Below are 66,224 nucleotides of genomic sequence, written 5' to 3' on the forward strand. Positions count from 1 at the left end.
CTATGCATACACTGCATGAAGTCTTTTATATTTTAATTGATTCAATTCCCAGAGTTGCCACCAACTTATCTGTAGATTTCAATACTTGTCCAGAGGATAATCCTCCTTTTGTTAGGAGACCCACTGCCACTTGGAGGCGATTTGCATGTGCAGATGTATCTGCTATTTTTTTCTGCATTCCACACCCCAAAAGCTGTATTCCCAGCATCCCATAAAGAGCCAAAAACATCCTGTTTTGTCCATTTAACCTCTTTGGCATAATTAATTCCCTTTGTGGTAAATAATTCTGGCCACGTCCACCATAGGGTGCTCTCAGCTACTCTAGTAGCCCTGGTACAATTATGTTAAGTTGACCAAATAAACCAAAATTCTGGTCTAAATTGGACACAAAAGTCAATCATACCAGCTGAAAGGACCACGGGGGCCTTTATCTCAGTTTTCCACCAGGGCAGGGCCTCTCTGAATGTAGGTCTCCCTTGATCACTGTTCATCTCAACTGGTAGCCACAAAAAACAGTGATGTTCTCCTTTGAAGGAATTGTCATCCCAACATTTCCAAATAACAAATCTCTTTGTACCCCAGGTATAACTGTGGTGAGTCTCATTTGCATAGCAGACATCCCATATTTGTAAGTGCCCCATAGTTAAATCATCTAGGAGGTACCACCATTCTGGGATAGTGACGGCTGCGTATCTTGCATGTAAATGCCCAGCCGATTTCAGTATCTTGCAAGTGTTATTAATGCCTACTCCAGAATGAAGGTTACCTTGGAACCAGTGAGACTGGAAATCCCCATTTATGGACTGAGTTCTCATTCTTTCCCAATTATATAAATTTATGTGTTTGCCCTTTCAACCCCTAACTGAGCAATCAGTTTTTTCCCTTATAAAAAGTTTCTTTGCACCAGTCCTGCAAGTCCTCACCCACAGGGGGGTAGGTAGATAAAGTTCCTTTGATGGAGGAGGGTTTTTTGTGTTACAGGAGTTTTGGCTAGTTGTAGTGGTAGGGTTTAGGGTACAGTGTAGGGTCGTTTCCAGGACCAGAGGTACTGGTACACAGTAGGGTCCAACTTCTCCCCACACACAATCTGAAAGGAAAATTCCATAGACCCTCCTGCAGCTATTTAGACCACATGTCCCCCCTTGCCACCAAGAGATATATTTACTTTTCCAAATAATCCATGTCTTTGTGTTTTTAATGCTTACAATTTCTGATATGGTGTCGTGGTTTAAACCCAGTCAGCAACTAAGCACCACACATCCGCTCGCTCACCCTCCCCTCCGCATTGGGATGGGGGAGAGAATTGGGAAAAAAAAAGTAAAACCCGTGGGTTGAGATAAAGACAGTTTAATAGGACAGCACAGGAAGATAAAATAATAATAATAATAATAATAATAATAATAATAATAATAATAATAATAATGCTAAAAGAATGTATAAAACAAGTGTTGCACAATGCAATTGCTCACCACCCGCTGACCAATGCCCAGCCCATCCCCAAGCAGCGACCACTGCCCCCTGGCCAACTGCCCCCAGTTTATATACTGGGCATGGCGTCATATGGTATGGAATATCCCTTTGGTCAGTTTGGGTCAGCTGTCCTGGCTGTGCCCCCTCCCAGCTCCTTGTGTGCCTGGCAGAGCATGGGAAGCTGAAAAGTCCTTGACTACTGTAAACCTTACTTCGCAACAACTAAAACATCAGTGTGTTATATCAACATTATTCTCATACTAAATCCAAAACACAGCACTATACCAGCTACTAGGAAGAAAATTAACTCTATCCCAGCCGAAACCAGGACATATGGTCAAAGCCTTAACTTCACTGGGGCTGTTCTTAAATAATCCCTCGTAAGTCCATGCTACTGATCCTGGCATGGGCGGTACAGTGGTTAGGATGAATTTACAGAGAAGACTAAACAAGCAGCTCTGTTTAAACACGCCGAGTTGATCTGATCCTGTAACAATATAGAAAAATGTAAGTTTCTAATGCATTAGGTGTTATGATCAGCTTTGATGAGGCCCGAGATATGATTTAACCTGTGACACTAATGCCATCCACTGCCCTCTAGCCTCCTTTCCACTCTCTTGATGATGCCCAGCTCAGAGCAGATGTCTGAGCCCCAGACTTTCAGCCATCAGGTAGGATGAGATGGGCTGGGAAGGCGGCACTGGTACAGGCATCTTCACCTCAGCTGGGAACCTTGGAGGCTTGTACTGGTCCCCACCTTCTATCCCCTCTTGTCTGTGTGGGAGCCTCCACAGCTTGAAAACGTGAGGGCCAGGCCTCCTGGGCAGAGGATGGAGGCGCCTCTGGATTTCTCCAAGGCACAGCCTTACGCTCCAACAGCATAGGAGCAAATTTTTAGAGGCCATTAAAAATCCAGTCCTAAACAAAGCAGCACATTCCTGCTGCCTCTCTAGAAAGAGAGGCTGAGATTGTGAGCCCTTTAATGCCACTGGCTCTGGGCACAAATTAACTCATGACATGCCTTTAAAAGGAGCCTCTTGGGTCTCCTTGCTACCCTGTGCCAGTGTGGGGAGCAGCAAGAGAGGAAAGGTTCCCGTGCAACCTCCCTCTGCCAGCACTGGCTATCGGCAAGGCGCTGAAGCAAGTAACGCCAAATGCACGAGCACACTGCGAATCTCAGTTTCCACAACACCAGCTCCTGATGAAACCCAGAGCCATAAAATCCTATGACACATCTGAGAGCGCCTGTCTGCGCTGCTGGCGCTGGGTGCCACCTGCCGGCAAACCCACCCGCCACCCTGCTGACCTACATTTCCCAAGCTGGGGCAGAGGCTGGTGGCACCCAGCACAGATCACTGTGACTCTGCCACCTAAGGCTGACAGAGACACTCCTCTCAGGCCAAACCAGTCCAAATTCACCTGTGGGGCTCTCATAAAGTTTTGGGGGAAGGCTAAGCAACAGCAGTAGCCCATTGGCATCCATTACAGCCTGTGCTTTCTATTTTCCTATATACTTATCCATCTGCTTCTGCCAAGCCCAAGTGGAGGGTCTAGGTGGCTGTGAGGGGTCTCTGAGGATGAGGCAGGGCAGGGACCCATTGGGGACTTCAGTCTGAACTCAGCCCAAACCAGACAACGGGACTGGCAGGCAGAAGAAGGATGCTGGAACACTGGTAATTTGGGGTGCGTGCTTCATCTCTGTGCTTCATTTACTTCTCTCCAGCTTCAGAGTACTCAAGGATTTCTAAACATTCTTTACACTTCAGCTGATTTGAGAAGTTAGATGTTTTCTCCTCCATGCATCCACCACTGCCTGCAATAGGAAGAGGCATCAGGAAAAGGCTAGTAGGAAGTCAGGGAGATGCTATGCCGATAATTTAAGGTGACATCCCTGATGGCAGAGCTCAACAGTGTGGGTAAGAAAAGCAGTGCTGAGTTTAATCTGGTACCACACAAAGGGCTCTCTGGGTAGCAGGCAAACGGGGCTCTAGCAACCAGAGGATATTAAAGAGTTACTACTAATCACATGGGAAGTGGTCTGGGAGAGAACAGGTGTCATCCTTTGAGGGAAACTCTAACAACAGCCACAGAAATAACCCATTCCCACACACCTGTTGCCAGGGTTTAGCATCCTTAGGTGTGAGAACCTGGGCACCCAATAAACGCATGGGCTTCTGCATCCGAAGCTGACTGCAGGACTGCTCAGCCAGAGATATTTGTTGAATCTTCCTCTCGTGAAACCCTGAGCTGTACCGTAAGTTGCTCCCCTGTGCTTTCGGATTCAGAGGTGCAGAAGATGCAGCTTTTTGTTCCATTTGCAAATGCTGTTGAGTCACTCCGATCCTTGGAGAAAGCCTCTCCTCTGCTTGGGGAAGGAAGAAAGCAAGGAGTGAACAGTGACTTCTTCATCCTCCCCATCATCTAACTCCATGGAGGAATGGGAGGTTTTGTGTGTTTTAACTGTTTCCATCTGCCCCCACCTCTTAAAGGAGCTCTGATTTCTTAAGATTTCAAGCACCCCAATGTTGCAGCGCCTGGGCCTTCTCCAGAGGAGCAGGCAGGAGCTGAGAAGACCACTAACTGAGAACACACTGCTCCTCCCTTCCTCCTCAAGTGCTCTTAAAGGCAGAAGCCATGGGCACATGGGTTTTTCTGGCAAGTCCTGCAGAAGTAGATGTCCAGGAAAGAAGCCAAACAGCAGCCAGGAGAAACCCAGAGCAGACTGGTGCTCCTTTCAAACTCAGAGGCTCAGACAGCCCATGGTCTCAGAAGGGAATGGGAAGAAAATCTTCCCCACTGGGGAGATTTTTCCCTTTTCTTTCTTTTTCCTTTTATTCCCCTCCCTGGCCCGCCAAAGAACTTTTACTGCTATAGTTGATGCCCGCCGTTCGCAGCAGATCCTGAGAATAAATCTGAGTGCATGTTAGCCTGTCTCATCACCTTTTGTGGAACACTAGGCAAAGCAAATGCAGAGACACTGCAAGGAGCATGAAGCGGGAGGTGGAGTGGCACATCAGACAAGGAACAAACCAGTGAAAAGATGCAATTTTTCAGCTAGGGGTAGATGCTGATGTGATCAGTCTTTGACTAGAGGAGAAGTTACTTACCACAACACCAAACTGCTCACACTCTGCCAGATAGCCTGCATTTCTGAGAGCTTCATGGTGCGGCTGTGGCCGCAGCTTGATCAAGTTCTACAAGAGAAGTGCACATACTAGTGGAACAGAGCTGCCTAGACCAGCACCCAGCACACACCACCCAGGGAGAAGTCCAAGCAACACAGAGTACAAATAGCTCCCTGACTACATGCCTCTCCCATACAAAAAAGGAAGGGCACGGAAACTTAGTAGAGCTCTGCAGTACATGAGGTTACTCATGGCCCCAAATTGCAATGCAGCAACGTCAGGAAGCCACTGCCTGCAATAGTCTTTCTCCTGCCCAGTGCACACACTCATCTGCACCATGCTATCGCTCAGCACAGTGTCATCCAGCTCCAGCATTGCAGCATACTTAAGCAAACTAGACATATACAAGTCCACAGGCCCTGGTGGGACGTACCCACAAGTGCTGAGGGAACTGGCTGATGTCCTTGAGAGGCCACTCTCGATAATCTTTGATTGATCATGGCGACTGGGAGAGGCGTCCAAAGATGGGAAACGTCACCCCATCTTCCAGAAGGGCAAGAAGGAGGACCCAGGGAACTACAGGCCAGTCAGCCTCACCTTGATCCCTGGGAAGGTGAGGAAGCAGGTAATCCTGGAAACCATTTCCAGGCACATGAGGGACGAGAAAATCATCAAGAGTAGTCAGCATGGCTTCACCAAGGCAAAGTCATTCTTGACCATCTTGATAAACTTCTACAATGAAATGACTGAGGGAAGAGCAGCAGATATTGTCTATCTGGACTTCAGTAGGGTCTTTGACACTGTCTCCCATAAGATCCTCCTCCTAGACCAGCTGTTGATGTACAGGCTGGATAAGCAGGCAGTGAGGTGGTTTGAAAACTGGCTAAAAGGCTGGGCCCAGAGGGTGGTGATAAGTGGCATGAAGTCGAGTTGGAGGCCAGTAACCCCACAGGTCAATACTGGGTCCAGTCCTGTTTAACATCTTCATTAATGATCTGGGTATCCTCCCTCGGAGCGGGGGGCTTGGATCAGTCTCCTGGGGTGGAGAGGGACCTGAGAAATATCCTTCATCCTCCTTGCAGACCCCGGATGCCATGGACAGCATGCTGCAGGTCTTGGTGTTCAGCTCTCCCAACTCCTGCCCACTGGAACTGCAGAATATCCTGAAGATCTGGCATTGGCAAAGCATGGGGATGGCAGGGGCTGTTCCTCACCCTGGAGGGAAGGGACTGTCCATGCTTGAGTGGACTGTCGTCCCCCCCCGAGTGCCACGCACAAAGAGCACTCTGCAGGCAGGGTGCCCACCTCCCCTGGAGGAGCCAGGGGCCACCCACCATGCTCTTCTGGAGCTCAGTGTCCCCTGGCTGTAGTGAAAGTCCCTTCCCCTCCACAGACTCCTTCTGTCTCATGGAAAAGCCTTGCCCATGGCAATTCTGGGCCATCTCTGCCCCCAGAGCTTTCCTCCCACCAAAGCAGTGGGAGGAATTTGACTTTTCTCCTTAGCCACTCCAGTGGCAGCTGGTGCTGCCATCCCCCCCGCCTCCCCATGCTTTCTTCCCCAGACCTGACCAGGGTAGAGACCCACTGGGACCTGCTCGTCTTGCATGGGGAGCCCAGCCCAGAAGCTCTGTTCTCGTGGCTTCCCAGGGGGCCATATCCCCACTCCCCACTGCAGACCCCCAGAGAGGCTCCTGCCCAAAAGGCTGGCCTCCATGGAGAGGGGACACAGGGCTGTGTTCTGGGGGAGGACACTGAAAGCAGCAAGGGACCCTAGGGGCAGGAACCCCACTACAGGCTTTGCTCCAGCCTCGAGAAAGCCTTGATGGACAGTGCGAGTCCAGCTGGGAGCTTAGCAGTGCTACTTCTGCTGGAGTGGGCTTCAGCTCCCGGGGCACACTGGCATCTTTTCTCCTTGCAGATGCTGCTGCCCTTCACCAAGTCCCAGAGAGCAGCTGCATGTGAGAGGGCCGTGGGGAGGATTAGGATGCTGAGCAGCTCATTCAGGAACTTCTCCACTGTGTGGGGCTGGGAGAGCATCACCTCCTATATGCCCAGGACAACACTGCAGGCTCAGAGTGCTCTGTCAGCAAGGCTGCTCCCACTGTTCTTCCATACTGTCATGGTTTAGCCCCAGCCATCAGCTAAGCACCACACAGCCACTCGCTCACTCCCCCCCGGTGGGATGGGGGAGAGAATCGGAAGAGCAAAAGTAAGAAAACTCATGGGTTGAGATAAGAACAGTTTAATAATTGGAACAAAATAATAGTACTAATAATAATGAATTATAATGAGAAGGAAAACAACAAGAGAGAGAGGAACAAAACCCAAGGGAGGGGAAAAGAGAAGGAAAAAAAAAGATACAACCGCTCACCACCCGCCGACCGACGCTCAGCCAGTCCCCAAGCAGCGACCGCTACCCCCCCGGCCAACTGCCCCCAGTTTATATACTGGGCATGACATCATATGGTATGGAATAGCCCTTTGGTCAGTTTGGATCAACTATCCTGGCTGTGCCCCCTCCCATTTCTTGTGCACCTGGCAGAGCACGGGAAGCTGAAAAAGTCCTTGACTAGTGTAAACACCGCTTGGCAACAGCCAAAACATCAGCGTGTTATCAATAGTATTCTCATACTAAAATCCAAAACACAGCGCTATAGCAGCTACTAGGAAGAAAATTAACTCTATCCCAGCCGAAACCAGGACACATACAAGCGACCAGACCCACAGTGTGGCCGAGGTACAGATTTCAAAGCTGATCACTGACACGGGGAAGGGCATGCTGATGCCACAGGAGTGGCCTGGGCATCAGGGGCAAGGGCTGCTGGCAGTCGGAGTGTAGGAATATGTGCCACCTCAGGGTCCCACTGCCCTGAGTCACTGAGCTCCCTTCCTTCCTTGCACCGGTCCCACCACTGCCTTCCTCCTCCCTGCCCCCGTGCCTCCTGCTGCAGAGGTGGATGGGGTCCCCTCCCAGCCCTGCTCCCCCTGTTCAGCCCTCCTCCAGCACAGCCCAGAGGAAGGGTCCCTGCAGACCCAGCGTGAGCAGGGGTGGAGAAGCTGGCACGGACATTTCCCAGACCTGCCCTATCTGGTCCAGCCAGGCAGCATGAGATATGTGAGATACCTGAGGTGGTGGCTGCCCCATGTCCCTCCCCTGGGCACTGAACCCAGTTCAGACTCTGTCCCCCACCACCTCCTCCCATACTGGGCTGGGCTTTCAGCCTGGCCAAGAGGAGGGGGATTGCCAGGTCTCCTTCCGTGGGCACTGGTGACATCTCCCAGCCTCTGCTGCTCTGCAGGTCTCTGGAGAAGCCCTCCTCACTGCTGCAGAGCTCCTCAAGTGGAAATAGCTCAAGCTCCTGACCCAGACAGAGCAGGCATGGAGGACTGGAGAGTGCTTGGTGAGGACAACCCCCGAAGCCCCAGGGCCGGGCTGGACAAGGGCTGCCTCTCATGCCTGGGGTGTATTGTGGGTCCCTGCCCTCAGGCACGGAGCCCCCAAGGGCTCTTCTCCAGGCCGCTCTCCCCTCCCCGCCCCAGGGTGCTGAAGGAGACCCTGGCCCTGACAGCAGGATGGAGGGGGTCTCAGCACCCCCAGGGCCCCCTCAGCCTGTGGCTCCCTCTGAACTCTGTCCCCATAGGGCTAGTGGCTGGGAGATGGGAATGGCCTGGGGGGCAAGGGGAAGTGGGGTGCTGTGAGGAGGGACTGGTCCAGCCAGCTGGGGAGGGTCTGTGACAGCCCTCATGCCCTTGTGCTCTCTCCAGCTGGTGCAGGACAGGAGCAGAGTTGAAGAATACCTGTGTCAGAGCCTGCCATACCTGGAGGATGCTCAGACCACCTTGTGAGAGGTGGCCATCAGGTTCATCGGTGAGCCACAGCCCAGGTCCCTCTTCTGGCAGCCTGGCCCCAGTTTCCACCGCTGCACTGGCAGCAAGGGGCAGCCCTGGGGCTGCCAGAGCCCCGACTGGGCAGCCAGGGGCTCTGTGCCTCCCTCTCCCACCCCAGTCCACGTAGTTGTGCTTGGTGGCAGCCTTGCTCAGTCCCGCCACCCTCTCGGGTACTGTCCTTCCCTAGGGTCACCCTGCTGAGGGGGAGGAGGGTGTGCAGCCAAGCTGGCAGGGCTGGGCGCCATGCTGCTGGGAGCATGCTGGTGAGCAGGAGGTCTGACAGGAGCTCTGTGCCTAGGGCTTGCAGGGTGGCACCTGAGGGACCAAAGCTCAGCGAAGCTGAGGGAGATCTGCAATGGTGAATAGCAGTGCTGCACGTGCTGGGGCTGGTGGGGCAGGGAAGAGAGCCTGGGCAGGGTGCTGCCTTGCCTTGCCCTGCTCCAAGGAAATGCTTCAGGGGCAGCTCCCTGACTACATGCCTCTCCCATACAAAAAAGGAAGGGCACGGAAACTTAGTAGAGCTCTGCAGTACATGAGGTTACTCATGGCCCCAAATTGCAATGCAGCAACGTCAGGAAGCCACTGCCTGCAATAGTCTTTCTCCTGCCCAGTGCACACACTCATCTGCACCATGCTATCGCTCAGCACAGTGTCATCCAGCTCCAGCATTGCAGTCTTGGTCTGTTCGCAAGGCATGCAGAGAGTGCTCAGGAAAACAGCTGCCAGGACCCAGAGAGAAGCACAGGTCAATCTTTGGGAACAACCCCCTGCCGAGTGCCAAAGGAAAACAGTTTCTGACTTGTCATACTCACATAGGATCTGTCCAAACTTAAAACTCAGTATGCGCAGTTCCTTGCCTTTTTCTTTGGAGGTTCCCTCTGTCCACTCTCCTGGTCTTTCTCTGCTGTTATTACAGGAAACCTGGGTAAGCTGTGAGCTGCTGAATGAGTATATTCCTTGGGTAACAGCACAGCTTTTCCCCATGCAATGGCTGAGCAGAACTGCCCTACTAAGGAGTAACAAAGCTCTGTCTGCTCCATGTCGCAAACATCTTCACCAAGGGGTAAGGAGAGGTCAGAGTGCTGCTTTCCCTGGTGCTCCCACAGATATGGACACAGTCTAGGTTCTCCCACAAAGAACAAAACAACCTTGCTAAAGACATCCATTGCCTTAAATTTAAAGCAGAGCCTTCATGGCAAGGTGACAATATCCATCTGTACATCAAAGCTCAGTGTGAGACACTGAATGACACTGAATGAGACACTGAATGACAGGATTTGTGGAATGGTGTCCCAGGAGACATGTTTGCCGGCTTGGTGCTGGAAAAAGGCTGAAAGATGCCCAATATCATCACAGTCCCTGCACCTTCCTGCAGCTTGTTAATGACCTTGTGCTGCACCAGGCTCAGGCTGTCACAGACACCCCCTTCTCTGGGAGCACAAAGAGGCCCACCAACGCTCCTTGAATGAGCCCTCCTGATGCTGAGGAACACGGAAAGTTTTTGCACCCTGTCCTGCCACTGCAATGCCCTCTGCCAGTTCCACACCACAAGAGGGATGACTGAAGCACCCTGCTCCTTGGATGCCTAAAAATTCACTCCTTCACTGGCTGCAAGTGACACCATGGGCTGAAATGAGCAGGTGTGTCTGCCTGTGTCCCAGGGTGACCATGAAAGCCAGGACATGCCTTCCTGCTGTTCCCTAATCCTGGGGAGGAGCAGAACAGAAACCCAACCCTGACCAGCTCTGCAGGGCACTTGCCCTTTGAAACCTCAGGGAACGGAGCAGCAGGAGCCCGTAGCACCCCCAGCACTGTCCCCCACCCTGCTCGCCAGTCCCCGAGGGAGCATGGTGCCCAGTAGCAAGGCTGGGGAGGATGAATGTCTCTCCTTTGGAGCTGACCCATGGCTGTACTGCTCCTCGATGCCTCCCCTTGCAGCTGTGTGCTGACACCCCAGGTTAGTGAGCAGACTGCACCAACTTCGTAGGTTCATAGGTGAGGGCATGCACACAATCACAAGCAAAGGGCACTTTAGCTTAGAATATTTTAAGAAAAAGATAGTTACATAACTATCCGCAGAGCCCTGCAAATGGGTGGCTGGTGGAGAGCAGACCATATTCTGAAAGATACACAAGTCCATCTCTGAGCCTGAAGCATCCTTGTTTTGTTGGTTCTGTGAGTTCTCTGTTGGAGAAGCCTACAACAGTTGGGTTTGCTGGCTTGCTGTGGTTCAGGACATGCCTGCCCACCCCTGGACACTCCACTGCACAACACAAGGAATGCAGTGAAGAATAAGATAAGAACCGTTACTACAGATAGCGACATTAACAATAACTACTCAAACATGACATGATGGCAGCTCTCCTGGGGCTCTCCACACAGCTGGGAAAGGTGCCACTGCCAGGATTTATTGGTAACGAACCTGCAGCAATAACCCACCCCCAACATGCACAGGGAAGAAGGAGAAAAGGCAATAACAGAGCTCAGTATCCTGAACAATGAAAACAGGAATCCCACTTATCCGGGGACCCTGTGCAAGAGCAGCTCTGCAGTGAAGCCTTTGCTGCATCCAGCTTCCATACAACTTGTGGGGATCTGCCCAGCCTCCTACAGCAAGGCAGGTAAAAAAGCCACAGTGCAGCTAAAGCACCCTGCAACAGCAGGGGAGGAAGGGCATTGCCCAGCCTCAGTGGCTGGCAGAGGCGGATGGCAGGGAGGAGACACGACTCCGAGCCACAGTTCATCTGAAACGCCAGCTTTCTCTGCAGACCCCCAATTCTGGCATCTCCCCATGGAGAGCCCCACCCCCACCACCCCCCACACAGGTTGTGGCTTGCTGCCTCAACCCAGCAGCCCTGCGTCCTGCCTCGGTGCTGCAAAGCTTTGCCTCGGCATGTCTCACTCCCCCTCCTCAGTTGTCAACCTTTTAATTTTCTGTGTCACAAACATAAAATGGAGACTGCAGGGAAGGAAAGCACTTTGTGACTGTTCACTCAACTCCTGCTCAGATTTTGGCTAACACAGCTCATGCTAATGCCTGATGTATGCTGAGAGCAGCGCCATTGGGTCAAAGCGAGAGCACCGTATAGGCAGGACAGGTGGCCAGAAAGAGCTAAAGGTCATTATGCAGCCATTATTACCTGCAGCTCACTGTCTCCTGCAGCCATCATCCTTGCATATCGTGTCTGGCAATTTCGTCAGAATCTGCTAACTCTTGGAAATGGTATAGACCAAATTTCCAAGCTGGAAGGTATAAAAATGTCAGCTTACCCAAAAAGCTTTTGAAGCGGATCCAACAGCAGCCAGACTGCTGAGGCTTTTGTGCTTCCTGGTATGATACAGGGGACGGAGGAGGAGGGATGAGCACTCTCACCGTCAGCTAGACAACTATTTTTGCTCCTAGGTGCAGGAGTGATAAGTTGTGAATTATAAGTTATCAGTTGCGAGTAATGAATTAGAGAACTTAAGAAACCTCTTAAGTTAAGACTTAAGAAACCTCTTGAGTTAGCTTATTTGCATCACCCAGAGCTGCAAAAGTTAGGAGAGGATTTGGACACTTTACTCCCTTGGACACATGTGCATGGCAGGACCCTTAGGGTTGGTCTCTTGAACTGCAGCTGAACTCCACCCCGCCACCCCAACGAATCCAAAGATTAGAACAAGGGCAGGAGGGACAGCAGGGGGGAAAGGAAGAAATGCCACGGTGCTGCTGCTGCTGGAGGCAGGACAGGGACCGAGAGTCAGGTATTTGGTAATTTCTCCTGTTCAGGAGTGAGGCTACTGAGAACGTGACTGAGTGTCCATGTCCTTGAGGGCAGAGGCTCTGCTGGGTGCGCAGAGGCTCTGCTGGGTGGGAGGGGAGACTGGGGGTTTCTCCAGGGAAGGCATCTCCCCTGCAGGGGGTGGCAGGGAGGTGCCTGAATCCCCCCCCCCCCGCCCCCCCAGCATTTCTCGGAGCAGTTCCCTCTCCCTTCCTGCCCATGTCTCTGCTGCCTGGAGCTGCCCCTGCCAGGAGCTGTTTTTCTGTCCCCATGTGTCTCCTCCCTGTCAGTGCTCACAGACCCCGTTCCACCCACTCTGTGCTCAGACCCCTCCTGGCAGCAGGGCACTGCCCAGGGCCATCTCTGTGTGTGCAGGGGCTCAGACAAGTCTTAACGAGAACTGGGGTCTCTGTGCCTTCTCCAGGATGTAGAAATAAATCTCCCACTGCCCACCCAGTCAACCAAGAGGAGGAAAATCAAGGCACCAGGCTCTTTCCCTTTCAGTTAAATGCTGCCTTGATAGCCTTCTTCAAAATCTCCTGGGAATGTCCTGGGGGTGATCTGGAGCTGTGAGCAGCCCTGACCCACACAGCATCCTCTCGGCCCTGCCCTGCCAGGAGTTGCTCTGTCACCCACAGCTGCTCCCCGCAGCGCCATGGGGAGCTCCCCAAGCAGGCTGAGTGATGAGCTTGGCAGGCAGCAGAGTCGCTGCCCTGGCACACAGCCCCCTGGGGCGCAGGGACCCTGCTCTGAAGGACAGCCCTGGCCACCCCTGGGTGCACACCTGGCTTCACACCCCTGCAGCTGTCTCCAGGAGAAGGCAGCCGTCATACCTTGTCCCTCTGAAGATGCAGTAGGGAATCCCTGCTCTGGAATACTTCTACTTCCTCCTCTACACTGTGGAAACTGTGAGTGTCCTCCTGGAAGGTCCAGTGCCCTCAGCCCTGCTGCACTTCGCAGAGGAGCTGCTCCTGGGCAGAGCTGTCCCTCTGCAGCGCTGCCCACTTGCCATGAGATCCCTCCATCCCAGGACCCTGGCTGAGTTCAGCAGCAGAGGACCAGCCCAAGGCATTTTAATGGTTCCTCTGGTGGGTTTGTGCTGAATCCAAGAACCTCAAATCAAAGCTCAGTGTGAGACACTGAATGACACAGGATTTGTGGAATGGTGTCCCAGGAGACATGTTTGCCGGCTTGGTGTTGGAAAAAGGCTGAAAGATGCCCAATGCATCTTTCAAGATTTCAAGATGAAAGATGCTCAGGCTGTCACAGACACCCCTTCTCTGGGAGCATGAAGAGGCCCACCAATGCTCCTTGAATGAGCCCTCCTGATGTTGAGGAACATGGAAAGTTTTTGCACCCTGTCCTGCCACTGCAATGCCCTCTGCCAGTTCCACACCACGAGAGGGATGCATCATTAGGATGGACCTCTGGATCTTTGGATGCATCATTAGGATGCATCATTAGGATGCACCATTTTGGAGGGACCTCTATGGTCTTCAGGTCATCATGTGGCTGCTCCGCTCCCAGCAGCTTGGCGACGCCAGCTGCAGCTGCCCTGACACCACAACAGTGGTCTCCAGTCCTAAAGCCAGGCAGGAGAGACACCATCCCAGCCCCATCAGAACTATTCCAGCCCCCCACCCAGATGAGACTCACCCGGGGAGGGGGACGGGACGGGACGGACGACGCTGTGCAGGGAGGCCCAAGTAGACGTCCCTGCCAGAGAAGATCCCAAGACCAGAAGAGGGAGAGCCTAATGCTGGAAAGAGAGAGAAGGGGCAGGAGGGAGGCCCTCAAAACCAGAAGTAGAGAGGGCCAGCAAGAGAGAAGCCTCAAAGCTGGAGCAGGGCAGAGGAAGAACCAAAGGCAGGAAGACCAGCAGACCCCTCCAGCCAAGCCAGTCAAGAAAGGCTCACAGGCTGCCTGCCCACATCTCAGCTCAAGTCTTAGCAGTTTTCATTCCCTCCCCATGTGTCCAGGCTCTTCTCCACCTGCCCCAGGCAACCATGCGTGTGGACTACATGGTCAGTCTCCCTCCATGTCCTGGCTCTGGGACCCTCTTCAGGGACTGAGACCAGTCTGGAGCGCCCCAGTACAAGGCAGATATTGACACAACGGAGCAGGGATGAGGGCTAGGATGCAGGGAGAGGATCCTTCCCAGGGAGGGCTTCAAGCACATGGAAAGGGCTGTAGCCTGGGACATTCAGACCTTGATGGGGAAACAAACAGGGAGCCTGCAGGCCTGGAAGAGGACAGGGAGGCTGGATCTCCTGAGGACCCTGCTCATCCCCAGAGTTGTGCAGCCATGGGTCTTTCCTTCCCTAGTGGGCACCCCTTGGATCCAACCTCGTTGGGCCACAACTGGCAGCTTTCCAGTCTCCATTCACTCCCAACATATGGGGCACTGCCTATGGATGCCCCAAAGCCAAAGCACCCCACAGCTCCCCTCCACATGCACCCTGGGGTCCTGGGCTCTCCTCCCAGCAGTGCAGCCCCTGGTGGGGTTGGTGGCCAACGTGTCCCCCTTATTCTCCTTGCCCACTGGATCTCTGCAGGCAGGCCAGGATGGGCTCAGACCCGTTTCCCTGCAGCCTCTTGAAAAGAGCACAGCAGGTCCTTAACATCTTTATTAGTTTGTTGGGGTTTTTCCAACACAGTAAATCCTCTCTACAGCAACAGACTAGTTAAATGCGGTTTATATATTGCCGTCTGATGAGAGCTGTGGCCTTGATACCGCCATGACAAAACCAGGTTGCGCTCAGACAGGAAAATGCATTAAATTCCGCTGTGACTGGGAAAAAAGGAAAACCAAGAAAAATCAAAAGAACAAACCACCAGGGAAAACCAAACTGACCAACAAAACCAAGGTGAGGAACCAAAGGTGAGCATGGCCAGACCACCTCCAGGGGAACCACACAGCACCGCTTGGACGAGAATGCAAGGGGGAATAAACCCAAAAAGGTCAGGGACCGGACAAACCCTTATATATATTATGTATAGTTATTTTTATATATATATCATCTGGAAGAACACGCTGAGAAAACAAGAGATCGCAGCAGTATCTACAGTAAAAAGGAGCTACGTAGCTTTCAGTCACACCAAGAAGGAAGCACACGGCAGAACAAAGTGAGGCACAAATGGGGACACTGGTGTTTGGGGTAGCCATTCAATATGGGAGGGGCTGGGTGGGGCACAGGTCTCAGGGCCAAAAGACCTCATACACCCGCTGGGAGCCCCAGGACCCCTGTGCCCCTCTCTGGGGAGTAGGGATGGGGTCTGGGGGGGTGAGTGCTTTTGGGGGGCTGGGTGGGACCTGCTCCCAATGGACTGGTTCTGCTCGCCCAGATGGTGGTGCCTGGTGGGTCCCCTACAGGTCCCAGCTCAGGTACCCCACGGACCGCCTGCAAAGACCTGAGCACCCATCGCCAGAGCCAGGGGCTCCCTCATGCTGGGTGCAGAAGGAGCTGGGCTCTGCTGCCCACAGGGTGGACCAGAGATGGCAGCGAAGGCTGGGTGGCCAACGGTGGGGTTACATGATGACATGGCTCTCCATGCTGAGCACGAGAGGCTGGATCCACCTGGAGCTGGTGGCCAGATGGGGCACTGCGGCTCAGAGGGAGCCAAGGCCTTGAGAGACACCCTGCTCAGTGTGCAGGCGAGGTGCTGGGGGGGGGGGGGGTGGATTTGGGGGCCATGGTGGGTCTGGCCAGCTCTGTGGACAAAGCCAGCCTGTGGGCAAAGACAGATACTGAGGTGTTCCCCATGTCCCATGGGTCACCCCACACTGCCGGCACCTTGCGATGATGCACCCTGTGGGGCAAAGGGTGCTGAGGGCTCCCCAGCATTGCAGGGAGGGAGTGTCTCATCTTATTGCTAATGGCTCCACTGTGGCGACACCCACAGGCTGTGGCGAAACTGGAGGGGGGATTTGCTATGCGACATCCCCAAACCTGGTGGCCTCTGAGCCCTAGCGGCCTCAGCTCAAGAGCTGGGAGTGAACTGCCAGTGTGGCAGGGACCGAGCAAGCCAGGGCACACAGCCTCACTTCCCTCCCGGTGCGTTTTTGGTGGCATGTGGCAGGAAGTGCCACCACAGGCAAGGGCATGGGCAGAGGCGGGGGACCCCCATGGCACCCTCCTGCCCCGAAGGCTTCTGAAGCAGGGCTGAGCCCTCTCCTCCTGCCCCAGGGCAGCCCTCAGGGTACATGACCAGGGCGAGGGGACAGTTTGGCGTGCGATTTCTCACAATGATCAGCCAGCTCTGGGGCAGCAAGTCCTGGGTGTGCTGGGGGATCCTACGCTAGCTCTCCCCAGGGAGGGCCAGCGGGCAGAAATAGGAGCTGCATCCCCAGAAGGGGCCCAGTGACCTCCCAGTGAGCGCCACTCCCTGTCCCTGTCTTCCTTCTGGCTTGGCGAGCCATTGGTTGGCCTTGGGGAACCAAGCTGCCTCCTGTGTCCTCTCCATGTCCTGCCGTCCTGCCCCCAGCCAGCTGTCCTGCCCCATCCCACCATCCTGTGCCCATCTCACCACCTTGCCCCTGCCCCCCCATCCTGGCCCCATCCCCCTGCCACCCACCCTCCCAAGCCAGGGCCAAGCCAATGCTAGGGAGGGTGAGGACCAATGCAGAACCATGTGTGACTGCTGGGCGAAGCCAGGAGCCAGAGCCGGGAGGCAGTGAAGCAAGGCCCCTCTCTTCGGTACTGGACAAGAGGATGAGGCCAACGGCAAAGAAGACAAATCGACCCCAAAGGAGCAAGGGCTCTGGTGGAGGATGTCCACGGGGCGGATGGATGCTGGCGGGATGCTGACAGATGGGAGATGGCTCTGGAGGAGACGTCGGCGGCAGGTGTGGACCTCAGCATGATACCTCCATGGTGTGGTTGATCTGCCCCATGGCCTCGGTGCTCTCCGAGTGGGTGCAGGCACGTGGGCGGGTGCCATCCACTGAGCTGGCACTGGTAAGGGACGCCGTGCGGGAGCGTGCCAGGCGGGTCATGCTGGCAGATGGCACTGCAAGGGCACAGAGAAACAGCTGGGGTGCTCAGCTCCCTCCGAAAGCCAGCAGGACATTGAGCTGACATTGCCTCACGCAAGCAAAGCCACCAGTCCCGCTCCCTGATGCAAATGACCCTGGCACAAGCTTGCAGCATGCAGTGCTCTGACAACATGAGCAGCTCCAGGCTGGCAAGGGACAGCGGCGCAGGGACGGGCGCCCTGGGGCAGGCTGCACACCAGGCACTTCTCCCAGGCATGCGACCCCTGGCCACCACGTGCCGAGGAAGGGGTGAGCAAGGGTGGGAACTCTCCTGGCTCCCCAGGGTGTGCAGGGAAGGTGACACCCTCCTCCAGCCAGGATGCCCAGCAGGCACAGCTCCTGGCCGGCTGGAGGAGGGCACAGTGGGCACACTGCCGGGACTGTGCCCAGATGGATTTCTCAGCCTCCAGCCCTGGCTCAGGGTGCCGTGTCAGGCAAAGCGGAGCTAGGCAGAGGGCACCTGGCTGGGAAGGGCCAGCCCCACACCCAGGCTGCTTCCAAAGGTGCCCAGGCAGCCCAAGGGCACAGGCCAGGTGGGCACCATGCAGCAGCAGGCACGGGCCGAGCAGCACTGAGCGGTACCTGTGCCTCCACTCAGCCTCCGATCCTTCAGGTGGGCGACTGGCGGGGGTGGAGCAGGAGAAGGGCAGGGAGGGCAGAGAGAGAGCATCAGCCGTGCTGGCTGCTCCACAGGTCCAGGAGCATACACACGGACCTGCACGTGTGCACACAGACCCGCACACACACAGACATGCGTGCATGTGCACATGGACCTGCAAACACACACACGTGTGTACATGGACCTTCGTGCATGTGCACACACAGGTATGCACACAGACCTGCACACACACACATACACACATGTGCTCATGGGCCTATACACACACATATGCACACAGACTTGTGCACATAGACTCTGCACGTCTGTGCACACACACAGTCCCTGCTTGCGCATGCCCACACACACATAAGTGTGCACGCATGCACAGAGACCCTGTCCACACACATATGTACACACAGAGCCCTTGTACACACATCTGTGTGCACACAGAGTCTGTACACTCCAAGCCCTTACAGATGCACGGATAGACATCTTGTACACCTGCACATACAACGCCACAGACGCACATGCAGCTCTCCATCAGGTCGGGCACATGGGGGTGCCAGGCTCCTCTCCTGCAGCAGGGTCAGCACACGCGCACACAGGCACACACGCATGTGCACACGCAGGCACACGCCAGCCCTGGGCCCAGCCCTGGCACTCACTGTAGCCCATGCCTTGCAGGAAGTACTTGAAGGCTTCAGTCAGCTTGCCGGGCTGCGAGGAAAGAGCAGGCTGAGTTGAGGCAGCACCGGGGCCGAGATCCCCACTCAGCCCTGAGCCACCTCTGGCAGCCCATGCACAAGACCCCTATGCCCACCTCAGCCCATCCCCTGCTAGCCAGGGACAGTACCAGTGCATGTCTCAGGGCCCAGTATACCCAGTTAACTTGGAAAATTGTGGGGGCTCACCTGTGTGACCTGGGGCAGCCCACCAGAGTCAGCCATCTGCAGAGAGAAGGTCCTGCTTAGTTTGGGAGGGTGCCTTTGCCACCCACCCTATCCCCTGGCACCCGCTGGCAGGATGCCACTGCTGGGACCACCCTGCTCTCCCCACCCACCCCCAGCCCCATGGCTAGGACAGACCTGGAATGGGGAGATGGGGACACCCTGCAACCCTGGGGCAGAGGGCAATGGGACACTTCATGGGCAGGAGACACCGCCCAGCTGCCCCCTGCCACCCGCCTACCTTCAGGAAGGTGGTGTTGGTGGGATCCAGCTTGGAGTTACACTCCACCTGCAGGTGAGAGGGATGATGTTAGCACCCTGGGGTGCCCTGAGCCTGGCAGAAGTTGCCCATGGGTACTGCCACTGGCCCATGGCACCCCAGCTGGCACATCCCACCCCAGCCAGGTGGAGACAGGGTGCTAAGCAAGCCCTGAGTCACAGAACCATCCCTTGCCATGAGACAGGGGGGACCTTCCTCCTGCCAGGCAGTGTCTGGGCAAGGGTGGGGGCTGGAAAGGGAGGAGAGGGGGGCTGGTGAGGCATCCTATGTGTCACACACATGAGTACAAGCACACAAGTGTGCTCATGTGCATATGCATAGACATACATGTGCTGGAGGAGGGGTGTGTGCATGCAGTTACACATTATGTACAAATGTGGCCACCTGCACAGTTCCTGTGGCTGATTATGCAAGTGTAGACATGCAGATGTACATGAGCACATGCATGTAACTAGCAGCTGTTTGGGTGCATGTGGCGAAGCAGGGAGTGTGCCTGTGTGCCGACACATCCAAGTGTGCACATTGTGAGCATGTCTGGGCATATGAGGAAGGGGAGGTTTTCCAAGTGTGGCAACCAGGCACAGATGCACATGCACATGTGCCCACATGAGCAGGTAGATTTGCACGTGAGCATGCTCCTGCACACGGGAGCTCACACATGTCTGTGCAGGCAGTGAACGTGAGCATGCCCATGCGTGGGCACCGTCTACATGCCACCCCACAGGCACTGCCCCATCACTCACCACCCCCTCTTCAGCAGGTGCGTTGTCTCCGACCACCAGCATCACGGGGCAGCTGGAAGTGAGAGGAGGAAGGGGCATGTCAGGGCTTGGCCTGGGTGGGACTCCACTGCCCAGGGACCCTCCATGCCATGCCAGCATGACTCTTACCGCAGCGTCTTGGCATTGGGCACAGTCCCAGGCCGGTTGATGTCCAGGTCCCTGCGGCTGATGGAGGAGAAAGAGGGCCAGTGTGAGCCCATGGACAGGTGCTGCCACCAATGCCATAGCGCAAGAGCTCTGGGAAGCAGCACCCAGCCCTGCTGTCCCAGCACCCTGTGGATGGAGGACCCCACAGCCATCTCTGCCATGACCCAAGCAGAGCCTGCGCTGAGGGATGCAGCACCCAGTGGAGTAGCAAGGCTCCCAAGCCCCTGCATGCATGGGACAGCATCTCTGCCCCCTTCCCCAGGCCTGTGCCAGCACCCAGCACAGGAGGAGACATGGTGACGTGCACCCATGGCCATGGGTTCTGGGACATGGCAACGCTCTGGCACAGATACCACCACTCCTGCACCCCTGGCCAGCACCGGCGGCCAGCTTTGCACCGCTGCCTGCCTGCACCGGAGGGTGATGGCAACACCCAACAGGGGTCAGGGTTCCCATGGTGCCCTCAGGGACACCCACCAGTACTGCAGCCTCTCACCCTGGCACAGACAGGGCAGGAGCCCACTGGCAGGGCTGCCCGGGGTGCTCACCTGTTGTACATGTTGAGGAAGAGCTGAAGGTTGAACTGGTTCACCACGCTGCCAATCTGCTGCCGGTAACTCTGCACCAGCTCCGTGTTGTTCACCAGCTCTTCCTGTGCCGGCAAGGGACGGAGATCAGGGCAGGTGCTGCCGGGTGCCACGGAGACGCCCCGCTGCCCCAGGTCTGCCCATGCCGTGCCAGCCAGCAGGGCAGAGGGGAGGATGCTGGCCAATGCAGCTGGGCACAGCAGTGCTTCAGGCAGCACACTCAGGCAGGACACGGGCACAAGTCACATACTTGTCAAGGCTAAGCCCCCCGATCAGGCAGGGGGGATACAGGCAGGGCTTGACTAACCCCATCCCTGGGCATGGGGCAGGTCCAGCAGCACTGCAGCACCCGGCAGGCAGGGCAGGGCATAGCCCAGGTGATGGGATGATGGATTGGGGGCCAGTGGCAGGGGGCCGGCAGGATGCGCAGCCCTTACCTGGCTGAACAGGTGGGACAGGACAGTGTCCGGCAGCGTGCTGGTGAGGCCAGAGAGCTGTGGAGGGAGCACAGGGAGTTACGGTGCTGCTGTGGCTGGCTCCTGTCCCAGGGAGAGGGAGCCGCCAGGGCCGGGAGGGGGTGGTCAGGACCCTGCCCACCTTGGCAGCTGCCCAGTCAATCCAGCCTTTGCCATTGGGGTCGATGTTCATGAGGACCAGTCCTTCGACCAGATCAGGGAAGATGAGCTGCAGTGAGCAAGAGGGGCGAAGCTCAGCAGAAAGGGGATGTGCACCCAGGGCAGCTCCCCCACCAGCACCGCTGCCCACTGCACAGGCATTGCACGGGGCTGACATGGCCCTGTCCTGGGAGTAATGGGAGACCTCTGCCAAGACTGCCCGGCCATCATGGCCATGGCACTGCCATCCCCACCCCCCCGGCCCTCCAGGAGCCTTCTCAGCAGCACAGCCTGCCCGGGGGTGTCAGCTCCTGCTCTTCCCCGGACTGACAGCAGGTATGGGCAACTCAGGGCGAGCCCATCCCAGCCCCAGGCTCACCGCAAACTTGGCCAGCACGTAGGCTCCTGCCCCAACACCGATCCCGATCACGTACTTGAACCTGTAAAGCAGAGAGGTGCGTATGGGGGGACAGTGGGCTCCAGCACGGGTTCCCTGGGGCACTCCCCCACCCGCAGCATGGGGCACAAGAAGACATGCAGGGTGCCAGCTTACAGGGACAACTCCCCCAGCCCCAAAACCCTTACCTCCTGCCCATCTCCCTGCCCGGCACCCTCAGCCGGCAGCCATGGAGAAGAGGCTGACTCACCCAAAATGCTGCACCACACCAGGTAACATGGCAGCCAGCTGGTCCATGGATGGGTACTGGTACCTGCAGCACAGGGAGGCACAGGACAGCGGTTATGGGACCCGTGCAGAGCGGGAAGGCTAGGACAGGGCAGCTGGGCTGCCTGAAGTGGGCAGGGAAAGGCCACCCACCCGCAAACCACCCCATTGCCCACCCTGGGCCAGTTGGCTGCCATGGGCTTTGTCACGGTTCAGAGACCCACAGGCAGGGCACAACTGCCCAGGCAATGACAACCCAGTGGGCAGGGAGGTGACATCCTGGCGGGCACAGAGAGTCCCTGAAGCTGGCACCTACCCCTGAGGGAACTGCGAGGCTCCTGCCTGCTGGCCCGGCGCATCCACATGGCACACCACAAAGTGCTTCGTGATCTCCTGCATGTCCTCGTAGTTGAAGAAGGTGTTGAAGCAAAGCTTGTCTGTTAAAGGGCAGGCAGGGATCAGAGACCAAATGCCCCGGCATGGGGGCCTGGTGGGCCAGGGGAGCATGGAGAGAGGTCACCTGCCCTTCCGCTGCCCTTCAATGGGGAGGTGACATGCCACCAAAGCCCTCCTATCCCCTTCTCTCCAGGCTCCTCGTCCCCACAGCAGAGACCACAGCCACTGTTAGCAAGGGCTGCATCCCTACTGGTGTTGGGAGGCATGGGGACAGATGGACACAGCCAGGAGGATAAGGAGTTCGGGGTGAACCTCATCTGCTTGGAGGGATGGGACCGGGGGATGCAAAGCCCAGAGCTGCAGGACCACCCAGAGGGCAGCAGGATTAGCAATCCAGGGTATTATTGGCCCTAACCAAAATCCCCAGAAAGGGCTCAAGCAAACACGAGATTTGAGAAACAGCTGCTTGGAAAAAGTCAAAGAAACAGCCCCAGCACTGCTGTGGACAGGCCACCACTGTTACAGTGGGATACAGCCATCTCCGGGGCTTGGATGGGTCTTGCCCCATGACATTGGTGCCAGGACATCCCTCCCAAAATGTGGGGGCAAAGCAGGTTGTAAGGTCCATTGCAACCAACATGACACATCCCTCGACACAAGAGTACTGCTGGGATAGTGAGGCAGCTCACATAGCATGCTGGTGACTCAGCCTCAGCCGCCAGTGGAGGGGCAGATACTTCTCCCTGCTCACAGGGCACCAGGCATCCCAGCTCAGCCAGGGGGCACAGACCAGGGCAGGGGTCTGGGGTGTGCATCCCAGGCTGCAGGCTTACAGTGAGCAGCATCCCCACATCCAGAGCCCCGGCTCAGGGTTCCTCCTTCCCCACCCATCGGGGTCCCTCCTTCCCTGCTATCCCCTGTCTCCTTCAGCCTCCCCTATGCCCTGCCACCAGCCAGGTCCGTGCTCTGAATACAAACAGGTTAGTGGTGGCAGCAGAGACCGACACGGCATTCCCCACACCCAATCCCTGCCCAGTGTGGGCAAGGCAGACAGCCAGCACTGCGGTGGCCAAGCACTCCCGGCTATGCCTGGCCCAGGCTTTGGGTTGGGCTGAGCATCCAAACCCTCCTGGTGCTTTCAGATGCCTGAGGAGACCCAATGCAGCCTGGGGACCCTCCATGGGAGGAGGCAAAGGAACTGAGCCAGGGGCTTTGGCTGATGTCCTGGCACCCCGTGCAGCCCCAGGCTCGCTCCTGCCTGCCCCTGTGCCCCATGGCCCAGGGACCAGCACTTACGGTTGAGGCCCACATCGTGGTATGTCAGGATGGCCGGGCAATTCCCCTTGGGCGAGCCCCGGATGAGCACATGCAGCAGTCCGTAGGGGGTCTCAATGTCATGTTCCTGGGGGAGGAGGAGAGATGGTGTGATGCCTGCCTGCCCCAAGAGATCCTCCTCTGCTCCACCATCCCACCCCTCACTGCTGCTTCGCCATGTGGCTGGGTCCCATGGGAGCAACAAGGGAAAGAGGAGCAGCCGTTCTGGGAGAACCTCCAGCTCTGGGCATCCTGGCAGTGGCAGAAGGCAGGACAAATCACATAACAAATGCTCCCAGCCTCCACCGACTCCCCCAGGGAAGGTAAAAGGGAAGGCAAGGCAAGGCAAGGCAAGGCAAGGCAAGGCAAGGCAAGGCAAGGCAAGGCAAGGCAAGGCAAGGGATAATAGGATTTAGGATTGGACAGGTGTATCATGGGATGGGATCACAGGATGGGATCAAGGGATAGGGGTTTGGGATGGGATGGGATGGGATGGGATGATCCAAGAGGGTTTGGGAGAGGAGGATCATGGGAAGGGACAGGTGGACCACAGGATGGGATAGGAGATCTTTAAGGGCCTGAGACTGACGGAGTTTTGGCAACAGGGTGGGGGATCACAGCATGGCCCAGGTGGCCTGGATTCACTGTGCCTGGGACAAACAGGCAGAGGTCAGACCCCAGACACTACCCTGGGAAATGCTGCAGCCTGATCAGCAGCTAAATGACAGCTAAAGGAACTTTAAAATCCCTTGGTCTGAAATGGCTGTGCCCCCATACAGAGATCAGGACTGACCCGTGCCTCAGCTTCCCTGGCTGGGAGGGCTCCAGCCTCACCTTCATGGCCATCATCCCCAGCCAGCAAGGGAAACTGAGGCTGCAAGCCCAGTTGCTGGCCAAGGCATCACCTGGGGACAAGGGACCAGAGGTCCCATCCAGATGCCCGTGCCTGCCAGCCAGTCCACTGGCAGTGACCTCGAAGCTGGGATCTGGTGGGTGCAGGAGCATCACGTGCCGAGCAGGGCCGGGCAGGGAATGCTGGCAGGGTGCCCAAAGAGCATGGTCCTCGCTGTGGGTACTGGCAGCCCCATGGATGGGCTGGCAGGAGGCAGGCAGGTATATGGATGCTCCCACGGGTTACACACCGCCAAGGACTCTGAAGGACATGGGCCTCAGGTGGGAGGAACCATCTAAGAACATGGTCTCCTCACTGCAGTGACTCCCCTCACTGAGATCCGCTGTCCCCAGGGGGATGCAGCACCCAAGGGTAGCTCATGGGCTCTGTGGAGACAACACTCGGCTCCCCAAGGGCTCATCCACAGCTGTCCCTCCACTCCCCGGGGCTGTATCAGACAGCAGGCAACGAGTGGGGACATCTACCCCGCAACAACAGTTGGCGAGACTGAGGCAGAGGAAGGGTCTGGCCCAAGGTCACAGAGCAGGAGGCATCCATGTGGTCTGATCCTGGGCACAGGGCTGCCTCCTTGCCATCCCCATGCCCACAGTCCCCATCACAGCCCCAACAGCTCAGCCTGCAATCCCACCCAAAAATCACATGCCCAAGGTGAGAGCTCCTTCCCCAGCACTGCTACCCACCCACCCCCCCAAGCCAGGCACATCCTTGCCTGTGGTGCAGCCTCTGCAGCATTGCTGGGTACCACAGCCCTGCCCTTTGCCGCAGGGATGCTTGCTGCAGGGGAGAGGCTAGGGATGCAGGGGATGCAGGCAGCGAGGAGGGGGGGCACTGACAACCCATAGCCCCAGTGAGGAGAGGTGCGGGGGTTGCAGCACCCATAGGTGCCTGAGAGAGCCCAGCCCTGTCTAGGTTACCCACTCGCCACTGCAGTGCTCCCACCTCGCTCTCCCCCCTCCACACCAGCCTGTTGCCATGGGGTGTTGCCATCACCACAAAGGCTGGAAAGCATCCGAGGGATTGCTTCAAAACAGCAAGAGACCCTCTCCCTTTGCAACTCTGGGGGCGGGGAAGGGGCAGTGTGCCCCCCACATCAGCAGTCAGCCCACAGCCGCTGCAGCTGCGCTTACTCACCCTTGGCCTTGGCGCAGCATCTCCACTGGGCTCGGGGAGGACATTCTCAAGGACAATGCGTCCCCGAAACCTGCGGCACATCAGGGATGCAGCAGCAGGGCTAGGGGAAGGAAGGGCTCCCCAGCAGCAAGGCTCCCCCACACCAATGCCTGCCTGGCCCACGCCAAGCCCTGCTGGTACAAAGGTCCAGCGTGGGTGAGCAGGGGAGGTACTGGGGGAAAACTCCCTGGGAAGAGAGGGCAGGAAGCACAGGAACAGTGGTACCTACCCCATCCCAGCACTCAGGCATGGTGAGGAACCGGGTGGACGAGGATGCGAGGGCAGGGTGGGCCGAGCACAGGGTCCCGGCGTGGGGCACAGCGGTGCAGCGGGCTGGGGCGAAGCAGAGCTCTGCGCTGGCTCAGCCCCTCGCCTTGATTTATAGCAGAGCCCCAGCCCTGCGCTAAGCCCTCCCTCTCCCTTCCCCCTCGACGCAAGGCACAGCCCCGGCAGGTTTGGCCTCCATTCCAGGCGAGCACTGCAATGGAGCCAGCACTCAGCCATTGGCTGCCGCAGGAATTATTCATGCTCCAATTGGCCCCAAATACCCTTGTTTATGAAGAAAAAATGCCTGGCACCATGCGGTACCTGCGCTATCTTCCCTCCTTCAGCAGACCGAGACAGGCAGGAGTGCCTGGACAGGGTTGCACTCACACCCCTTGCAATATACACAGCATTGTCATGACAGAGCCCAGGAATGCTCACCCACACCCATCACGCACACACACATGGCTCCAGCCCCACGCAAACACACAGAATCATGCTCGAGCCTGCAGCTGCCCAGACCAAGGCCCTGCAGCAATGCACACGCACCAGGAAGCGCACACACACCCATGAACGCACATGGGTACATGCTAAACACCCAGGACAAGGACGCAGCAGGCGTGCTCCACATATGCACATGACCATGTGCATACATGCAGAGGAACACGTACCAACACAGACACACAGGAGCCAGGCAAAATCATGTCCCCCCACATGTATGTGCATGCAAACTTTGGAAAAATAAATACAATTACCCACGCTGAAGCACATGCACCCCACGAAATGCTTGCGCATACCCCCACAGGGCTGGCCGGTACATGTTCCTGTGCATGTATGTGCATGGTCACGTGAATATAAGGAGCATGCCTGCTGCATCCTTCTCCCGTGTGCTTAGCATGTATGCCACGGCCATCACTCATGCCCATGGATGCACAATGACCTGCACACACACAGAACCTTGTGCACATGTGCACAGAGGGGCACACGTGTACACATGTGAACACTGCCCAGATACCTGTGTTACCTTACCCAGCAGCACAGTCATCCTGCCTGCTGCGGGATGCTGGCACACAGGGGAAGTGCAGGATTTAGCCCCAACCTGGATGTCGCCGGTGGCAGGTAAATAAGGCAGGAGGAAAGACAACCCAGCAGCGCCGAGGGGTCAGATCCTGTTCCTGGGACGACACCTGCTATGTGCGCATGCACACGTGTGTATTCCTGTGTGCACGTGCACGCAGGCAGATGGTTTCTGCTCCGATTCCAATGAGGTTTCGCAAGAGGGCGAGTCTCTCTGTCTGCAGCTCGCACGCACAGACAGCCTCATGGCGCCACGGCCCCAAAATCCCCCGGCAGGCTCTAGGTGCCCCTGCACCCTGCCTGCCCCTGCCCAGCCCAGCACCACTGCCTGGCTCAGCACAACTGGCATCCGAGCTGTTCCAGCACAAAGCTGGGCAATCATGGATGGAGAAAGAGTCCTGCAATCCCTCCAGCGCCTGCCCAAAGGGGCTGGCAAGCCACATGCCAGTGCCAGACCAGGGCAGCATCCAACGGGGACCCTCCAGCCTCCCTGCCCAACACAGGGATGCTCCATGCCAGCTGGAGCCTGCCATCCATCACCTCTGCACCATCCCCACCCTGGCAGCTCACCATGGCTTGCTTCCATCATGCCCTAGCATGCACCGCAGCCATGGGCAGAGGGGGTCCAGCTGCCATCACTAACATATGATGGGTTTCCCCGCATGGCGAAGCCCTGTGTCCTCGGCTTCACCCAGCAGGCTTGGTCCTGTGGAGTCTCTGATGTCTAATAACAGGGCTGAGCCACTTGCCTGGGGAGAGCCCTTTCCCTGACCTGGACAAATGATCACCCAGAGCTGGTGGGGAGCCACTGAAAGCAGTGTCCTGCAAACAAGTCAGGCTGGGCAGCCAGGGGGGTATGGATGTGTGAGAAAGGACAGACAAACAGACAGGCAGTGGGACGGCATCCACCTTGCCTCCACCAAAGAGACTTTCCTCTGCACTGCTTTATCCTGCAGGGAGCTCAGACCCAAGCCCAGAGAGATGCATCTCTGCTAATGAAGGACCCATGTGTGAGGGGGAAGCACAGCTCCCAGGTGGTTCCTGGCACAGGTACAAAGCCGTTCATGGGTCCGGGTGACATTTTTGCTTTCCTCAGCCCTGCTGCCTATGGAGCCAAAGAGCATGAGCAGCCACAGCCTCCGGGAAAAAGCAAGAGATGCAGAGGGACATGAGTAGGTGAAAAAAGACAGAAGGTGGCAAAATAGAGGGGAGAAGGGGAGGAAAAGACAAGGTGAAATAATGCATGAATGCATAAGGGCAGCAGGGAGATGAGAGGGCTGAGCAAGGCTGACTCCACTCGAATGGCATCAAATGGCATTGCCACACTATTGGGTACTAGCCCATCCGCCTGGCAAGTGGCACAGACCTCCAGAAGGGTCAGGGTGACCAGGTCCCAGGGCAGAAGCATCTGCCCCCCTACACTCCTGCACCTTGACTTATGCCAGCAGCCCCAAGGGCTTTACTTCAGCTGGCGGCAGCAGTGGGAGATCCCCGCTCCCCCCTGCTGCTCTGGCCAGGCCAGAGCATCTCGGCAAGGGAGCAGTGACTGGCTCTGGAGAGTAGCAGAGGGGCAGTGAAGAGCTAAGCTGGGGGCTGGATTGAATTACCCCAAGGAGGTGAGTCGAGAAAATGGGGTGAGATCTCCCCAGGGAGGGGCAGGCAGCCCTCAGCCTTTGCAGGGAACCAACCTGCAAAGTGCCAGGGTGGGGGAAAGCAGGGGGCTGGCCTGGCACAGCCTGGGAAGTTCATCCCATCCCCACCCTGAGGCTCTTGGAGGGGAACCAAGAGGGCACAGGGCCTGTCTGGCTTGAGAAAAGCTGCCTTGATCTTTGCCCAGTTCATTTTTTTAGGTACCAAAGGCATGCAGGAGCATCGCTGTGGCATTTGCCATCCAGTCCTGCTCCACCTGGGCACCACCAGGGACACAGTTCAGCGTCACCATGGGCCAATCCCTGAAATACTGGCATGCAAAGATTGTCCTGGGAAAGTCATTGCTCTTTAACATCCCTTGCATGCCAACCAAGCCCTGCCCCAGCACAGCTGAGCGAGAGCCATACTGATGCCCATGGCACTATCAGGAGCTCTGGGCAGCCCAGCACTGCTGCCTCCCTCTCCGTTCTTGCTTCCCTCTCCCTCCTCGCCCTCACTTCAGTGACACCAGGAGGTTTGGTTTCCCCTCCAGTGGTCAACAGGGACCCTGAGCAAGTAGAGCAAGCACACACCCTGCTGCTCTGGGCCCCAGCATCTCATCAGCTTTGGAGCTGCTGGGAAGGGCGGTGTTTCTTTTCCACCACTCCCATTTTTTAATAAATTTGTGGCCTTCAAGAGAGGCACCAGAAATCTCTGTGAACCACAGCAGCCACTGCCCAGCATCCTGACAAGAGTCCTTGCTCCCCACCCAGCTGCACCCTGCCACCTGCACGGGTGATGGAGACCACGCGGGCCAGCCCCAAAAGCCTGGACACTGCTTTGCGTCTGCCAAAATGGGGACCCAGGCTCCCCTGCCCTTCTCCCAGGATGAATGAAATCCAGATTTATTTTAACAGCAGGTGCTGCTGTTCCAGTGCTGGAACTGGCAGGGCTCAGCCAGCACCACCCAAGCGCACCCTCCTGGCGGTCCCAGCTGCTGGCAAAGCAGCAACATAGAACCTGAAGTTGGTCACTGGTGTCCCCTGGGAGGGGGGATGCTTTGGGAGAGGGACAGGCAGCGAGCTGGGTCCAGCAGCCCTGCTACCCTCCCTCCCCATCTACCAGCACCCTGGTCTCTGCAGGGGTAGCATGGTGTGGGATGAGCTTGGGCAGAGGTGTGAGAGCGATGAAGATCAACATGGGAGCCAGGCATGAGCTGAGCCCCTATGAGCCCTGAGGCCATGTTGTGAGGCTCCTCTGAAGAGGCAAAACAGAGGTACAAGGCGGGCAGGTGCCAGCCAGGGGAGTGGAAGGGCCCTGCTCTCTGAGAGAGGTGGGTGGCACAGGGGACAATGCCCCAGCCCTCCAAAAAAGAAAGAGGCTTTCAAACATCTTTATGTAAGCCAGGAGCTGGCATCGCCTGGGAAACTATTGCCATAGCAATGGCAGAGGGACTGGAAAAGCAGCCTGGCCCTCCTGAGAAGAAATTGCCTGTTTTAAAGAGGTTTTGTCTTGGCCAGTCACCAAGTAGCTACCAGCCACATCTGAGCACCAGCACAGAGCGTGCCTGGCAGCGACCTCCCCGCTCCGTCCCCTCCTGCCAGGGACCATGACGGACGTGCAGCGCCATGAACAGACACCGACCAGGCACTGCTTCCCCATGGAAGGGACGTCCCCAGCCACAGGCTGCTGTCCCATGCGGGACCCAGGGGTGGGGGGCACCCTCCGTGGCTAGTCCTACCTTCCAGTCCATGTCCACAGTGGAGAGGAAGACATCCGAGTTCTCCTGGGGAGAGAAGGAACCGTTAGGGACAGAGACATCCACCCGCTGCCCCTTACTCCCACAGCACCCTCCTCCCACCCAACTCATGAAGCCCCCTGACACCACAAGCACCCACTCCCCAGGGCAGCACTGGCTGCAGGGGAACACGATGCCCACATATGTGCACACATACACGCACATCTACAATACCCGCACACATGTGCATGCACTACTTGCATGTGTGCACACACACAAGTGTGTATTAGCATGTATGTGCAACATCTTCACACACATACATACATGCACATCAATACCAGCACACATCTGCATACACACATGCACTGAATACCACACATGTGCACTTAATACCAGCATGTCTGCACACACACATGCACTGAATAACAACACACATGTGCACACACGTGCACCCAATACCAGCACGCATCTGCATGCACATCTGCACCAAATAGCAACACACGTGTGCACACATGTGTACCCAATACCAGCACACACCCCCCCCAAGCTCCCACTTAAGCAGCCACGTCCTGTCACCCCATATGCAGGAGCTGGGGCCAGTGCAATCACTGGACTCACCAGCTCAGCATCCTGGCCCCGCAGCAGCGGCTTCTCCTCGGTGAAGCGCAGCTCATGCAGCCCTGCCATGGTCATCTCCTGCAGCAGCAGCCCTGCCCAGGGCAATGGAGATGTCAGCGTCCATGGGGACCTACCTCGGTCCCCTTCACCCCAGCCCCCTGGAGCCTCACAGGTCTCCCTGCCTATGGGGACGGGACCCAAATCAGCTTCACTCCACCCACATACCATGGGGACTTGGTGCTTTGGCTTGGGGCATGGGGCAGGGCATTGGGCATGGGGCAGGCAGTGCCTGGAGGACCTCGGCTCCCAGCTCCCACCCAGGTCCAGTTCTCCCAGTTAAGGACAGACCTGTCTCCAGGGCATGGTCTTAGGCAAACTGTGAGACAAACCTGGTCTGTCCATGCTGGTTGCCCCTGTAAGCACTCAGCCCAGGGCAAGAACATCCCAATTCCCATCCCAGCTTCCAGCAATGCTCAGAGAGAGAAAATCCAACGTTTTGGCTGGTTTTAGGCTGCAGACAGATATGGGTGTCCCACACTAGAATGAGTGTGGGACACATTCTGCACAGCCAGAATGAGGGGTCATGTTTCTCAGCCATTCTGGGAGGCAGAGGGATGCTCCGAGCAGCAGGGGAGCACAGAGACAGCCTGAAGTTTGTATCACAATGATGGGAGAAAAACAAATGTGAAGCCTTTACTCCCAAACTCTTCTCCCTGCCTGCGAAGCAGGTGCTGGCCAGCTGGCAGCTCAGCCCCAGGGCTTGCAGGGACAGACTTAACTGTGGAGCCGCCACTCAGCAGAGGTGTGAGACTGGATGCTGCTGACCAGGGCACTGGGACTTTGTACCCCCCACAGCACCCACATCTCCAAAAACACCCCCAGGCACAAGCCCAGCTTCGAAAGCAGAGGGGAGGAAGGGGATGCCTGCGTCCCCAGCAGCTGGCTGCACACAGAAGGTGACAGACATGGGGGACACGGGGGACAATCCAGGCTCCCCTGTGTATAGATGGGGTGCGTAACTGGCAGGTCCCAGTGCAAGGGGATTATCTGTGCTCAGGCAGGATCTGGACCTCAAGCATTTGCCTTTGCAGCCTCTGTTTCCACCCCTTCCCCAAGGCCAAGCCTTTGGACGAGTTGTTGCTGCTCTGAACGGGCCAGCACTGGTCCCACACCCCCTCCACTGGCTACCCACCCTTTGCAATCTCCCCGGGGATACAGGGGATGTATGGGACCACGCTAGCACCGCAGCAGACAAGGACCCCACTCCATCCACAGCCTCGGCCAAGCCTGCTCCACACTTTGTCCACCTTCAAACATGGGTCAGCCTGGGCTGGTGACGTGGAAAGGCCAAGCAATCTCACAAGCATTGCAAGGCCACCAGGAATATGGGAGCTGGTCATAAACTCCCCTCCAAAGCCAGCTTTTGCTCATCCGGCCGGGTTTTCCATTCAAAAACCAAGCAGGCTGTGCCACCTGGCTGCTTTCTGCAGACACCACACTTTGCTGTGCTCCTTGGGAGCCATCCAACAAACCAGAACTGTTTGGAGGGAGAAACACCACCACGAAGCCTCCTGGGAGTCCCAAGGTGCCCAGCACCGGGGGCCTCCATGTCACCCCCTGCATGGAGGGTCCCACCGCGCCAGGGGCTGCACAAAACCCCAGTGGGGTGAGGTGCCAACAGCCCCATAGAGAGGCATACGTCTGGGGCACGCTGCTCCAGGCTGTGCTGCTGCTGGGGAAATGGCTTTGTGCAAGGGGACAGCCCTCGCCTGCAGCCCACCAGCACAGCTGAGATGATGCAGCCTGCAGAGCCACCAACTGAGCAACCCCTGGGGCACGATCCTAGGGTTAAAAAATGGGAGGAAAATCAGCCTCACCAGTAGCTGGGTCTGGAAGAGAGCAGGAGCGTCCCACGCTGACTGCACCAACCCACCGTGTGGCTGCAGCCCCAGGGCGACTGGGAACAGCACTTGGCATATGGTGAATGGCTTTATTAATTAAAGCCTCCAGCTAATATGGGAGGGAGGGAGGCCAAGCAACAAGGAAAGGCCCTGTGACCTTGCTTGCATGGTGGGGGAAAGCGGGCTCCCGAGGGACATGGCAGAGCCCTGCACCAATCAGCATCCTCAGCGTGGGATGGACGATCACCTAAAGTGGTGCTGAGCATGGGAACAGAGGAGGGATCAGTACCTCAGGGAGTCCCATGAGTGCAACTGCCTGTGAGCAGGATCATAGACATGCTGCCAGCTTCCTGTGGGTGCTCTGCTTCCCATGCCACTCCACAAGTACCCTCATCCCTGCTCCTGCCAGCACAGCAGTAGGGCTGTGGGCAGTGTCACCCAGCCCAGCTGGGCCACCATCACTGTGGAGGCCTGGTAAGGAAGCCACAGCCCTGGGTCTCCTAGCCAAAACAACTTGGCTCCCACCGCACACCAGGGCAATGTGGCTGGCAATGAGCCCTTTTCCCTCCAGCTCACCCCAATGCTCCCCAGCAGCACCCATACCCAGGGTGCCAACCAAAGCACACCCATCTCTGTTCCCACTCTGCCTTCCCAGTGTGGTGCCACCATTTCCTGGGCACAGCTGGGACATGCCTCCTCCCTAATCCCAAATCAGTCCCAAACCCAGCGTGACATTAGTGCTCTGTTTGGGACTAGTGCTCTGCCCCGCCAGGGCCCTGGCACTGCATATATAGGCGGGGATGGAAACAGCCACATTTGGCTTACCTTCCCCAGGGATGTCAGCCCAGTGTTGGCTCACTGGAGGAGAACCAGCTCGTGGCAAGGAAATACACTATTATTATTAATATTATTATTATTATTATCATCATCATCATCATCACTATGATGAGGCTGTGGGAGGGGTTTAACACTGGGCAGCGTGTCTGATCAGAGGGCAGGGGTCCCTCGGACAACACACCAGCCTCATGGGAATCTCCCCATTGACCACATGCATCCTGCCCTGGCGCAGATGTGGCACCCACACGATGTCAGCATGGATTCTCCAGGCTTACTGAACAGTGCATGACAGATGGGGAGGCAAATCGGGAGAAGTGAGGGCTGGCCCCTGCCAGGTGACGAAGTCAAGGCGACCTCCAGCAAGGCGGGGAGAGGGAGGAAGGGAACCTGCAGCCCAGTCCGAGACACAGAAGTGTGCCCACAGCATCGCCCCCCCCCCACCCCGAGCAGGACCACTGAGGAGCCACGATGGGGTGGAGCAAAACCCCAGTGCAACACAGCCCCGCCGGTGCAGGATAAACACCCACAGCTTGCCCTCCCCCCATGGGGGGGCACAGGTCTGCACCCCAGCAGCCCCCACAAAACAGCCTAACAGTGTGGTCCAACTGGGAAGTGCAGAGGCGGACAGGTGGCAGTGCGAGACCCAGCAGGCTGGGGGATCTGGTACCACTGATGCAGGGGCTGAGCACCCCGGGCTCGGGGGGCGGCAGTGGCAGCAAGTGACTCTGTGGGGCGCAGGCTGTCTCGCAGTGGCTGTTGCTAAGAGCAACCTCCTTATCAGCCCCAGCCCCATCCTTGGGGCACTCAGGCAGCCGGGAGACTCCCAGGGGAGGCTGGCGGAGGAGCGGGCGCTGCAGGGATACTCCAGCAGTCCCACAGGCACACCCCCACTCTGGCTGTCTGCTTGGCGGGCCCCCCTGCCAGAAGCATGCCGACTCAGTCGCCCCCACTTTCCACCCAGCACCACCAGGCTGGGCTTCCCCCGCTGCAGCCCTGGCACCTCCCCAGGCATCACCTCCCGTACCCCAAAAAGCATCGTTCCCCAGAGCAGCCCATACCTGGGGGAGAAAAGGCAGGCAGCGGGAGGGGGTGGGGGCCGGCAGCCCCATCTCCTAGGCAGGGGCTGAAGGCTCTTTCCCCTCCGCGACCCCATCCACCCCAGCGCTCGGCTCCTTCCAGCGTCGTCCCCGTCCCCCCGCCCCAGCACGCCCGGGCCGCGGGAGCGGGGGCGGCCGGACCAAGCCGTACCTGTCAGCAGCTCGATCTTGTGCCGGAGCACCTTCATGCCCGGGCGGCGGGTCCCGGCGCCGCTGGCGGGCGGGGCGAGGCGGAGGGAGGGGGAGGTGGCGGGCCCCGGCGCAGGGAGTGAGCGGAGCCGGAGCCAGTGCCGGCGCCGGTGCCCGTGCCGGTGCGAGGCGCTCAGGGCGGCGCAGGGGCGAGGCTGGGCACGGCCCCGCCGGGCCGGTTCCTCCCCTCGCCGGGGCCGGAGGGGAGGGGACGGGGCCGGAAACAGGGCCGGCGCCGGGGGGCGCCAGGAGGACAATGGGGCCGGGCCGGAGCTGGGGGAGGAGGGGATTAAACGGGAGATGCAGCGCTGCAGGGGGGGTTACACGGGGGGGTTATACGGGCGGTGGAGCGCTGCCGAGGGGTTACACGAGAGATGGAGCGCTGCCAGTGGGGGTGGCACACCTCACCCTGTAGGGAACCAGGGAGGTCCCAGAGCTCGACCATGATGGCCAATGGGTCCAGGGGGTCCCTGTGGTCGTGGGGTCCCAGGAGCAGGGGACAGTGAGAGCCTTGGGAAGGCCCAGGTATGGGTCCATGCCCAAGGGGTCTGGGGGTTCCCCGAGAGCAGGGGATGGTGATGATCAAGGTGCCTGGGAAGGATCCTGGGTCAAGAAGGGACCTGTGCAACAGGGATACCTGGAACAGAGCCATTATGGCCAAGGGATCTAAGGAGTCCTGGAGAATGGGGCCATGAAGGCCAAAGGGCCTGGGAGTATCCAGGAACAAGAATACGGATGACAAGGGACGTGGAGGTCCTCTGGAGCATGGGGGTGCAGGTTCCCCTGAGCATAGGATGGTCATGGTCAAAGGGCCCAGGTGGTCCCAGGATAAGGGGGACCTGTGCAATGAGGGTCCCCACAGCAGGGCCGTAATCGTCTGGGGGTGCCAGGGAGTGAGGATGGTGATAGCCATGCTGTCTGAAGGATCACCCAGGAGTGGAGGCCATGGCTGGGGTGGTGATGACCCCCCCAGATATTGATGCTGGGGGTGTAGGGTGGCAGCTGTTCGGGGGAAAGCAGGAGGTTGTGGGGTGGCTGTTTGGGTCAGACAAAACCAGGGGCTGTGAACACTGCCATGGGGGTGGGGGGGGTTGGAGACAGCCGGTCCCACAGTGGGGAAGATGCACGAGTCTCATCTTCTGCGTGAGGCGTGGATGCTGGTGGTGCCTCCCTCTGCCCTGGCTGTGATCCGGCATTGTCAGGGGCCACCAGCTCTGCAGGGCAGCCAGTCTGTGGAGGTTTGCCTACCACTCTTGTAATGGTGCCCAGGTTTCTAGAGGAGCCAGGGGCTCCCAAGGTGGCAGGGTATGAAGCAAGGCTGTGTTCTGAATTGGGACAGCGAGGACAGAGGGCCGCAGCCTGCTCCTAGAGCAAGGGCTGATTCCCACTTGCCTCCGAGCCGGGCAAGCCCTCCCTGCCACTGTTCCTTCCTCTGTACTTCTTTCGTATCACTTTAATTCATTTTTTCCACAGTTAGGGCTGTAACAGCCTCTACTCCCAAGTTGCCTGAGGCAACTGCACAGGACATGCCATTCAAAACCCAGAACTGGCCCTTACCAAAACATCTCCATGGGGAAACTGCTGAGGACCCCATCACCTCCCCTCCATGGGCTTGGTTCCCCATCAAACCCAGCCCATGTGATGCTCCCTGAGAGGACTCAGGCTTCCCCCCAGGGGCAGGGCTGTGGTCTGGTCTGGCGTCCAGGCTATCACTCACTCCTCTTCCCTGCTGGGCATTTCTGCCAGAAGAGTCCAGGCAAAACATTCCATGTTTTGAAACATCTCCATTGCAAAGACAGCATGCATGAGTCAGGGCCCGATGCTGCTTCATCCTGCATTTCAGTGCTATTTAGTTGTCAGTGTGGGAAAGCCAAGGTTTCTTGTAGGACGTGTGAGGCTCAGGTTCCTCTATGCCAAGAGGGGTCCATGCAAGATTCTGCAAGACGGTCAGGATTTGGGTGCTGGGATCTCAGAGACAACCTCTGCCGTGGAGGTCCTGGGGACCAGCTGGCAGCAGACCTAGGCTGGCCCTGGAAAGGGATTTCTTGGCCCTGTAACCACCAGCTATGGGCCTTGGGAGCAGTGCTGGCATCTCGAGGGGGTTGAACCAGACACCCCCTTGTTAGCACCGCACTCACCCAGAGATCCAAGTTTGCCCCCAACCCTAAACTCCCAGGATGGCAGCAGGTGCCCACAGGCTGTTCTCAGCACCTGGGTTGAACCAGGCATCCCAGACCTCAGTGTCATCGCCACTTGGCCAGCCACAGTGGTCAACGTACCCCTGTGCTTCATGGGGTGCCTTGAGAGCAGCCACAGGCAGCTCATCCTACAAACGCCTGCTGAGGGGCTGGAGGAATGTCTGCTGATACAGACATTCATCTCCATCCCTGGTACATCTGTTTTAACAGCTTGTCCCAGGCTTTTTGGATGGCAACCAGTTTTCAGCCAACTTCACCCTCTCCCGCTGAGTCACCAGAAGCTCTGCATCCAGGCTGTGTTCACCTTCTCACCTCAAAGAAATAAAACAACCAGGATGTCAGGGAGCACAGGGACCCCTTAATCCCTCAGCTAGGATCCAGCCCGGCACCCAGCACTTCAATGGGGTCAGATCTTCCCTGCCTTCAGGGCTGCCTTTTCAGCCTCTTCTGCAGGTCCAGCAGCCAAGGGGTTTCCTCTGAACTGGTCAGGGATGAGATAGGGTCAGATTCAGATCTTCCTGACATTGTGCAAATTTAAACCTCCTCCTCCTCCAATTGCCAGGGATTTCTACAGGAATAAATGATTTTTCACAATGGGGATTTATCTTCTCCACATGAAGTCCAACTTTATCAAATAACAGCTTTTAGATGGCTACCTTGCCAAAGGAGCAGGGCCATCTGGCTGAAATCATTGCACAATTAATTAGGCTTGGGAAGAGCACAAGCTTTCTGTGCTCTAAGCTGGAGGGACTGGCATGTCACCCCATGAGGGGGTTCAGAAATCATCTGCATGCAGAGACATCCGCACCCTGAACTGCATGATTAAAGGGAAGCAAGGGATTTTTACAGCACAGATTTTTCCACATTAGTTTTCATTGCACTTTTAATGCAGGTCAATGTGGCATTTTCCATGTGGCTTTCCCTGTGCTTTTAGCTCAGCCATGCGACCCTAAGCCAGCTGAATAGAGGTCTGGCTCCAGAGATGGCATCAGGGAGGTTGCAGCAGTGGACAGGGACTCCCCAGGACCTTGCTGGGGGTTTGGGGATGCTGCTTGCAGACTTGTGTCAGCTCCCGGCATTTAGTCACACACCCCTGATGCTCATTTCCAGGTGCTGCTGTGGCACTGGCACTTCCCAAGGACCCGAGGAGCCCTCTGCCTGGAGATGTTGGTGATGATGTTGAAGTTGGGCTGCAGCTGTCTAAGGGATGTCCCATCCCTTGCGCCAAAAACGAGGGATCATGTTGGGGATATGTCAAGCACAGGGGATGTTCCCCAGTGCCCAAGGCCTGCCCAGAGAGGAGTATCCACCAAGTGCTGCCACAGCCAAACCCCTTCGTCTCTCCCAACTGTGCTTTGCTATGGTCTCCTGGGGCTGGGGCCAGATTCCCACCTTCTTTGTGCTGCCACGCATATCAGAGCAGTTGGGTGATGATGGACATAGGCTCAGGCTGGCCATCAAGCCAACACCCCAAATCTCAGTCCACTGAAGCAAGTGGGTCTGAGGGGACAAACTGAGCTCTGAATACACCCCGCAGTGAGCAGTCCCCCCGTGCTGCTCAGGGCTGGGGTCCCCACCTGTGCTGGCATCCAGCCATCAGCCTCCCCAGCAGCACGGGGACTCCTGGCCGGGGTCCTGCAAAGCCTGAGCAGCCTGGAAGCCACCTCATCTGTGCCACGGTGTGCCAGGCGTCCGCCCCAGTGGAACAGGAGCCAGAAGTGGGAGGAAGAAGTTGGGTGCTGCGGGGTCATAAGTAGCATAGGAAAGGCTGCCAGAAGCACAGTGCTGCTCACCAGACCTGAACCTCTGCCCTGCCACTGGAGGCTAGTGGGCTGGAGCGGAGTGTGTCATCCCAGGACCGTTCACCCCCTCACCCCCAGCCAGCCTCTGTCCTCTCCCATGGTGAGTGGAGAGGGCCTAGCCAGGCAGCAGGCAGCGGGAGATGCTGTTTTAAGTGCCCTGGCTGGGAGCTGGACCCATCCACTTGGCTGTCTGGTGTGTTTCCCAAGGACACACCCCAGCCACAGCATCATTTTGCAGCCCCCACCTTTCCCTGTGCACGGGTTTACTCCTCCACTGGCAGCGCAGAGTAATTTTCCATGGCGCTGCCAATGCCAGCAGCGGTGCAGGGAGCACAGGAGGGGCTGTCGTCACAGATGCAAAAGTGGCAGCTCCTTTCTGTCCCCCAGCCGGAGACACTTTGAGCTATGACTCTGTAGCTGGAGTGCAGCAGACAGCCAGGGACCTGTGGTCCCAGGCCCTGGGACAGATCCAGCTCACCCCATGTAGTGACAGGGGCTGCGGACTCTCCCTGAAGCCCAGGGTTACGTGCGGGGGGGGGGGGGGGGGGGATGGGGTTTTATACTGTCTGCCCGTACTGAGCACCCCTGCAAGCCAGAAACATCCACGTGAAGATTTCACGTATCTCTATGTAGGAGGTCTTCTTGCAGGATTTGTTGGTAGGGAAACTGAAGCACAAAGCGGCTGGGCCTGGGCAGGGGCTGCCAGGCTCACAAGCCTTATCCACAGGCAACCACGGCAGCTCCACTTTCAGCGCGGTGTGGTGGAGAGTAAGGCAGGTAGATGGGGAGAAGGGAGCTGAGATGGGGATGCTGCTGGGGCTCCAGAGCAAAACTCCAGTGAAAGCTCAGCTCCCAGCAGGGCACCCCTCCCTCTCCAAGAGTCACCCCTCTTGAACAAGACCAGCTTGAGTGCAATGGGCTGCCCTTCTAGCCGGGATCCCCGGCACTGGAGCTGCCTCAGCAGTCACGCCTGCAAGTGGAGAGGCAGAGGGGCCAGAACTGCTGAACCCAGTGATGCCACTGCTGGCAGAGGGGAGGTGGCAGGACATGAGGCCCTGGGACCTTTCATTTCCCCTGTCTCTGGAAGAAACCTGGAAAGATTTCATGAAAAAGAGGGTAAAGACCATAAAACTCTAACAAAAATACTCCAGCCTGGCCCTGTTCCTCCCCAAAGCTCCTGTTGCAAGGACCACAGTGCCGTCTCAACCTGGCAGAGGCAAGCTGGGAGCCCCAACCCCGCTGCACGTACCTCCGCACCCCTTGGCCACCCTTCCCACAGCAGCACCTAGTACTGGCAGTGCTGCAAGGACCCGTCCAGTGGAGACAGCTGGTGATGGACGGAGCACGCAGCTGCCACCAGCAGAGAGCAACCGTAGAGATGACCAGCAAGGGAAGCAGAGGTCTGAATCCAAGCTCTGAGGCAGGGCAGGGTTTGACACATGGCCAACAGCTCCAGGGTGCATCCTGCACTGCACATGGGGCTAATTTGGGGACAGGAGGAGAAGCAGCCTGGGGCAGATGTGCTGGCTGCTGTGTTGGCTGGACAGGGGATCGGTACAGTCGATGCACCTGTATCGAAGGGTTTCATGGGGATTAGGTAGCACCAGAAGGCACATGCAGTCCAGTGACAATGCGCAGAGGAGTCAGAGCTAAATTTAGCCTTGGTTGTGTGCAAGTGTGATGTTTTTATTGCTGCCCTTAAATAAAGACATTGTTTGGAGCATGTGGCTGCTGGCCCTGCTTTGCTCAACCCTGGACCTTTGATGGGCTGTTTTGGTCAAGCTGTTCAAAAGGGGAGAAACAAGGAGAGTTAGCAGTTGGTGAGACATATTCCAAGGGCCTATTTCCAAAAATGCCCAGGAGCCATCTCTCAGAAACCAGCAGTGCATACAAAGCAGTGAGAGGATGACCTCGGTGGCCGTGGGGACATGCTTGTGCTGAGGCAGAGGTGTCTGCCAGGCAAAGCTGCTCCATGGGCATGGGACTGCATGCTGTGGAGCCATGGCCGTAGCAAGCAGGCCACCAGGCTGTCTTGGGCTCAACACAGCAGTGCTGGAGCACCAGCTGTTGGTGATGGGCCCCATCCTGCATCCCACTGCCTGCCCACCCTAGGGTAGGCATAGTCTGCCGCAGCCTTGCATCCGCAGGGCAGCGAAAGGCCCACGGCTTGCTGGCTCCAAAATAATCAGGGCCAGAATGACAGCAGGGTAATTGGACTTTGGACACCTCAAAAGAGACCCCTTAAACCCTGGCCAGAGCCCCCAGATTGGTCCCAGGATGGGTCAGTCCCCCCAGAACTGCTGGGCTTCATGCAGAACAAGGGGAGGCTGCGACATGGCACTGCCGATGCATGAGCTCACAGCTTGGGCTGCAGGCAGCAACAGGAAGGAGCCAGCCACGCCACTCTCCAGCCTAACACCACACATTTCACTGAAGCTGCCTGGGAAGATGCAATCCTGCAGGCAGCTCAGCATCCTCTCCCTACAACGCAGCCTGCGAGCCCAGAACGGGGAGCATTGCCTCCATGACCTGGAGCAGGGCAGAGATGCACTGTGCCCTGTCTGCTCCTCCACCACTGCACAAAGCATGTGCTGGGGCTGGCGAGCCGCCAGCCCCCCCCACCCTGGCTGACTCCTGCCCTCGCAATGCGAGGCTACCAGTAATTTTCCATCCTGGCTGTGGGCTCTGCCCTAACGACATGTTCTCCTATGTCCCTCTAATAGGGCTGGGCCCTGTCCAAGTTTCTCTGTTCATTCAGACCCTGAGTCTCCCCCTTTCGCTGCTCAAGCTGCCCACCAGTTCTGCAGGATGGCTGCTCCTCTGAGCCCTGCTCCTCCCTGCGCTCACAGCCCCTCTGCCGCAGGGAAACAGGAAGATTTTGTTGAAAAGGCAGAAAAAAAAAAAAAGCCCAGCAACCCACCAAGAAAAATTCCCATGGCTCAGCTGCGCTCTTGGGCCAGGAACAAGGCAGCCATGGGGACTTTGCCGTCAGCTGTTTCCAACGCTCTGTTAGTCATCAGCTACGTTGATTGGCTAAGCACAGCAGAGCACAGCTGATTTACAGAGGGAGGTATCTGGCCCTGGAGCTCAGTGTGCCCACAGCGCGCATGTGGCACCGTGCTGCCTTGAACTCCCTTCTCCTTGCGATGAAGCTGCTCAACTCAGCTTAGGCATTGCACTTTGTGGATCTGGAGAGCCAGAGGGAGATATCCCCGGTCCTAAGTGAGCGAAGGTGGAGAGGCAGGCCCTCCTCCTCTTCCTCCCGCACCAGCCCAGTGGGGCCGATGCAACCAGGCATTGCTTCAGTGCCTGCCGTTGCTGGTCCAGAGCCAGGCAGAGGATGCAGGGGTCCCTCAGGAGCCAACGTTCACTCGTGCTCCTGCCTCCACATGGGACAGTGCATGGCTTTCCAGAGCAGGGGGGATCAGATGCATCCGGCAGGGAGTGTGAATACAAACTCCCATTGACTGCCCCGGGAATGGCTTGTCCCAGGAGGGGCAGAGAGGAGGCTGAAGGCATGGGTGCTGAGGGGATCCCTCTGCTGCTCTGTGCTCTGGGCAGCCCACTGCGGCCAGGGAGGAGCTGAGCATCCAAGAGTCTCCATCTCAAAGTCTCAAACCACCTCCAGGAGCACCAGAACCTTGATCAAAATACATGGAAACCACAGAAAGGTTCACCCATCTCCCTTGGGTTTTGCAGGTCCCAAAGCGGGTGCAACCTCTACCCCCACTACAGTGTGGCCCCTCCCGCCCCCCCACAACACCCCTCAGAGCTGCACCAAGGACAGAGAAAGGCATTCAAAGCAAAGGTGCAAAATGAAGGATGCTTAATGTGGCGTCAAGGTGTCCTAGCACCAGCAAACATATTGCTTTGGACAAGAGGTGCCTCAAAACACATAGAGAGGCACCAGGAGAGACAGTCAGCTGTGGGAACAGGCCTGGCGCATGAAGAGTTCTCCCACCACCAGGAGACACCTCTTCTGGAGGTGCTATTTCGCAGGTCCTCGCCTGCAGAGCCCACCTGCAGCCTCTCTGTGACTTGCTGGACTGCCAAGGCCTTTGGGCCCATAGGCCAACCTCCTGCCCATCTCTCCAGAGCAGCCTCCTCCATCCCTCCCTGCCTCCTCCCAGCCACATGAGCAGGCAGCAGCAGCACCTGGCCCTGCCATGCTGCTTCTGCGACAGCCCCTTTTCAGAGCCAAGCCAGGCTTTAAATAAATACCTGTCAGCAGAGCAGAGCCAAGCTGTTCAGAGAGTGACTGGATGTGTGCAGATACGTTTAGCAAGTTGATAGGCGTGAGACAGAGCAGAGACAGCAGGGTCTCTCTCCTCGGAGGCCAGAGACTGGCACGTTCTCAAAGGCAGCATTAATCAGCATTTTCAATTATGCAGCACCCATCGTGATGGAGCAAAGTTGCCCACTCTTCCCTTCCCCTGGAGAGAGGGATAATGCCATTTCCAAGGACTGGCTTCTCTGGCTGCGAGCTGCTGCAGTGGTTTAAGGGGAGGGTGATGGAGTGTAAAGACTCAATTGTTCTCAGAGTTTCCACAGTTCCCCAATTACCACCAACTGCATTTGGGGACACAGGGGCCAGGTGCACTTGGGCTGCACCTCTCCACTGTCTGGTTGTGTGCAGCTCAGCTGGGAGGTGGGGAGGGGGTCCCACTCCTGCCTGGGTACCAGGGAACCTCACAAGCACACACCAAGGTTGCAATGTGGTGAGACCACGACATGCCAGCAGCTGAGGGCACTTGGGTCTCGAAATGCAGACCACTTTCCCAGGGGTGTGGAGGCACTGGGGCTGGCAGGGCAGATTTTTTAAAGCAGATTATATTTGGCTTCTAATGTTGGAAAGATAAGAAGCAAGCTCAGGTGAGCCCGTCAACCCTCCTACTGAGACAGCAAGATGCTGTTGATCCCTGCACAAGGCTGGATCTGGGTTCTGCCCTCTGTCCTCAAACTTCCAGAAGCCCTCGTAGGATGGGCACCCACCACCTCTCCCTGGAAGGTGGCAGATGCCCATCATCTGCAGTAGACATGTCAGCAGGCTGCGCATGAAAATAAGTTGCTCTAGCTCAAACCAAAGCTTGGCCTGATACAGATGTCCCCGGGGGGGGAGATGGGGGGGGCTCTCAGGGAGTCTTGCAGATGGCTGCAGCAGCCCTAGGTGGCTTTGGCGCTCCTTTGCTTGTGCAGGCAGAGATTGATCCACGCGAGCCGAGCCCACTCCATTTGCGCTGCCCAAACTCTCAGGACCTCATCAGCACATCGAGACAGACCCAGGCTGGGGCCTTGGCCCAGGCTCCTGGGTGGGTGGCAGAGCCAAGGAAGGGCTGTCACACAGGAGGGACAGCAAAGCCTTGGGCAAAACCAGCAAGGAAGTGAATTGTCTGTGTTTGGGTGGGGGAGGCTGGCAGGAGTGGAGCCAGCTCTGCCCCAAGGACTGGGGGGCTCCCTAGGGTCACAGTCATGAGAGGAGCCTAGAGCACAGGGAACACATCTAGGGTTTTCCAGGCATCAGCTTCCCTGCCAGGGTGCCTGGGTCAGGAGGGGGATGCAGCAGGGCAGAGCAGCACACGTAGGAAGGGCTCCAGCACAGCCAGTCCTCTCCCGGGCAGGAGAAGGCATCTGGAGGGGCCCGAGCAGCCACTGCAGCCCTTCCTCCTTGCTCATCCTGAAAGCCTTCACAGGAGCAGCCAAATAACCAGGTCCCCTTGCCTGCACCCCACCAGCTCTGCCCCTGACCTTCTCCTTGGCCCGCAGTTGATCAATACCTCTAGCTCTGGGGGGATGCATCAATTCTAATGATTTCATCCTGCTTCTCGCTAATGCACTCTCTTGTTGCACTGCATTTAAGCCATGGACCTGGCAGATGCTGGGGAGAGAGGCAGAGGGCTGGCCAAAGGCACCATCACACGCTGTCCCAGGACAGCAGGTTAATTCTTAGCATCACCCCTTTGCAACACAACCCTCTCCACCAGAGGCAGGTATTCAGCCCTTCCTCCCATGGCTCATGGCTTGCTGGAGGACCATAAACCTTCCTCTCAGCTCTCCAGCTCCTTGGAAAGGCACATTCAGTATGGTTGAGTGCCTCAGCCAGGATTTTGGAACTTTTAACCAAAACCCACCAATGTGTCCTCCCAATCCCTTATTGTCTCTTCACTCAGCAACTGCTCCTCTCTGGAGCTCCATCAAACTCCCTGTGCCTGTGTGGAGATGGGGGGACTCAAGGACACCCTGACCCACCAATGATGGGAAGCATCAGCCAACATTTCCAGAGTCCTTTTCTCAAGGCACCCAACTGTTAGCCAGGATGAAAGTGCAGGCACTTAGGTAACGGTGAGGAGTTCAACATGCCCCCCTGCCCTGCACACAGCCGCCAGACAGCCAGACAGCCTGACTGCCTCCAGGTCCAGCCCCTCCAGGTGGCTAGCCTGCTGCCCCTCCAGCCCCTACCATGCCTGCCCGACCTGGAGGCACCAAATTTCAGCAGCTTCCCATTAAGAGCAGCCTGGACCCCACCTGGAACCAGGAGCACTGCAGGGGTGCATCTGTGGGAGCACCAACCCAGCCATGCAGCACACACCTCCCTGCCCACTCATCCTCCTCCTTCCCTTTTTAGCCCTGTCCCTTATAGGAGAAGCACAAGACAAAATGAATATGAAGTCACCAAACTGGTTTGGGGAGGTCTGGATACCAGGTGCTGTCCTGGCCTGTGCATCCTCCCAGCTCAGGGGCTTTAAATCCAATCCTTGTATCGAACAGCCCTGGAAAGAGTGGTTTTCACCAGTGGGTGCCAAATACCCATTCAAACCCAGTTCTCTTCCAGCCTCCACATCCTCCTGCGGCAGGGTGTTGCACATCCCTGGGGTAAAATCATCCCTGATGTTGTTGCTGCTGGCTGTGTGACTGTACTGTCAGTTTACAGATAGTCCTGGCAGAGCTTCTGAAGCCCCATCCCACGTCCTGGGGTAGACTAAACAAGGGGCTCTGGCCCAGCCTGGCACTGACCTTCACTGTGAACCCAGTCACACGCATCCCATCAATAACTAAATGCAAGATAACAAAATGAGCTGTCGAAGCCAATTAACATGCTGGGCTTAATCAGCTTGTGGGCTTTCAGGGTGGAGGTGAGGGGCTGGCTCCAGGCCACAGGGGCAGGGGAGAGGCAGGGTGAGTGGTCTGATGGGCCACAGTCACCCCTGTCTGCTGGCTCCCTTGGCGGAGAGCCAGGAGCAGGAGGCCGATGTGGGTGCTTTCCCAGCAGCGCACAGATGTGGCATCATCTCACCTCTGTGTGGACACCCCAGCCTCAGCCAGAGCCAGCAGAGAGGGATGGGCAGCCACGGGGTAACCAGTGCAGAGATACCCCACGCAGGGTTTTAGCCCCAAGGCAGACCCCGTTTGTTAGGAGAGCAGCCAGCCACAACTGCCAAACCCAAAAGGGTTCCACTTAAAGCCGGGAGGGATCTCAACGTCTGTTGTTGAGTGCCTCTCAATTAATTAGCATCCTGCTGATTCTACGATTGAGGCAATTGCTAAGGAGATTAAATCGGTCTCTGCCACGAAGCAGATGCTGTTCCTGAGGCTTGATTCACAGTGATTTTCCTTTTCCTGTACCATCCTGTCCTGCTGACTCAGCTGAAGCCCCAGGGTGCTGGGCGCAGCCTGGCCAGCTAGGACTCGGGGACACTCCGGGGGTGAGAGTGGGATCGCTTTGCAGAGATGCTCAGGGGTTAAATGCCACTGCATGCCCAGGGCTGCACAGGGAGGGCCTCACTTGGAGGATCCTGGTGTAAATCCAGAGCAGTGCTCATCAGGGGAGCAGCATGGCCACAATGAGGCCTGGCCATCCAGGGAGGCGATGATCTGTTCACCCCATTCTGCCTGCATCAGCATGGGACAGACTCACAGCCAGGCAGCTAGAGCTGCATTTGTGCACCTGAGAGCCCAAACTGAAAGGAAAAATCACAGCTCAGCCTCCAAGCAGAGCTTGGTAAATCCACCACAACTGCAATACCCTGCTGATTCAGTGCAAACTTGGAGTAACCCTGCTGGTTTCACTGGAGCTAGCCCCTATTCACAGGGGCAGTACAGCAGAGTACAGCCCTGCCCAGAAAAACACAGGCTGTACCTGGCTCAGCTCTGCTCCACTCCACCAGCACTCCTTGGGTCTCCACCAGAACAAGTGAGGGGGGAATCTTCTCCGAAAGCCTTTCCAAAGGGTGTGACTCCAAAGGTTGTTCTGTTAATGATGACCAGGGCCTGTGCATGGCTCCCCCCTGAAGCCCACGAGCCCTCTGCTCGCTGACCCCAACTGCAGAGCTGCCCCCCAGCAGTAAAAGTGGCTGTTCAGCCACCCACAGGCACGAAAAGTGCTTAGGAAAGGGGCTGCAGGATCCATCAGCTCCAACTCCCCCAGGTGTCAATTAAACACCTAAACAAACTGTAAAATCTTGTATTTGTAAGTGAGACAAAGGCAAGAAATTCATCTTAAATCATTGCTGTGATGGGAGCCTGCCTGCCAAGACACACCCATGCTGCAGAGGACAGTCCCACAGCAAGAGAAACAGGCACATTTGAGGATTGTTTTGATGGTGCCTTGGTTTCTGTATCTGCTTTACTGCTTCCTCCCAAATGCATCGCTGCCAAGCCCCCCAGCTACAGGACTATGTTGTCGTGTCGTCATGTCCTCACTCCCCTTTTGCTCTAACGCCTCAGAAGAAAAGCCACGCTGCATCCTAAGCATTTGGCAGCTTCTTGGTCTGAAGTCAGGGAAAAATTTGCCTTTTATGTCCAGCAAAAACCTCCTGTTTGTGAGGGTTTGTCATAATCCTCTTTGTGTTTCTGCTTTACCTAGGGAGAACCCAGAGCCCTCAAGGGACCAACAGGACAGCTAGAGACATGCCCAGCCTTACAAGCCACACAAGCTGAGAGCGCAGGTTGGGCTTTTGCAACCTCCATTTGCTTTTTGCCACGTTTTTTGTATTGCAGCATCACAACAGAGATGCAACAGCATCACCAGGACCCTCAGGAGGCATCTCCTTACCACTGCCCATTTCTAGGCAGAGAAATTTGGAGGTGGGCAAGCCTGGGACTGTCTTTAGGGTTGCAGTTTCTCAAGCTCATCTGCAGGCAAACTGGGATTTCCTACAGTGAAGCTATTTTTCTCTAATCTTACAGGATCCCAGCATACACAGAAGACAGCTTCCAAGCTTTAAAACCATCTTCACCCTTGGGGTCCCCCCTCCATTTCGTAGGCTAATTGAAAGTAAAATGCTTTTAATGCATAGTTGTCAACGAGAACCTGAGCCTGAAACAGGGGCAAGAGCAGTTCACAATGCATTTGAGTGCCATGACTCAAGCACAGCTCTGATATCATAACATCAGGCATTAAAGACACACTTAGGAGAGAATAGCAGTATGAAATGGTCCTGGGGTGCTGCTGTGCTCCTACACCTTCCAGCTGGAGCTGGGGAGAAGCAAGCCCCATGGTTTGTGTTTCCAAGGGGGCTGAGCTGATGAGCAGAGGTACCTCACCTTCCCCCAGGCAATGCCAGCTGCTTTCTCTGACTCCAGCGATGCCACATCCTGACACAGCAGGATGCAGTGCTGCAGTTGCGGCCCTGCCCAGGAACAAGCACCGAGGCAGCCACATCCCTCACCTGCTCCATCAGCACAACATGCTGTTCCCCTGAGAAGCTGTGCCTGAAACTCTGCACCTAGACATAGGCACAGTCAGAGAGCACTGCACTCTGCAAACTTCATCTATGTCCCTACATGCTCCTCACACCCCAAACCCTGCTCAGCCCAGGTGCTGCCTGTGCCTTGCCTGCAACCCAGCACCTAGAGGAAAAGTGGCTTCTGTCCTAAAACACAAGGGATTTCTGCCTTGCCACAGGGCTAGCTGGAAAACCTGAAGAAGGTACATTTCCCCCAAGGCATGGGGGAGCATTGTGAAGAGCTGCAGCTATATGGCTTTACAGAGACTAACAAAAGGTGAAAGACCATAGTGTGTCCTGCCAATCCAGATAGAAAGGATACGAAGGCCGCCTGGCACTGCTTGGCAGCCTGCCATGAGAAATAATTCTTCAAAAATAGAAGCGTGCTAATCTCAGGAGCCTGCTGGTATTGTCAATGACATTAATGAAGTGTTTCGAAAACCAGAACAAATGCCTTGGCTTTTTGGGGCTGTGCCGCCCCTTGTAATTTTCCACAACAGCCGAGGAGTCGTCCAGCAGCGTGCTGCTCTTCATGCCACTCTGCTCTCCTGCACACAGCCCCTCCAAGAGCAGCAGCATGGGGTCGGCTCTGCCAGGCTCCCAGCAAGCTTGGCACCTGTGCAGGAAAGCCTGGGCAGCCCTCAGCACCCAGGGAAGAAGAGGCTCCCAGGAGCAATCTTCTCTGTGAATCAAAACCCATTAAGCATACTCAATGGAAATAGTGCCCGGGGCAGGTGGAACCTCACTGTCTTCCTCCTCCCTCTTGTCTTCAGGCCTTGTCTCAAGTCCCCTCTGGGTTCTTTTTCACTCCCTGAGGTCCCTCTCCAGCTCTTGCCTCCTCCTCCTCTCCATTACCTCGCCATACATCTCCAGCTCTCTTCACCCCAGTCCTTGGTCTCAGACTAACCATGCGATGATGCGCAGCCTGGAAGTGGTCCTGCAGTTTATTTACCGAGATGTTACACTGTTTACAATGGCAACTGGAAGCACTTCAGGACCCCTTCAAATGAGGCAGTACCACACTGAATGCTGACCTGCTTCCTGAAAGCCTTTGGATACTCCCCCTCTCCCTGCCTGCTCTGCTTCCCATCATCTCTTCCCACCTCTCATCTCCTGCCCAAGCAGACCCACGGCGGCTGCTACCCCCCGCCTTACTCTGTGCAGCTGGCTGCCTTCCCAGGCACGCTGCTCCCATGGCCAGATGCTTTCATGACTACCATGGGAGGCAACTTCTCCAAGGCTGCTTTTCTTGCTCCTTGGCAGCTAGGAGAGCTCCCTCCAACAAGTGGTGGGGAGAAGAGGGCAAATGAAACTTTACTTCTTCTCCCTGTCTCTTGTTGTCCCAACAAATTGATGAGGACATATTGTAGAAATGGGAACAGCCACAGGCAGACCACAGCTCCATCCACCGCAGCCAGGGACCACAGGACGGCAAATTTGTCCCTGGCAGAAGGGCTTTGAATTTCTGGATGGTACGTGTTGAGCACTGGGCTCAGAGCACTGGCAGACAGAGAAGAGACGTGTGGACAATGTGCTGGTCTCTTCCCTTTCTGATCCCTGTGAATCACAGCCTTTAAACACACACACACCCAATCCCAACTCCACTTCCCAGGCTTTCCAACTGAGGAATAAGCAAGTAGCACTTTGTGAAGGAGAAGGCAGCAGAAGCCAGGCCGCTACCTCCTGCAGCCGGCCCCTCCCCAGCCCACCACAGTGCCGCAGGACTCCTTGGGGAACTGACCGCTCCAGCACGAGGCAAGTCCTGCACTCGCTCAGGTAGTCCTGCATGCTCAGGCACGCTGCATGCTCAGCATATCTCACATTAAATGAAGTGGCACAGCCCAGTGTCTGTCCGTCTCCTCCTCTGCTACTCTTTCTTGGCAGCTTTCTCACCACTTCCCTCCTTATACAGCAATCAGTAATACTTCATTGCCTCTGCCAACCATGACATCCACTCTTCTTGTATGCTCAAATCTACGACAAGGTAGCACAACCTAAACTCTGCTCTGAATCTCACTTGACTTGTGTTTTTGCCTGGCAGATACAACAGAAAGGCACTTAGACACCTAGTTTGATCTCACAGGCCAAATAGGGTTCTCGCTACCTACAACTTAAAAGCAGTTACTGTAGGACCTGCACAAAAAAAAAAAAGTCTTCAGCTCAGTGCCCCCTCTTCTGGCTACTGACAAGCAGTGCATGCACAGGCACTCCCAAGCCACGGCCTTCCCGTGGTCATCCTTTCAAACTCCCCTAGCAACTACTGGGAAAACCCAACGTGCACTTCAGCCAGCAGCAAAGAGGTTACTGCAGACTCTGGCAGAAAAGGAGCAAGACGGTGTCTCTAAACCTGCATAACACCAGCAGGGTATAAAGCTCCAACCTGACCGTGTATCTAACGTAGGCTGAGATGACAGTATTGTTTGATCAGAGAGCACAATGTGAAGCTTCCAGCTTCATTGACCCCGATTCATTGTGGAAGTATCTTAGTGCTGAAGAGATCGGCTTGATTTGTGGACATAGGGTCAGAGGACGTGATAAACTACATAAAAACTCAATACACTAGTAAAATGTACGTTCAGCTCCAGCCCAGCCGCAGTAAGTTGGCATCCTCTCCATAGCAACGTGCGCATGACATTAACAGGTTCACACCATCCTCAAGGTCCTGCTGACACCATGTCAGGTTTAGTTTCAGAACAAAGGCCGTCAGGCTGTTCTCACACCCAAAAGCTCCCTGGGCCTAGATGTAAGCAGCAGCTCTCAGTCAGCAACACTGTGGTAAAACATACAACTCAAGGCAAGTACTCAGATGGTTTTCTCCCAGCAGGCACTTTCAAGGGAAGCCCAAACTGGCAAAGCTTCTTTCAAAAGCAGCATCTCCCTACCCCAGACTTGAATCACCTTGCCTCGTCAGCACAAAAACCAGAAAAGTATGTTACACCCACTAGAGTTCAGCTCCCAAAGCCAGTCTTGCAAAGCAAAACCATCAGACATAAGTTGGAAGTGTGCATGGCCTTCCCCCCATTACTCACTTGTGTGACATAATGAAACCAGAGCAATCTGTTATCCTTCCACCAGGTTTTGCACAAAGTCTCACCAACAATTCTGCTCAGCATTTAGTGCATCAACTCTAGTGAAAGCACTTCTGAGCAGGTAAGATCAGGAAAACAGAGGAGAAATGTGGGCTTAGAACTGCATGCTTGGCCACTCTCTGCAAGGCCAAGTGGCTGTTCAGGTAGGAGGGAAGGGCAGAGAGTGGGAAAAGCACTTGTAAGTTATCAGATACGTGGCAGTCTTGAAGAAGCTTAGCAGTAAGGGTTGAATGGGACTGATCAAGGAAACCAGAGTGATTTCTGAAAAGGGGAATCAGCTCTGACAAGCACTTATCAAGCAGGCATCTGCACTCTGGCAGATGCAGCAGAGCTGGGAAAATCTGGCTGGCATATTTGCTGTAACAAAGATGCTGCCTACAATCCAGAGGACAAAACACACTCTTAATAAGGGAGTGTTACCTTTACTTGTCTGAAAAGTGAATTGAGGCAAGGAACAGCTTTGAGTTGGCTCCTGTCAGGCAGAGGCAGTACTAGATGAATAGCTAGTTTTTTAAATAAAACCATGAACTCCTGAGCCGTATGCTGTGCTACCAGACAATGTGTTTTATAAAAAGCACATCTGGGGACAGAAGCAGCTCTGTGTGAAGAAAGCATTCACACTGTGCCTCTACTGAATTACATCACATCTCTGTTAAGCAACCAGTTCAATTCAAATTTTGAATGAAGCTCTTGTAATAGCTGGTCCCTAAAATGTGGGCCTACCCACAGAAAATGGGTAGAAAAAAATCACTGATCAAGATCAGAAAGGCTCCTAACTCAGTTAGGTGCCACTGTTTCTCTCAAAAATAATATGTGGTGTTGCAGTATGTCAGTTCTCAAAACATTTCTTGCTGCTGCTTCTCCTGGTTGCTGTTGGTCTGAATGACACCACCTATTGCTTCCAGGCTGGCAGAAGTAACCAACCGCTTCATTCTGCTGACCAAAAATAACTCAATGCCAGAGGACAAACTAAGACATTGTTTAGGGCGAAGGAGACCAAGGAAGAAACATGAATATTTTGTGAAAGGGTAATTTAGATAGGTGAGAAAGTGTGTGTGTGCTGGTTGCAGAGCTATTTGTATTTAACTGGGGGTCACCTTCCACAGCTGCCTTGCCTGCTTGAAAAAAATACATAGAAGACAAACAAGAGGAGCTGAGAGTTTTACGGGAAGTTAATGTAAAACTTAGGTGAGGAAAATTTTTGTTTCACTAACCATTCCAATAGGAATTCACCACCAGGAAGCTCAACTGACCACGTCTTCTGCTGTGTCAGTGAATGCCCAGCTCCAGCTTTGTTCACCATACACTGCAGCCGGACACAGGAACAGAGTACCTAGGGAGGCTGTGGATTCTCCTGCAGAGGCCGTTTCTAAAGGCCTGGCTGGACAAACATCATCCTAAGATGGGTTAGACGGGGCTAATCATAGAATATCTGAAGTTGGAAGGGACCCATAAGGATCATTGAGTCCAACTCCTTGCTTTAGGGAAAAAGGGCTGGACCAGGTAAGCTCACACCTCTTTTCAAAAACAGGCCATTAAAACCCAAACAAATATTCTTATGTGAACGCATAACTAATCAGCATTCCAAATTTTGCCTGTTTTTTATCTGATTGCAATGAAAACCATTGTGGCAATACTGTAAAATGTGTCTATGGACTGCTTTCTCATAAACATCAGTAGTCCTCCAGTTTAAAAGGTGAGGGACATGGGGAGAAATAACACTTAAAAGTCCTTTTCAGACCTCTTTTCTATAGTTCTGTAATGAGGATTTATTGTGCCATTCTGAAAATACACAAGTTCAAACTGCTCTAACTTACAGCTTGCTGCTGTGCAATCATAAAGGCCAGTCTGTGTTAATAAAAAGTGCAGAGCACTCTTTTGTTGTATTTCTGGACAGGAAAAAAAAAGCATTCCAGCCAGCAAGGAAAAAACAAAAAAAGAAGAAAAAAAATCACCAGAATATCAAAACTACTAACCAAATACTGTAATGTAAAATTACAGGATCAGATTTTTTAAGGGTCTTACTGGTGTTTATTCCTAAACACTCAAGCTTGCTAACAGTGACATTGCCTACTTACAAAAAGCCTACTTACATTGAGGACCACTTCAGGGATTTTTTTCTCCCCACTCTGAAAGTAGCTGCACAAAATGTTGGCAAATGAGCAAGTCTGCTTGGATTTTGCACCCAGCAGTAAAGAAAAATGTTCTTACAAATGGAGGAGAATGAGTTTGGATAGTCACCAAAACCAGTCCAGAAATTGATGAACCAGTGATTTTGATTATAAACCAACAAGATGTCAAAGCCACCAACTCATTAAAAGAATCCTTCCAACTCAAAAATGCTTCTCATCACAGATGGACTTAAACTTGCTTCCCTTGCAGCTGAAGAACTGAACACAGCTTTGACATGCTACATGAAGTCTATGCTACAGTGCTTGGAGCAGAAGGGTACAAGTACATACACAGCCCATTTCCACCCACTATCCACCACTCTACAACAAAGTCAAGTTAATACAGAATCACCTCCATCCATCTTGTGTTTCATAAAAAATGCAATTTATAAAATCAATAGCTTATTGACTGGCTGGCAGTGTCTCTCCCACGACTTGAGCAAATAGCTATTACCCACATGGGCTAAGTCAGACAGGAACTACTTCTACACTCGCATGATTGCACGAATGTAGCTCCCAAACACATTACCTGTAAGAGAAGGGGAATGATATAAGCAGGACTGCACTATCTATCATGGCAACAGTTTTGCAGAGACCTGCACTTTCCGATCTATTTTTCTGCTGCAGGGCAATTAACAACAGACATTTTACACTACGAGCCTCCCCTTACTACGAGCCTCCCCTTACAAAATAAATATTTTGGGTCATAAAAACCCAAAAATGGACAATAGGCAAAAACTTCATGAAAATGCATGGGCTATTATGTGCCATTAAGTAATTAAGTGCAGCAGCATTTGATCTTGCACATACTTGAAATACTTTGTCAGGCAGTTTCCAATTAGTCTCCTGTAGGAGGACAGCTGGCCCTGTGCAGCTGAGGCAGACACGCCAAGATGCTTGAGAAGCCAGCACACTGTCCCCTCTCACCACCTCCAGAGGCAGAGCTTTCACTCCTCTGGCCAAGGAATGGCCACACACCCTTTGTACTTGAGGTTTCCAGTTTGAAGTATGCAATATCCAGGTGCATTTGCAAGTCCAGTAACAACTCCTTTAAGATGTGGATCTTGCTGTCACCCCCCAGTGATTCCCACAGAAGAGGAAGCGCTCAGTATCATTACGATCTGGCTTCTCCACTTAGGTACTCTGCAAGGTCCACCTTCTACAGACGTTTAGAAGCACCCATAGGATGTCTAATACCTGCTTCCAAAGGACGACCATCCTAATGACTGCAGGAAATAAGTCCTACATCTGTTTTTTGTCTCAAATCCAGTGGGACTTCAGATAATCTAGGTTTAAGGGCATCCACACAGGATGATAACTACTGTGCTGTTTAGCAAGTTCCAACTCCAGTCACTCCTACTGGCAAGAATGACATTTACTAGGATTATTTTGCTAGGATCATTTAGATGCATCAGAAGGAAGGAAACCCAGTTCATTTGCTCTGTCCCGTCTACTAACCAAATTTAGTAATCAGAATTTCTCATGGGAAAACAGATGGCTCAGAGGTTGAAAACGGGGGAGAATTTCCATTAAAGTTGCTGCTTCTGATCCAGTCCGGACTAACTCTTTGTTGCCTTCTGTTGCTTCCTCTGTAAAACAAGCAGAGGAGCTTAACACCCATCATAGAGATGCATCCATCGCAAAAACCACTCGCATCAAGCGAGAACATTCTCCACCCCATGCAGCATCAAGCCCACAAGGGCCGAAAGGGAGAGAGAGGATGAAGCGGCACGTGAGCCCTGCACAGCCACTTCGCTTGCTACGTGGATTAGAGGAGGTATTTTTCTCCAGGGCACTACCACTGTGTACAAAAGTCAGCAAAGAAAAACATTCCTGCCTCACAAAGAGTACCTGTTCCACCTCAATGTATAAGAAATGGGAAAAATTAAATGTGGTTCGTACCACATTTTTTTCCACATCATTGGGGCTCTCCAAAGAATGGGGAATCTGGAAACAGCTGTTCCCAGGAGGTTAGAATGGGAAGAGCAAGATGAAATACAAAGAATTAAACTTTTTTCCAAACAGATCTGGTATTGTAAAAATCAATTTGGAAGATAAAAGAATACTAAATATTAATTACCCTTTTAGAAAATCCTCTCATACCCTTTCAGCCACCTAGCAAACACTGTAATTGCAAAACCTCAGGAGTGGCATGAGCAAGTTGTAAAGCTATCCAGTGATGTGATGCGATCTATTTTTTATACCCTTGCCGTGTGCCTTTAAAATTTGCACTAGTCTAATGCAAAGATGTTATAGAGAGGAATTCCCATTAATGGACAGGGAACCTGTCCTCCCCCAAAGCTGACTCATCTTTCTCTTCTGTGACAGACAGACTGTAGATCTCTCAATGTCCCCCACTGTAGCTGCATGTTCTTCAGGCTTTTAACCATCCATATCTGTGAACTTTCTTTTCCCATAATTCTGGACCAGACTGGAAGCTGTGATTTGAGAAGCCTGTCCCTTTTCCCAGCACTGGAAGTCATTCAGCTCTTTCTGGCCAGCTTGAAATAAAGCTCGCTCCAATTCATCCAGCCGAGCCACCAACGCTGATGTGTCTTCGTTGTAGGCATTCTGAGAGGAGTCCATGATACGACGAAAACGGCTAATAAATGTCTAAAGAAGATAAGCAAAATTACTGGCAGGTAACACAGAGGCTTCTTCAGCTCAAATGCTAGAGGCCTGAGCTTTCAAGACTGAAAAGCCAAAGGTATAGGCTATAGTTCACAACTAGTCAAGGGTCTGCAAACAGTGTAGCACCTGTTAACCTTGGATACAAAGACAAACCATTTCCTGCCTGAGCTGGGAGAGCAAGTGCCTGATATACTGGATGGGAAGCAAGCACGGAATTAGATTTTGGCTGCTTCCTAATGACAGGCTTGAGCAGACCACAGGGTATAACACAATTACGATCTATTCCATCTCACTTCACAAACAACCATTGCTTTAGAGTGCGTGGAATGAATCTCATGCCACAGCAGCTGCTGCAGGAACATACAAGCTGCAACTTGTGAATGGCCTGGAAGTTAAGCCAAACTGCCACTGTAGAGCATTCAGTATGCTGAAAACACTTAACCACAAAAAAATTAAAAAAACAAACAAACAAAAAGAAAAAAACAAATCTACAACTAATAAATAATATTTTAAAAAGCTAAGCAACAAGACATATTCAAGGATTTTTATTTCCCTCCTTATTTTTGCTTTTGGGAATAAAAAAAAAAAAAGGGTCAAATCTCATTGAAAGCTATGCTTTGTTCTTTCAGAAGCTGATTTTAGAATCATCAGAACTGTAGTATTTTAGAGATTTGCTTATAGAATAAATATATTATAAATTAATAACTCTAATTTTGGCTTTGCCACCAAATAGTTATACTTCACATTTACAGTTCCTGAATATTTGGGAGAGGGGGTTTTTTTGGTGTTTTTTTTATTTTTTAAGTCAACACAACTCCCCTCTTGTTTGCTTTTAATAAAGAGAAAGCATACCTTGCATGCTTTGATTTTTCTCTCAACAAGTAATGTGTGCTAATGTGGCTTTTTTCCTAAGATGTCCATTAGCAGAAAGGGAATAGACAAGGAAAGGTGTAGTCACCTCCTCAATGCAGAAAGCAACCTTTCAGTGGACAACTCCAAGAAAGCAGCAGTGCTTTAAAGCCTCTCTGCATCAGCCTTCATTTAAAGATAGAGAAAGAAAAAAAAAAAAAGAAAAAAAAACCAAACCAATAGCAATCATCCCAGACTACTTAGAGAACTGGCTGGAGAAATCTGAGAGCTGTTAGTGGTTATCTTTAAAAGCTCAAGGACCACAGAAGTCCGGAAACTAGCAAAGATGGTACCTGTCTTTTAAAAGAGAAAGAGGAGATGGAGAGGGAGCAAGGAAGACCCAGGGAATTATAAATCCATCAGTATCAATTCCTGGAAACATACCGGAACAAATGAACTATACATAAACTTCTGCAAGAAAATACTCTTCTGCAAGAGTAACAGCCAACATGGGCTTGCCAAGAACAAACTGTGAGAGATCAGCCTAGTTTCCTATTACGGCAGGACACTAGCCCTTACAAAGGGAGGAAAAGCAGCAGATAGGTATCTGTCATGGGGCATTCTTGCAAGATTTAGCTAAACCACCCGTAAGTGGTCGGTAAAGACAATTATCCATAGCTCCTGTCAGGAGGGAAGAACATACTGCGTGCAGTTCAACAGGGGTCTATCTGGAACTGAATACTGTTTGATATATTAATTAATAAACTTACTAAAGGAACAGAAGTTGTGCTTATTAAATTAGCAAACATGCAGGAGAAGGAGGAGGGATGACTGCAAGAATGTTGGGGAGCAGAACTCTTAATTCATAACGATCCTGACAAATTAGAAAGATGGTGTGAAAACAATAGGATGTGATTCAGCTGGGACTAATGTAAGTTTTCACATTAAGGCAGAAATAGGGAACTGTACAAATGCAGGAAGAGGAACGATTGTCTGCATATGCAATCTGTACCATGTTACTGTGGACTGCAAACCGAACACATATCAATGTCACTCTGCTGTGAAAAACAAGATGCTGCACCATGATGAACGAAGAGCATCATGGCCTACAAAATTCATAAAGTAATCTTTTTGTTTTCATCAGCACAAGTCCTGAGCAAGAGACTGTATGCTGTTCAGGGCACTGCACGTCACAGTGGATGCAGATCAACTGGAAAGATACCAGCAGTGTGCAATAAGGACAATCAGAGCTTAGAAAGCATGACCCACAAAGAGATACCAAATTAATTGGGACTGTTGCAGGAAGGAAGAGAATAATCCGTCCTCAGCGTTTACTTTGTACGAGACAAACAGAACAGAGCTTGTATTGCTACAAAGGAGCTTTAGTTTAGACATTAGAGGAAACCTTCTAAGATTAGGATGGCAAAGCACTGAAACAGATTTCCCAGAGCAGTGTGAATTCTCATCATTACAGAGCTTTAAACAGGGTAGAAAAATAGAAATAATAAGAGGGCGAATTAACTCTGCCTTGCAGCACAGGCACGATTAAATAATCTTATGTCTCCTCTAGTCCTGTTTTACAGGATTTTATGAAATACCATACTTACAGTGTGGAAACTCCAAGCTAAAATTACACTCCTGGATGTATACTTGAGGCTTCCACCACTAGACTGTGCAGTTGCTAAAAGCGTCATCCTACAGCTTGATCTAGAAATCCATATTCAATCCAGAAGTAATTTGGATTAAAAGAGGATATTTTTCCTGAAGACTGCTGAGCAGCTGGGAACAAGAGGAAGATGGAAAAACGTAAAACCAAATTTCAAGACTTAGTTCAGATACTTGCCTGCAGGATAGTCTGAGCTATCTCAGGATTCTCTGGATTGTCAAAATTCAGGAGCTGGGAGCCAAATCTGTAGTAGTATGGCCCCATTTTATGCAGATCAACCACACTGGCATCAGCGCTGAACACTGTCCTCCAGGCTTCCTTGTAAATCTTTGGCAGTTCCACAGAAATGATTCTTCTTTTGCTTTCATAGAGACCTTTAGCAAGCCACAGAGGTATTTCCAGCTTTGATCCCTGCATGAATGAGAAAAACTGAAAGTTGTCCTTGCCATGAAAATACATGTAAAGCAACCCCAAAGACAGACAGTGAACTTTATCAAAGAAGATCCAGTATCACAAAAAGTAAATTTTGTTTTCAGAGCAGTCTACTGTAATTGTAATATAAACCAGACCCACTTCAGAGGCATTAATTATTACTGCAGGACTCTGAAAGCAGATTTTTTTAATTGATGTTGTATAATCTAATAATTGGACGATTATTAAACACCAGGAAAAAAAACACATGCAAAATGCATCCAATAAAAGTAAAAATAACTTTTAAAAAAGGCAGCTAGAAGCTAAAACTTCCTTGCAGTGACCCCAAAAATAGAGGGCCGCTTAGGCCTGGGGCGCGTGAGAAGAGGTCCGCGGCGCGGCAGCGAGCCCACAGGCCCCAAGGCCCACAAGGGAGCAGCAACCACGCAGCCACCAGCAGCACGCTCCGCCCAGGGCAGCGCCTGCCGAGTCACGGGGGGGAGGGCACGCCTACAGTTCCCAGTGTCACCCGCGCCTCCGCGCCAGCTGTCCACCCCGTCCCGCCCCGCGCGATAGCTGCCGGGAGTTGTGGTTCTTTGCCTCTCCACCCACCGGTTACCTCAGCGATCGAGTCACCAGTGCCGGCCCCCTGGCCTAGCGCAAAGGCCAGGGGCGGCAGGGTGCTCTCGGCGCGGCCCGGCAGCTTCTCCTGCGACATCAGGATGTCGTCCAGCGACAGGAAGTTCTCCTCCAGGCCCAGCCCGGGGCCCACAGGGAAATATGCCTCGGACATGGCCGGGCGAGCGAGCATCGGAGCGACCCCGACACCTCAAGTCTCCCACAGCAGCTCCCGCGCAGTCACTCAAATCCCTCCCGCCGCTGCCGGGCAGCGCGCCTCCGCGCATGCGCTCCGGCACCTCCCGCCCCCGCCCCCGCCGGCGTAGCCGCATCCCGTGTCCGGCGGGGCTTGGTAGTGAGGTTCTCTCTCGCAGCTTCATCGGCACTGCGGCGGGTGCCTCCTGTGCCCGGGGTGTCCCCGGGAGCGCCGCGGTCGCGCTGGTCCTGCCGCCCGGCGGCCCCAGGGCCCGGGCAGGCGCACTGCCGAGCCAAGGGAAGGCCAGGCCTCGGCAGCGGCCGCGAGCTGCCGACCCCCCGGGCCTGGCGTGGCCTTGTCCTGCCTATGCTGGCGTTGCTTCCATTCACCACGCCGGCGGTTGTCCACCGCCAACAGCCTTTATAGCAAGGGACAGCTGTGGCAGCGGCTCCGGCTTGCTTTCAGACAGGGCCCTGGGCAGTCATTTGCGGCTGCCATCTCCGTGTCATGCCAGCCTCGGCTTTGCAGGCAGAGCTCTGTAAAAGGGGCATCTCGAAGGCGTATCTCATTCAAATACATGCACCAGGCTGAATTTGCAGCAGTGTGGCATGGGTGGTTGCTCCCTGACAGCAGTGTGCTCGGGCTGTGGCCTGTCCTGCTGGCTGACAAAGTCCCTGTCCTCCAGCAGTACCTCCGGGCAGAGCAGCAGTAACAACCGGCTGGCCCACTGCAATGTCTTGCCCCCAGAACAGTGGTTCTGGCAGGCGGAGGGATTGCCCTTATGCTTAAATACATTCATCTGAACCTACCAGGTACCTGTATGAAATGCCAAGCGAATGCTGCTGATGTGGCTAGTTATCCCCGTGGGTTTTGGGGTTTTTTTTTGCAATTGAGGACATGGGTCATCTTGCAGAGTACAAGATCAGACTGACAGATATGGCTGTGCTGACTAGGCAGAATCACAGAAGCACAGAATCGTATAGGTTGGAAAAGACCTTTAAGATCATGAAGTCCAACCATAAAGAAGTTGGTATTAATGAGCTAGGTATGCCATGGATTTCAAAGTGAGGCTACATCCGGAAGTAATTTATTTTAGTGCTAGAAAATAAGTAATGAAGTCATATTTTGATGGCAGAATCAAATACCCTGTGCTAAATTCTGGGTTTGATTATATAAGCATAACACCAGTGGTTACCCCCATTTTTATCTGAATTTTACTTCGTATTAGAACTTGACCTTGTGCTTTTTTTTTTTTACTCATTGTTTTGTTGTTTCAAATTAGTTCATTTTACATCACATTAAAAGTTTTCTTGCTATTCCCTAAACTGTATATGCTGAAAACATTACTTTCTTCTATATACAGTGGTCTACAAAATAACATTGAAATAATCTAGTATATATTTCAGTCTTTGTTCTGCTAAGGAAGAAAAAAAAACAACTGAGCAGGATTGAAACTCAGAGACCTGACAATCTCCCTGAAAAATAATGACAGAGGGGGTTTGATGATTTCTTTAATGACATTTTCAGTTAATGACTAAGGTGTAAGCCAATGCCTCTTCAATTATCTTTTAATTCTTAGACCTCAGCATTCTTCATGCTTCTGTTTGCTCAAGCTGGATCCATTGTGATTTGATATTGTTTTGTCTTCATTAATTAGCATGCTGGTACTTTAATATCTTGATCAAAGTCAAACCCATACAAAAATAATCAAATTTGCACCAGTTTATTAAATCTTGCACTATTTTATTTTGTACCAAGAAAAACAAAGCACAGGCAGTGGAGACTGAGACCTTAGGATGATGTACTTCCATCACTTATGTATCCCTCAAGTACCATGGCAGTATATGCTATAAAAATCCAGCCAACAAAGAAATGGCAAGCTTTTGTGAACTGTGGCATGCTGGATTTGTGAAAATCTAAATGCTGTTAATTTGTTAGACAAGTATCAGAAATAGGAGCAGAGGAAATGTATACATGTGTGTTTGTCAATGTGACGCCCACACACTGCTGATTTTTGAATGTCCCCTTTTCCCATTAGTCAGGTACGTTAAATCCTGACAACAGCTGTAAGGGAAATGCATGCTCCTGAAAAGAGATTTAATGTAAAAGGTCGTTTCTTGTAAGATGCTGAATTTTTATCTATGGTACAGAAAACAGACATTATATTAGAGTTAGCAATGTTAACTATTGTTCTGTGTTGTTTTTGTGGTTTTTTAATGAGATGAAGGCTTTCTGTTTGGAAAATAAATCCTTCTATCTGTGCACATATTCCAAATGAGTTACAGAGCAATTTCCAAAAGCTCCTTCTCAAGGGCGGTTCTGATAAAATTATAATTTGCTGAACTGGATTAGTAAAAATATTCCCTGCTTAATCAGGTTTAGGAAACAAATCTCTATGCTAAATATGAAAGCTTGCACTGTGAGTGAGAAGAGAGAACTATGCAAATGGAATATGCTCTTTTCTTAGGGTGCAGAAAGACATCTAGAAAAAGAAGAAAGAAAAGCACTGTTGCCCTGTGTCCCAAGATGCCTCAGCCTGTAGCATGTGATACTGAAATAAGGCACAGACGTGTGGAAAGCCCAAGGTACTGGGCAAAGGTGAAAGAACACAAAGGGACAGATGTTTACACTCACTGTAAAATCAGTTGAAGAATTGTTCTTTTGTGAGAATTTTAAAGAATGATGGGTTTGGCAGCCAAAATTATGTCACCCCTTTTCGTTGTATGTTTGCCTTCTCATCCTGAGAAAGTGTCCTGGTTTCAGCTGAGATAGAGTTAATTTTCTTTATAGTGGCTGGTATGGGGCTATGTTTTGGATTTGTGCTGAAAACAGTGTTGATAACACAGAGATGTTTTAGTTGTTGCTGCACTAGTCAAGGACTTTTCAGCTTCCCGTGCTCTGCCAGGTGCACAAGAAGCTGGGAGGGGACACAGCCAGGATAGTTGATCCAAACTGACCAAAGGGCTATTCCATACCACATGACGTCATGCTCAGTATATAAAGCTGGGGAAGAAGAAGGAAGAGGGGGACATTTGGAGTGATGGCGTTTGTCTTCTCAAGTAACCACTATGCGTGATGGAGCCCTGCTTTCCTGGAGATGACTGAACACCTGTCTGCCCACGGGAAGTAGTGAATGAATTCCTTGCTTTGCTTTGCTTGTGTGCGTGGCTTTTGCTTTACCTATTAAACTGTTTTTATCTCAACCCTCGAGTTTTCTTACTTTTGCTTTTCCGATTCTCTCCCCCATCCCACCGGGGGGGAGTGGGCGAGCGGCTGCGTGGTGCTTAGTTGCCAGCTGGGGCTAAACCACGACAGAAAGTTACTAGGCAGGTTCTTATTCTTGAACACTGGTGTGTGAATCTTAGTACAAAAATATGCATAATGAGCCCAGCATCCTAAACCATATTATTTCATAAATATGATTTCAAGACCTTCCTGAAAAAAGGAATGTCTTGTGTCACAGCTGAGCCTGTTGGTACTTGGAGAATTTGTAAACTGGAGACTTCATTCTCCTCCTGCAATTGGGTAAAGTCAAAACCGTTTATGTCACATGGAGCTACACTAGCAGAAGTAGTCTGAGAGGGGAATCAGACCCTGTAGCTTTACAGAGACAAATAATAACAGAATCCCTCAATAACCAAAGTAAAGAAAGAAGCAAAAGTGTGTAAGAAGAAGAAAGGGAAAGAGATGTTGAGAGAAGGCAGTGGTGGAGCAAGAGAGGCAGGAGGCAAAGGCATACGCCAAAAACTGAGTAATGACAGAGCAAAATATTACAGAAGTAAGTTTAAGCTGTGATGGGTAAAACCCAAATTACTTCCAGGTATGGTAGATAAATTGAGAGGATTGCAAAGTGTGGGAAAGAATGAAAACTTAGAAATCAAGGGACAGCTGTTACATCCCATCTATGTACTTCTTAAATCTTGAATACCACAAAATTCAGCCAATTTAATGTCTCAGATAAATTCAGGGAAGCAAAATTGTTACCTGCTTCTTCCAGGGACTTTCATTTGATCAGAGCAGGCTGATGTCTATGTGTATTGCACAGTTGCTGAGATGTGTCATCTGTATGTGATGTTACGACAGAGTCAGCTGATACTGCCATCACGGGTAATTTAAATAACATTAAATACATGAAGTAAGACAACTGAAAAAGCTGCAGGATGTTGATGGGAGCAGGAAGTGCCACTCCCTGTGACTTCTCCTTACCTTTTTAAGGTCAAAGTGAGAGAGGCATCTGTCAGTCTCTATGTATTGGACTAAACCACAGCACAAACTAGGGTTGATATTGAGCCTTTGTCCCCTCTCACGTAGAATCTCAATTGCTGTATAGGATTATAGTATGACTTGCTTTTCTTATTTGTGTTTGTTATCAAGTAATCAGAAGCACTGGCAGGGTTTTTGGCTGTCTTAAGATCCCTAGATGAGGAAAGTTACTTCAGTGGAGCCAGAATCTCACTGTCTAATCCTGGTCAAAGGATCCTGAGTGCATTTGTAAAACTCAGGCATGTGGTGTGCATGCTTCTGAGAGCGGAGCTTTCTGTTTCATGGTGTCCAGCTGATAGAAGACAACACATTGTAGCACATATCCTTCGCCCACATCCCCTGGCTTTCTGATGCTACTTAGATAATTCCTTTCCCTCCTGGAACTTTCACTCAACAAATTTGCATTTCCTAATCAGTTAACTTGCCTGCGGCAGTGCTAGTTCTTATCTGTAAGTAATGCCGTACTGTATCTTTGATACAAGCTTTTGTAACCCCTTTGTTGTGCAAATATGGGCGTATAACTCAAGTAAACCAATTGGCTTCAGTAGGATTATCATAAGAAAGTTAAGTGCTACATCATGTGAAGAAATACCGCTCTCCAAGAGATAGATTCTGCAGTCCAGTACAACTTTATTTTTTGAAGGAAAAGCAGTAGCAGCACAAGTCAGTAGTTAAACCATGAAGATAATCACTTTCCTGTTCAGTCTATCTGCAAATGTGAGAGATTCAGCAACAGTATTAATGATACACTATATTCATATTTACATCTCAAAGTATAATTCCTTTCTACGTGGAGGAAGGGAGGAGGATTGTGTCACATTTTGCAGATAGGAGAACAGCCACAGAAGAAGTGAAGGGATTTAGGGTAACCAAGCATCCTATGGGAACAGTCTTCTGGCTTCCAGCTTCTAGCCAAGGGTCTCTTAGCCAGAAGGCAGCGATATCAGGAGGGACTCTGGCCAGCTTGTACAATGAATTTCAAAATCTTTTAAGCACCTAGTAAAAAGGAGTATTGAAGTGTTAAGATAAACCAGATGCTATAGCTGGTATTGCAAACAGCATTTTTGACAACCAAAGTGAAAACAGAAGCATTTCTAGAACTCTTCAATATTTTTTTCCCAGCTGTCATTCACTGTGTAAATCTCTGTTATTATGCGGGAGTGGATTGAGCAATTTCCAAGGCATTTTTAACCATTGTGTAGTTTTGCTGGTAAGTGTAAAGTCACAGCTAAATCAGCAGCAGACATTTGATGAGAAGGTTTCTTGTTTTAAGGAGTGGTGTCGTGTTGCTAAAACTTTTTATGATTTAGATGGGAATACTGCCAAAATTGTTGGTGTTTCTTGCATTTGGAGTTCCCTAGATAGCAATTTACTATTGTTTTTGTTTAGAAGTGTGGGGAAATGGTAATTGTGATAACTGCCTTCAGCAAGAAATTAAGGAAATTGCTGATTACTGTGCAGAATTGTATATCTGCAGTAAATTCAAAAGGGTTGAGATTTCTCAAACTTCTGGTGTCTCAGGGTGACTGTGATGATGTGAGTAGAAAACTCACATGTATTTTTA

The 66,224-nt window shown here is 53.6% G+C and overlaps 2 protein-coding genes across 8 annotated transcripts; both read right to left on the minus strand.

Annotated features, from left to right (window-relative positions):
• Nucleotides 1–14,758: 14,758 nt before the first annotated feature.
• On the minus strand, nucleotides 14,759–35,331 carry LOC140656910 (protein NDRG4). Of its 5 annotated transcripts, XM_072873176.1 has the most exons (17): nucleotides 35,007–35,331; nucleotides 31,021–31,112; nucleotides 30,406–30,450; nucleotides 23,594–23,699; nucleotides 22,218–22,338; nucleotides 21,885–21,947; nucleotides 21,617–21,677; nucleotides 21,221–21,307; nucleotides 21,061–21,117; nucleotides 20,585–20,688; nucleotides 19,998–20,054; nucleotides 19,851–19,902; nucleotides 19,069–19,116; nucleotides 18,792–18,827; nucleotides 18,546–18,597; nucleotides 17,862–17,900; nucleotides 14,759–17,254 (listed from the first exon to the last, which is right to left on the minus strand). In XM_072873176.1, the coding sequence occupies exons 1-17, from the start codon at nucleotides 35,041–35,043 to the stop codon at nucleotides 17,100–17,102; spliced, it is 1,212 nt and encodes a 403-aa protein (XP_072729277.1). In that variant the 5' UTR covers nucleotides 35,044–35,331; the 3' UTR covers nucleotides 14,759–17,099. The 5 variants fall into 5 exon arrangements, with proteins under 5 accessions (XP_072729277.1, XP_072729279.1, XP_072729278.1 ...); XM_072873177.1 differs by lacking the exon at nucleotides 17,862–17,900 and having other exon boundaries at nucleotides 14,761–17,254; nucleotides 35,007–35,272; XM_072873178.1 differs by lacking the exons at nucleotides 30,406–30,450; nucleotides 31,021–31,112; nucleotides 35,007–35,331 and adding an exon at nucleotides 25,924–26,022.
• Nucleotides 35,332–47,550: 12,219 nt separating this feature from the next.
• On the minus strand, nucleotides 47,551–60,474 carry GINS3 (GINS complex subunit 3). 3 transcript variants are annotated; one of them, XR_012044110.1, is made up of 4 exons: nucleotides 60,203–60,474; nucleotides 59,350–59,583; nucleotides 55,485–56,639; nucleotides 47,551–54,555 (listed from the first exon to the last, which is right to left on the minus strand). XR_012044110.1 is itself a non-coding variant. In XM_072872379.1 (3 exons), exons 1-3 carry the CDS (start codon nucleotides 59,851–59,853, stop codon nucleotides 56,409–56,411), a joined length of 573 nt encoding a protein of 190 aa, XP_072728480.1. In that variant the 5' UTR covers nucleotides 59,854–60,021; the 3' UTR covers nucleotides 47,578–56,408. The 3 variants fall into 3 exon arrangements, 2 of the variants coding, with proteins under 2 accessions (XP_072728480.1, XP_072728479.1); XM_072872379.1 differs by lacking the exon at nucleotides 60,203–60,474 and adding an exon at nucleotides 59,746–60,021 and having other exon boundaries at nucleotides 47,578–56,639; XM_072872378.1 differs by having other exon boundaries at nucleotides 47,580–56,639.
• Between the last annotated feature and the right edge of the window lie 5,750 nt (nucleotides 60,475–66,224).

This window comes from Ciconia boyciana, chromosome 9, assembly GCF_034638445.1.
Source record: "Ciconia boyciana chromosome 9, ASM3463844v1, whole genome shotgun sequence".
NCBI lineage: Eukaryota > Metazoa > Chordata > Aves > Ciconiiformes > Ciconiidae > Ciconia > Ciconia boyciana.

Excerpts from the sequence above, each read along its gene's own strand:
- LOC140656910 (XM_072873176.1), bottom strand. The coding sequence starts at position 35,043 with ATGAAGGTGCTCCGGCACAAGATCGAGCTGCTGACAG. Across the intron at positions 21,308-21,616 it reads ACGTGCTGGCCAAGTTTGCG|CTCATCTTCCCTGATCTGGT; the intron begins GTGAGCCTGGGG and ends TGCTCACTGCAG. Across the intron at positions 18,828-19,068 it reads CCAACACCACCTTCCTGAAG|ATGGCTGACTCTGGTGGGCT; the intron begins GTAGGCGGGTGG and ends TTCTCTCTGCAG.
- GINS3 (XM_072872378.1), bottom strand. The coding sequence starts at position 60,394 with ATGCTCGCTCGCCCGGCCATGTCCGAGGCATATTTCCCTGTGGGCCCC. Across the intron at positions 59,584-60,202 it reads CTGGTGACTCGATCGCTGAG|GGATCAAAGCTGGAAATACC; the intron begins GTAACCGGTGGG and ends TCATTCATGCAG. Across the intron at positions 56,640-59,349 it reads TAGCTCAGACTATCCTGCAG|ACATTTATTAGCCGTTTTCG; the intron begins GCAAGTATCTGA and ends TATCTTCTTTAG.